At 35.7% G+C, this 72,089-nt stretch overlaps 1 protein-coding gene across 1 annotated transcript; it reads left to right on the top strand.

The window, feature by feature from the left end:
- The first annotated feature begins 27,295 nt into the window (after positions 1-27,295).
- ZPLD1 (zona pellucida like domain containing 1) lies at positions 27,296-70,276 on the top strand. The gene is made up of 10 exons (XM_070943773.1): positions 27,296-27,401; positions 46,045-46,265; positions 49,097-49,278; positions 49,961-50,033; positions 60,450-60,547; positions 62,563-62,643; positions 65,243-65,414; positions 68,197-68,305; positions 69,236-69,265; positions 70,098-70,276. Exons 1-10 carry the CDS (start codon positions 27,296-27,298, stop codon positions 70,274-70,276), a joined length of 1,251 nt encoding a protein of 416 aa, XP_070799874.1.
- Positions 70,277-72,089: the final 1,813 nt, after the last annotated feature.

Here is a 72,089-nt window from a genome sequence, read left to right as displayed (position 1 = left end):
CACAACTGCTGTGATTGGGAGAAACTTTACCTGGTTCATTTGTGCATGAATTATGAATGAACTATGAATCTTTCTCATGGTTAGTCATTCCTTAGGCACATTGTGTCTTATTGAATAAGGAACATTACCTTGATGAAGATTGCTAAGGTAATAAGGGATAAAACATGTTTTAAATTCAGAATGTTGAGATAACATTTGGAACTGCCACAGACAGATACTTCCTTCATTCACTGGATTTGAAGAGGAGAAGGAGGTACAACATAATCAGACTTCAAGATGCTGCTTGTGACCTAGATATTAGCTAGTACATCCTATATGAAGGACTGCCTTTCTCCTAGGATCTAGCCAGAGTGCCTTCAGGGTGGTAAAGCCTGCCCTATGCAATAGTTTTTCTCTGGAGATTTGAGTATCCCAGACATAGTCATTATTTAAATGGGCTTTGAAGTCCTACTTTTTCTCCCCATGTGCTATGATAGGAAATATGACTACTGTGGCAATGTTTTCAGTGTCTTGATATATATCCATATCCATGTTATAGCATCTTCTGTTTGTATTGTATTGGTTTGGTTTGGTTTGCATTGCATTGCATTACATTGTATTGTATTCAGTGTTGGGATTCAAATTTTTTTTACTACCATTTCTGTGGGCGTGGCTTGGTGGGCATGGCATGGTTTGGTGGGCATGGCTTGGTGGGCATGGCTTGGTGGGCATGGCAGGGGAAGGATACTGTAAAATCTCCATTCCCATCCCACTCCAGGGAAAAGTTACTGCAAAATATGCATTTCCTCCTGATCACCTGGGACTCAGGAGGCAGAGAATAGATGGGGGCGGAGCCAGTCAGAGTTGGTATTTACCGGTTCTCTGAACTACTTAAAATTTCCGCTACCAGTTCTCCAGAACTGGTCAGAACCTGCTGAATACCACCTCTGATTGTATTGCACTGCACTGCACTGCACTACATTGTACTGCACTATACTGCACTGCACTTCATTGCATTGTATTTTGTCTAGCTATAAACTGAGCAGCCTCTGAATTTGATTTACAAAAAAATAAATAAAGAAATATACCATTTGGACAACATATAAAAATGTAAAATATAGATTATACATATGCTCATTTTTAAATGTTATGTTTATGGATGGAATAGAATGCCAAAATGTCCAAGGACAGAGTGGATTCTTTGTCTCAATTATCTGAAAAAGACAAATCTATCTGGCTAGTTCCATGAAGGGATTTCTCTATGTGAAACAGTCAAGCCAACTTCAGCTGAAAAGAGCTTTCTGCTTTCTTTTACTGCCAGTTCTAGCTGAATGCTTGATGATTGGAATACTTCCGCTGGTAAACAAAATGAAACACAATTAAATGAAATGCTCCCTTTGCAATGGTTTCTCTTCTTTGCTATGCTGGGCAGCCTGGAGTACTTCTCTGCAGTATGCAAAATTCAGACAAGAGAGTTTTTGCTTTTTTCTCATATTGCTTAAAAGAGGATTGAAGAAAAGCCTTGTGACAGACACAAAGGCAGCACTTCTGCCAACTGAAAGTGTCATCTTTGCAGATACAACAAGATGTAATTCCAACTCTCTCTGTTATTGCTTGCTACAGGACTAAAATTTATGCGTAGTAGACAGGAATCATGCAAAATGAGTAGCATCGACATGCTCATTCCTGCTCTTAGCTCTAAATTATTCCAAATGGCAATAGCTTCCATGAAAATGAAATAAGCTATGGATACTATATGATGAAATTTGCCTGGTTCCTGAAGGTGGGAAGCACATATTCCTTGTTTTTTAATGGAGCAATAGTAGTAAACAATGAAGATACTTCGGTTTATAACTGAAAATAGGTTACAATTATCTTTAGACATCCCAGTTTCAACGTAGTGTTTTTTCCCTGTTTTCCCAAAACATTTTTTTGCCATTGACATGATTTAGTATGCCTCACTGAAGATGTAGCAGATGATCCAGTTAGTGATTTTGATCTGCCCAGCTTCTATTGGTTGCTGTAGGCATGGTCTCTTCTTTCTGGTCATTGGGCACTGCATTTCATGATAAAATTGGCTTGGGCTGCAGGAGCGGCTAGCTACCTGGCTTCTGCAAAAGCATCGTCTGAGTAATGTTTTACCAGTATTTTCCAAAGCACTTCTCAGGTTTCATTCTTTATGTATTCTTATGTATTCTTCTTCTTCTTGTGCCATATCTGTCATCGGTCATTGGCGATCATGTTGGCAATTCTATTTTTATCAACAGTTGCACAAAAAAGTGCTGCTGAGTTTTGTTCAAACCAGTCCCTTAGATTTTGAAGCCATGATGTTCTTCTTCTGCTGGATCTCATTTGCCTTCAATCTTTCCCTGGAGGATTAAGTGAAGTATGCCGTATTTTTTTTGATGTCGCATCACATGTCCAAAATATTCTAACTTTTGCTTTTTAATGGTTTTGATGATTTCCCTTGGCTTTCCAGGCAGCTTATGATTTCCTCATTTCTGATTTTGTCAACCCAGTTTATACGTAACAGATGTCTGTAAATCCACATTTCAAATGCTTCTAGATTCTTCAAGTGGCTTTCTTTCAGAGACCAACTCTCTACTCTGTAGAGCAGGATAGGAAAGATGTAACATCTGACAAGCCTGATTTTCAATCTTAGCCTTATGTTGTGACTGCAGACTTCATTTTGAAGAATGCTGTTCAAGCTTTCTCTATCCTTGTCTTTACTTCAGTGGTCATGTGCCAGCTTTCATGTAAATTAGAACCGAGATACATGATCCTTTCAACTTTTTCTAGTGGTATTCCTTCCAAATTTATCAGTGGTAAATTAATGGGTTGTTTGCTGATGATCTTGGTTTTTGATCTTGGTTTTTGAATTGTTAAGCTTCAAGCCATATTTTTTAGATATTTCTGTGACTCTGTTGTTGAGGAGCTGAAGGTTTTCATGCTTACTGGCAAGCAGAACTGTATCATCAGCATATCTTCCAGTGCTTCATTGAAAATTGACTCAGAGTAGATATTAAACAACAGCGGAGACAGGATACAGCCCTATCTGACCCCTCTTGTGTGAATTATTCTCAGAAATATTTTCAAGGTATGACTCATTAAGCTTATTGTTCTGTATTCGGTACACTTCTTTGCATTTTTTTTTTTTTTGGATTTTCACAAAGGTTGATTTCAGCCAATCATTTGGTATCTTTCTTGTTTCATATATTTGACTGAAGAGCTTCAGTAAAAATGTCTTCCTATTGTCTTCCAGCAACTTTAAAATTTCTAGTGGGATGTCATCAGGTCCTGTGGCTTTTCTTGTTTTCGCTATTTTTATTGCATGTTCAACTTCCTCCACCATGATGTTTGGTCCAGTTGTTATTCTTCCCATATCAATATCATCCCTAGTGACCTCAAAAAGTTCTTCAATATATTCCTTCCATCTTTTTAGTTTTTCATCCTCATCCAAGATAATTTCCCCCTCCTTGTCAACTAAGTTGTTGGGTTTTTTTTTCTAGAGGCCTGCTGCTTCTTTCACTTTTTTTGTGTAAATTGAAATTATCATGCTTACGTTCCATCTCTTCTATTTATTTGCATCTGTTTGCAAACCACTTTTCTTTTGCCAGTTGAATTTTTATTCTAATTGTTTTCTTTCCCTTATGTATACAGACTTATTATTCTGTTGAAAGAGTGCTAGACCTGTTGTTTTAAAGGTGCACTGAGTTTAATGCTGTCTTGGGAGTGTACTAATCCTGAAGGGTTGATTTAATCCAGAAAAGACAACTGAGTTCTGCCAGCTTGCATTGCAGGTTCTGCTGCTTCTCCTAACAGCAGGTTTTGCATGACTCTGCACATATCTGAACTGCATTCACTACCAAACCTATAAGAGGTCTTCTGTAAATATGAACTGTTGAAAATACCTTTGTAAGAACATATTCTTAGTAAGCTGAGTTGACCATGAGTGGCAATGGGAGGACGAATCAGGTGGATAACAGTGACCCAATGAGCGAGAATTTTTATATTATAAATTGTTTATAAACTTGACAAAAAAATATCAAATGACCATATCTCAAAGATTTTATGGCCAACATTCCTAGTAGGAAGGGATAAATAATCATAAGGTAACAAAGATGAATTTATCAAAAGCATCCTAAAATCATACTGTAATTTACATTGTGTCTGCCTTTTTCTTTGTCTTGTTTTTGGAATGTAGTAAATCACAGTATATAATCTGTGTTTCTGCTTTTGCTTAGGGCTGCTCAACATGCTGCAAACGCTTGCTGGGAGTTTGATGTGCACTGTAGACATTTGCTTAATACATTTACGTTGTACTTTCAAAGTAATTTGGTTGCTTTAGGTGAGCCAGATTTGGTCACAGCAATAAACAATTACTTTGTGTTGAACTCTGTTTTCCTTCCTTTCCAGCCACAGGCTATATCTGGATGTTGCCAGCTCTAAGAACAGAAATGGACTTGCTGCCAACACACTCATTCCCTTGCAGCATTAGCAGAGGATGGAACTTTCTTGTTAGCTATAGTTCCCTGTCTTTCCATCTTCTGTGGCTAGCTGGGTTACTTTTAGAAACAGGCTTGGCACGTTTTGTGCTAGAGACATAATCAGATTTAGTGCAGCTGACAGGTGACAGGATGAAGCATCTCTGCGTATTTCCTTAATTTGTGAGTGATGTAAGGACAGCACCACTGCCTCATGACAGACAGAAGAGGACTTAGCATTTTAGGCCATACAGGGTTTTTTTTCCCTGCTAGCTTAAGATCTGGAAGCTAGCATGTTAACCTGGTTGTAAAAAAAGACATTTTACTTATTTTTAAAGATAAGCTGGATATACCCAATCACATTTCAGGAAAAAGCGGACAGAAATACATATTTTCCATTGGAACAACAGATATAAACATAGGGCCAGTGGTGGGATTCTGCCGTTCTAGGTGGTTTGGCTGAATCGTTTGTTAAATTGCTGGCTCGCCCCGCCCCTTGCTCTGCCCCTCCGCACCACCTATTTATTGGCAATAAATAGTCATGGGCGGGACGAGGGACGGACGAGCCAGCAATTTAACAAACGGTTTGGTGTTTTTTGTAATTTATTGGCCTTGCAGCACATCGAACCATTTGTTAAATTGCTGGCTCGCCCGCCCCTCGCCCTGCCCCACCTCCCACCCACGCGGCGCCAGCCTACCCTAGCCCATCCAGTCGCTGGGGGAGATGCACAACTTTTCTCCACCCGGAACACTGGCTGCCCAGGCTGCAGCTGAAGCTCTGCATTGTAATGGGCTCCAGGAGGAGGAGGGGTGCCCTCTGCCCCATTGCAAAGCTCAGTAAGAGCAACCAGAGCTGGCTGCAGGCACAGCTGGGTGGGCGCACGTGCAGTGGGGCGCAGGCTTAAGGTGCCGCCTTCAAGACGAGGAGCGACCCGCTGGTGCTGTAGGTGCTCTGCTGCCCGATGGGAGAGGAGAAAGAGATGGAGAGAAAGAGAGATGAGGCCAGAAAAGGGGGGGGAGGAGAAAGAGAGATGAAGGAGAGAAAGGGGGAGAAAGAGAGATGGAGAGAAAGAGAGATGAAGGAGAGTTTGGGGGAAAGAAAGATGGAGAGAAAGAGATGAAGCAGAGAAAGAGAGGGGGGAGAAAGAGATAGAGAGAAGAGCGATGAAGGAGAGAAAGGGGGAGAGAAGGGGGAGGAAAAAGAGATGGAGTGAAAGAGATGAAGGAGAGAAAGGGGGGGACAGAAAGATGAAGGAGATAAAGAGGGGGGGGAAGACAGATGGAGATAAAGAGAGGGGGAGAAAGAGATGGAGAGAAAGAGATGAAGGAGAGAAAGGGGGAGAAAGAGGAATGGAGAGAAAGAGAGATGAAGGAGAGAAAGAGGGGGGAGGAAGAAAGAGATGAAAGAGATGAAAGAGACACACAGAGATATCTGTTTAACAGAAAATACTGGGAGCCACAAAACCTGGGTGGGAGTAAGTGATATGGAGTTGGCAGTGCCCACCCAGATTTAAGGTTGTGTTTAAGTGTTTACATGTGTTTAAGGTTGAGTGTTTAAAGTTGCAGACCCCTGACCCCATCCGATCACTTCACTCTGCAGCCAACCCTATAGGCCTGTGCCCGTCTCCCACCTGGGCAGCAGCAGCCTGCCTACCCCGGTTGTATCACCTTGCCCTGCAGCTGGCCCGAATGTCCGCCTTGGACTGCTCCAGCAGGTCATTTTTATTTAATTAATTTAATTAAGAATGCTGCAATGAGCATAAATGATGACCGGTAAAAGTGCGAGGACCTGTCAGAAATAACTTTTTTCAGCCCTCTGGGTAGTCCCTATATGCATATGGGCTACTCAGAGGGCTGAAAAAGTTATTTTTGACCGGTTCTCGCACTTTTGACCGGTCCTCGCACTTACAACTGTTCTCACATTTTACATTTTGCGCCCTATCTTCTCACCGTGGTGAAGAGAACTAGTTGTGAAATGACTGACATGGTTGTTAAGAATGCTGCAATGGGCAGAAATGTGAGGATGGTTGTAAGTGTGAGGACCAGTCAAAAGTGTGAGGACCAGTCAGAAATGACTTTTTTCAACCCTCTGAGTAGTCCCTATGCACATAGCCATGCCCACCCTGTCACATGACCAGCTAGCCATGCCCACCTGGTCACATGACCACCAAGCAACACCCCCAACTAAGCCACGCCCACAGAACTGGTTGTTAAAAAAATTGAATCCCATCATTGCATAGGGCATTTATACAAATGTAGTGCGAATCTCAACTTTTATGAAGAGAACAAAAGATGCTTTCTGATACATAGTTTAAATACTGCAGAATTAACAATAAATTGGTCAAGTCCTAGCAAAAGGCTAGGGGAAAAAATCCACTTCACATTTTGAAGATAACACTTAATGTCATTATCTGGATTTCTATGTATGATTCATTTTGGAAATGATTGCCAAGATAGTTCCCAAAGGACTATACTGCTGATGATCCCTAGCTATCAAATTCTGCTTAAATTTAAGCATCAAAACATGCCATTAGTAAAATTTGATGTTTGAAAGTTGTTTCCATTTGAAGTTGCTCCTGAGAGATTTGCCAGAGACCAGACACTAAGCTGCATGACATGCATTTCTTTTACTCACGCTTTGTGTTAAATTACTGTTAAATTAATAATATAAATCCATACAGAGATTGATCACCTGCTGTGGTTTACATCAGATGATGGATAACCTGCACTCTCATGGTGCCCCTTGCAGTATATATATAATATATAATATCAGCTACTCTGTATGAATATATTGCAGAATAGTAAAGACTTTAATATCTGCTTCAGAGATATTATTTTTATATGTATGCAAATATTTAATTATTTTAGTAGTATTTCTTGGTTTCAGACAGTACATAGTTTTCCATTTCTGGACCCCCCCCCCATGCTTTTCAGTGTCTTATGACTGAGCACAGACTAAAGTGAAATTCCCACTACACTTATAATTAAGCTTGCAGTCCAATAAATGCTTGGGGATAAGCTCCCCTAAAAACAGCATGCACCATTTTTAAAATTGCATACAATGCTTCACAGACATAAGAAGCTTTCTTGAGATAATGTATTTAGATTTTTCATAGAAATAATCATTATCAAGCAAAGGCAAATTCCCTTAAGTCCCTACTATAAACTATCTATATACAGTTGATCTGGTTGATAAATCTACTCATACAATTCAATGACAACCTACTTTTTCCACCACTAATTTTTGAACAAGATAGTTAAGTTTGGTTTTCTACTGTTGCCTACTGAGCTAATATACATATCCTAATTTTGATTACCTATTTGTTTATGCTTGAGTTTGTTTAAGAAAAAGGGGGAACTGGAAATTTGAGTAGCTACAATGATAAAAATTTATCATCTAGTTTGCCGCTGTTCTGCCTCCTACTGGCATCCTTTAATGAAGCTTAAAGAAGCATTATTGAGGGTAACTGTTCAAGAATGGGGTTGGGGAGGGAAATCCACCATTCTGTTTGTTTAAAAGAAACATCCTAGAATTTGCTCCCAATACAATGTTTAAAAATGTAGACATCCTCCTTTACAATGTAATATAAACTGCTTATTGCTTTCTGTCTGATCAGTAGTCCATTACAATTCCTCCTGAGTGCCAAATCAAGAGAGGGAAGCTCTTTCAGCAGTTTAACAGTGTACTTCAGAAAATGTGAAACCAGGAAGTCTTTTAGAGAACAATATCTCCTCTGTATGGCTTGCTTTCTTTTTCTTCAGAGAGAGGTTGTTCAGCACCTGCAAGTGTGCTGGGAATCATCTCAATGGGAGAATCTGTCTATGCTCCAAAATAGCTAATGGGCTGTTTGTTTCTTGGCCAAAAGAAAGAGCAGCAATGCCTGAGCAATTTTAGGATTAAGGATACAGATGTGAGACAACAGCGATAATTTTAATATGGCCTTTTAATATTGAAAGGCCATCATTATCTCAAGGTTTGAAAAATCATTAAATTTCAGAAGAGGACAAAAGAAAGTTAACTTTTGAAACAGTTTAAAACGTCCCTGAAAGAAAAACAAAAAAGATTGCTCGGTGTCAGAACTATTTTTTAAAACTAGAACAAGTGAGTTTTGTTCTCTTTTTGTTTTGTTTTTTGGTTCTTTACCAATTAGAGTTCAAGAAAATGTGAATAATTGTTAAAGGATTATGTTGTATTTTAGACAATAATCTAGAAAACCTGATAATCTAGTGAGGGATAATGATTGGGATCCTAGTTAAATAATGGATTATCCTGTTTTAATAGTTTCTTAATTATGTTTATGGAAAGGAATGAGATTGTGGTTTAGATAAATTTCTTTAGTTAAATAAAAAAAAAATAGGATTAAAAATATACAACATATTTAAGATTTGCATTATGAAAAGGCTGTTATTTTTCCAGTTCACTAAAAATATATATTTACATAGAATATGCAGTTTGTATCCTAATAATCTACTCAATACAGCAGGGGTTCCCAAACTGTGGGCTGTGGCCGGAGGTGGGTTTGGCCAGTTCTGGAGAACTGGTAGCGGAAATTTTGAGTAGTTTGGAGAATTGGTAAATACCACCTCTGACTGGTCCTGCCTCCATCTATTCTCTGCCTCCCGAGTCTCAGCTGATCAGGAGGAAATGGGGATTTTGCAGTATCTTTCCCCTGGAGTGGGGAGGTTTTATAATATCCTTTCCCTGGAGTGGGGTGGGAATGGAGATTTTACAGTATCCTTCCCCTGCCATGCCCACCAAGCCACGCCACACCCACCAAACCATACCTATAGAACAGGTAGTAAAAATTTTTTAAACTTACTACTGGCTGTGGCTCACTAGTATTCTCTGATGTGATTGCAACCAGACCACGTGAGCACACGTGTCCACACTCCATTTGTGTGAGTGGCAGGCACCCGTACATGCCACTTATGCAAATGAAGCCATGGACGTACACTTGCTGGCCACTCATGCAGAACCATCCCCTTCCCCCACACCCCACAGATCTGAAAAACTGGAAACATTGGAGAACTCTGCACTACAGGATCTACAATATATAATTTCTTTATTTATTCAATTTATGTAATATAATTCATGAGAGGTGACCATCTGGCTTCTGCTTACATATATCTGAGGGGAAAAAAAGACTTTTGTCTCTTTAGACAAGCTGGCCATTATTGACTAACTCATTAGAATTTTCTTAATATTCTTTTAATATTTAGCTGAATTTGTATTGTGTGCTAGTTGTGCCCTTTCCTCGACTGTGACTCCCTGTGCTCAATTACTCAGGCCTGGTCATCTCACATTTGAACTGTTGCAATGTGCTCCACCTGGGGCTACCCTTGAAGAGTATTTAGAAGCTATAGCTGGCGCAGAGTGCAGCTATGTGGACAGTTCTAGGGGCACCCATGTAACTTCTCTGTTGAGCTACACTGGTTGCCAGTTTGGTTCTGAATCCAATTCAAGGTGTTGGTTATTACCTTTAAAAACCTTCATCACATGGATCCAGGATACTGAGGAGCAACCTCAACTTAATGCGATTGATGGAGGAGGAACATAGTTGTCAATGTTTTTTTTATCTAGTTATCAGAAAGATTTAAAATAAATAAAAGTATATATGGTATTGTATATTCTAAGAATGATTTTGAAACAATTGTATACAAATGCTGAACGTGTGATTGCTAAAATGTATACACTTTTGTTGAGATTTAAAATTTCAAGACAATGAATTATAATAAAATGGGCTAAAATTCTATTTATAATATACAGATGGAACAATGAGAAAATATGTGATAAAGGACTGAAATTTGCACTATATTATAATCCTAAAGAAAATTTTCATGAACTAATGCACCAAAATTATCCATTATATATAAAGGCACTTCAGCTTTATGTTATAAAAACAAATTCCTTGTGTGTCCAATCATACTCGGCCAATAAAGAATTCTATTCTATTCTATTCTATTCTATTCTATTCTATTCTATTCTATTCTATTCTATTCTATTCTATTCTATTCTATTCTATTCTATTCTATTCTATTCTAAATGTGAACAACAAGAAGGGTCATTTATCTCATGCTTGGTGGATATAGAAAAAAGTAGAAAAGTTTGGGTTCATTCACTGATTCAGAGGATTTTAAAGATTAACATGCAATTGAAACCAAAACTTTTCCTCTAATTAGTTAGAAAACAATTGATGGAACCTTGTTTTTATATATGATAGCTGTAGAAAGATTATTGTATAAAAATGGAAAAAATCTGCAATATCTGTGATAGAGAAATGGTTGGTAAAGATGACAAAAGTGACTTCCCTGTTTAGAGAAAAAGACAAAATCTATGTTTATTGATGGTTAGAAACTTATAAATTTATGATTAATGCTTTTAATAGATTATAAAAAGAAAAGTGTCATAATTTAGAGGAAGATAACAATTTAAAACTTTACTTATAGCTGCTGTAAATAATATTTTTTCTTTCTTTTCTTTTTTATTCTTTTCTATTTTTCTATTACTCTTTTTCTTTTTGCATGTTTAGGTTTTCCTTTTCTTTTTTCCTTTTCTGCTTTTTCTCTTTTTACCCTCTATTTTAGCTTGTATTAGTTTTATTCTTTTTTGTGTATGTCCCTCTCTGTGTGTATTCTACTACAATATGAGTGTTTCCCCGATGGTATTGCTAAATATCAGTTATTCCTAATACCCCTAGAGTTAATCAAGGGCTTTAATTAAAAAGATTTGGCAGCTAGCAGAATGTTGAACTTATACCTGAGTCCTCAAATCCTCAAACTAGGGATGTGTGCCAAGTAGATTGATTTCACGCCACATCATGTTCTTCCATGCATAGTGATCTTTGTGACAGCTCCTTATTGAATTATTCAATTTTTGTTAGCAAAACATTTTCTCCTCATTCTCCTTTCCTAAATTTATATAATACAGTATAACTCATTATACATTTATTCTTAAACCTATGTTGATAGGGAATTAATTTTATAACTATGTGAGGATATGTCAATCCTAAAAGGTACACCAGAACAAGTGGTACATATAGCCAGTCTTTAAAATTTTGGGCACTGCAGCATCCTTTCAGTCATATGATTGTAATCTAGGAGTTAAGTAATGGGCTCAGACACATGGTTGACATGTCCTGTGTCATATGATTGTCATTTGTGACCTTCCCTGTTGGCTTCCCATACACAGTCAATGAGGAAGCTAGCTAGGGAATGTTGCAAGTTGCTTTGGCAAGACGTTCATATTCTCACAGCTTTTTCCCTTGATCATCCCAATATGAAATACAGGTAGTCCTTGACTACATTTAGTGACTGTTTAAAGTTACAACATCACTGAACAAAGTGACTTATGACCATTTTTCACTCTCATGATGGTTGCAACATCTCCATGGGATTCAGATGTTTGACAACTGGTTCATATTTATGACGGTTGCAGTGTTGCCTTTTGTAACCTTCTGACAAGCAAAGTCAACAGGCAAGCCAGATTCACTTAACAACAGTATTATTAATTTAACACCTGCAGTGATTCACTTAACAACTGTGGCAAGACAAGTCATAAAATGGGACAAAATTCATTGAACACATATCTCACTTAGCAACATAAATTTTGGGCTCAATTGTGATCATAAGTCGAAGATTGCCTGTATGAGATCTGTGGGATCTTGTATTTCAAAGTGCACACAAGTGTGCCTCCAGCGCCTTCCTGCATATAGTGGCCACCTGCATACTTCATGCACCCAGCAGCAGCCACCCTTACTTCATTATGTTTGCATCCTGTTGGACTTCCATTCACTCTTTTGTACTCTCGTCTACCTGGTAGCAGCCACCTCTGACCCTGCTGCACTCATGATGGCCACCCATGCACCAGTGGTAGGATTCAATTTTTTTTACTTCCGGTTCTGTGGGCGTTGCTTGGTGGGTGTGGCATGGCTTGGTGGCCATGGCTTGGTGGGTGTGGCAGGGGAAGGATACTGTAAAATCTCTATTCCCTCCCCACTCCAGGGAAAGGTTATTACAAAATCCCCATTTCCTCCTGAACAGCTGCGACTTGGGAGGCAGAGAATAGATGGCCCTGGAGGCAGGGCCAGTCAGAGGTGGTATTTACTGGTTTTCTGAACTACTCAAAATTTCTGCTACCAGTTCTCCAGAACTGGTCAGAACCTGTTGTCATGCACCCTCAAGCACCTGTCAGCAGGCACTACTGCCTGCCAGCCTGCTTTCATTGCACCTATGACTTGTAACTTCCTGTAAGCTTCCCTTCTGACTGAAGCTGAAGTTGTGAAGTTGTGAGGGGAACAACCTTGCTTTATGACCCCTGATCCTCCCTGAATAATGACAATGGGGAATGCTGGGATTATTTTATAACTGATCAATTAACAATGGAAATCCCAATCACTATTGTAAGTCAAGGAGTACTTGTACCATGTATCCTTTAATATAATTTTATAAAGCCTTTTGTAATAAAGTAATTCATAACCCTGCTAAGAGTAATCTGCTCCTTTTCTGATAGGAAGATAGAAAGAGGGAACAGAGATACCAGAAAAGCCCTGCCTCCTTTTTACTCTGCAGCACCCATGTCATAAAACTTTAAACAGGAACAAAGATGATATAGGAAATAATGAAATGAATATCAATTCATTCATTTTTTAACAGTAACATTAATTCCAATTAAATTGATTTATTTAGCTGAAGCTAAAAGTTTTTCTTTAAAAAAATAACTATATTAGGCTTATACTCACTGTCCTTTCTATCATGCCATTAACTGAGGTATGTCTGTAGCTCTTTTGAATAATGGCTTATCAAACCACATTTTTTTCAGTAAGCAGGAAATTATGTTTGCAAAAATGTATCTTATTATTGCCTTATGTTTTATGCTTTCTGAAACTTTAATCAGTTCAATAGCTGTGGCTGTTTAGCATTAGCGAAGGAGTGCAAAATTTTCAGCCTTTTATTTGATTAAGAATATTACTTTGTCTCCTTTTTGTCTACTTTAGCAAAATGTTCTGAATATCAGGTTTTTATTTATTTGTTTTTACTATGCTTGACTTTAGGCATTCTCTATGATATGAGAATATGAACAAACACCACTTCAAATTTTTAAGAGAAGTAAGAGAAAAGAAACTAAGTTCCATAAAATTTTCTGGAAAGTTAGAATTAGGTATTAGAATTACTGATAACAAACAAAGTGCAGATGTAAGCATTCAGAGTCCCACATGGACATCTAAAAATAAAGGAAATGTCTGCCAATAATGAGCATAGGGCTTTGTAGCAGTGATATTTCAGGCATACCATAGCTAAGTCTCTCTTTTGCTTTCTAATCTTGTGATATATGAGGTAGTATATGCAGTTTTATTAGTTCTGCTTACGATATCTGTTCACAGTTGCGATGAAAGGGACCAAAATACTCTCTGCTGGTTACATAGCAAAATCTTTCCTTTACAAGTGAAGACCATACAGCAATAAAAAATATAAACAATTTACAAAGTTAAAATTCTTTGGGAATGGAATAGCTGATGCTGTTTTATGTATCTAAAAGAATAAAGGGAATAGGGACTTGATTTCTGTTTCTCTTGACATGTTGAAAACCCAATATTCTGCTAGTGCTAATGAATAAATATAATTCTTTTTTGTTATAAAATATTTATCTCACAAGATCTAAATAGTACAAAATGTTTATTGTTTGGCAATCACAAACAGATCTTACTTATTTATTTATGGGCTGTTGTAAGGGAATATATTTGTTTCTGTTCTGTGTGTCTGATGATGGTGTTAATTTGCTAATTTTATTATTAGTATCTTTATGATCTTCTTTTGTATTATATGCTATACACCATGAGAAATATCTTACTGAAAAAAAGGCTGAAACTTTCAATGAGAAATTGTGTTCTATCTCTTCAGAAGAAATATTCACACATATTCAGCATGGTGCTGCATTCATGTTCAACTGAGATTTAATTGCACCAAAATGGGCTGCTGAGTGCTGCCATTATTATTATCTTTGAATCATAGAGTTGGGAGGTCTATTTGGGGCACCGAATCTAATCTTGTTCAGTAGAAGAACCCAATTAAAGGATCCCAAGAGATGATTCACTTGACTATATCCAATGAAGGGGACATACCACCTCGTTAGGAAATGAGCTGCTGTTATTATTAGGAATCACTCTCCCTATAATATAAAACCATTATTTTTTGGATTTTTATATTTCAAGTTTGGTATCATATATCTCCTTTGTTGGCTATCTTTCCATGGATCTTAATTTCCAGTCCCTGTTCAAATATATTGCTTTTTTTAAACCTTTTCTAATTTCTCTGAATCTAAATAAGTTTCCGCAATTCCTGGATGAAACATCCTATCTGGATCCATTCCAGTCTGGTTTCAGACCTGGACACAGCACGGAAACGGCATTGGTCGCGTTGGTTGATGATCTCTGGAGGGCTCGGGACAGGGGTTGCTCCTCTGTTCTGGTCCTGTTAGACCTCTCAGCGGCTTTTGATACCATCGACCATGGTATCATGCTGCACCGGTTGGAAGAGTTGGGGCACCGTGTTACAGTGGTTCTCCTCCTTTCTCTCCGACCGGTCGCAGTTCGTGTTGGCAGGGGGGCAGAGGTCGATCTCGAGGCCTCTTATATGTGGAGTGCCTCAGGGGTCGGTCCTCTCGCCCCTCCTGTTCAACATTTATGTGAAGCCACTGGGCGAGATCATCCGTGGCTTTGGGGTGAGATACCATCAGTACGCTGATAACACTCAGCTGTACGTCTCCACCCCAGGCCACCCCAACGATGCCCTTGGAGTGATGTCCCAGTGCCTGGAGGCTGTACGGATCTGGATGGGGAGGAACAGGCTCAAGCTCAACCCTTCCAAGACTGAGTGGCTATATCGGCATCCCGATATAGTCAGTTGACTCCATCACTGACTATTGGGGGCGAGTCTTTGGCCCCCACAGAGAGGGCTCGCAATCTGGGAGTCCTCCTGGATACGCAGCTGTCCTTGGAGGAACATCTGATGGCTGTAACCAGGGGGACCTTTTATCAGGTTCGCCTGATCCGCCAGTTGTGGCCCTTTCTTGATCGGGATTCCCTGTGCACAGTCACTCATGCCCTCGTAACCTCTCGCCTGATTACTGCAACGCTCTCTACATGGGGCTCCCCTTGAAGAGCACCCAGAGGCTCCAACTGGTCCAGAACGCAGCAGCGCGGGTAGTGACGGGAGCAGCGTGGCGCTCCCATGTAACACCACTCCTGCATGAACTGCACTGGCTCCCGGTGGTCTTCCGGGTGCACTTCAAGGTGTTGGTTATCACCTTTAAAGCGCTCCATGGCATAGGGCCTAGCTATCTTCGAGACCGCCTACTGCCACCGACGACCTCCCATCGACCCGTGCGCTCCCACAGAGAGGGCCTCCTCGGGGTGCCATCAGCCAAACAATGCAGGCTGGTGACCCCCAGGGGGAGGGCCTTCTCTGTGGGGGCACCTACCCTCTGGAATCAGTTGCCCCCAGAGATAAGGAGAATCCATGACCTCAGTGCCTTCCGCCGAGCCCTTAAAACCTTCTTTTTCCAACAAGCTGGGCTGGCCTAATTCTTTTTAAGTGTTTTTAATTGTTTTGTTTATTGTTTTAATTAATGGGGCCAAATCTATATATATTTTTAACTGTATTTTAATATTTGTATGTGATGTTTTTATTTGGCTGTTCACCGCCCTGAGTCCTCAGGGAGAAGGGCGGTATACAAATTCAAAATAAAAAATAAAATAAATAAAATAAATGGCACCTAGAATGAGGTACAGAATTCAAAATGGGTTCTTTTAGGAAATGTAGGCCTTGCCTTAGGAATGGGGGAAGCTTGAGACAGTTGTTATGAAATAGGTCCTAGCATTACATACTACCTGTCTATCCTCTTCTTTTGTGATCCAAATCTCTTTATTTCTTACATTTATCCTTTTTGTATTTCAGATCTTTACTAAGCTTTGTAGCCATAATACCATCTTCTATTGCCCTGCCTTCAAGGAAAATATTTTCAATTGATGTTTTAAAATCTATTTTAAGAAATCCAACCCATCTTGACCTCCCCCCCATTAGATTTCTACTACCATGAAAATCTACTTATTATGGCTCTCGGGTTACTAAAATATATGTTTTGCATTCTTTAACAGGAAGAATTCTAGTATTACATTGGTTATTTCACCACTGCTTCATCTTGTCTATTTTTTAAAGTATATTTTCTATGTAATTAATACCATTGAGATTGATGATTCTCTTGTAATTTTCTTTATTCCCTAAAGGGCAATATTTTCAGTAATGCAAGAGAGGAATTTTCTGGAAAGACCATGCTTGACAGATTTTGTCTCAGAGCAGGTGTTTGACAAATTCATTAGGATTTCATGATCTTTGAAATGCCTGAAATTTGCTTTTGGAAAATATCCTTCATACCTTTTTGGTTGGGAGTATGCTAGTAGGTACTTAGCATCATTGCCATTATTTTTTTTCTCTTTTATTTTATCCTGGTTGTTTTCTACAGTACTACTAAGTTTATCCATTTTGACTTCTGAAAAGAAATATATATGCTTAACATCTAGTGCAATTTCTGTTTGCTTTCAACTAGTCTGTTCCTTTCAAACAATTTTTTAATTGCTGTATTCCTTTTGTATGAGATGTCTCCCAGCCAGGGGTGGGTTCTACTTACCTTTACTACCAGTTTGCAACTGGGCCGCACACAGAAGCTTCTGCGCATGCGCAGAATCATTTTGATGACATCGGGGTCGGTGGGCGGAGCTTCTCGTCGGTTTTACTACCAGTTCTGTAGAACCGGTGTGAATTGGAGGCAACCCACCACTGCTCCCAGCTCTTTGTTATACCTATTAAATCATATCTGAGCATCTACCCTAAGTATTTAATATTTATTTCCTGTACTTCTATACTAATGATGTATAAACAGTGAAGATGATGAATATTGAAAGCCATGTCATTTCAACCATTTTTAATTGTTTAAAAGGCCTAATTTCAGCACAAGTCTATAGTAAGACCAAAAGTTTATAGGAACTGTAGGCATTGCTTAAATGACGCTGTTTAACTATGCGGCCATTACTGCAGGATTTAATTTTAATAATCCACCACATATAGTTTAAAATTTTATGAATTGTACCAATTGATCAAATACATTTTATCAGTTCTTGTGAAGTACAACCCATCATGCAAAAACATCTGGACCTCTTAACTCGACCAGGGCAAAGCAATAGAAGCAATTTATCTAGAGTTCTGTAAAGCCTTTGATTCAGTAGTGCACGACAAACTACTTCTGAAACTAAAAACTTATGGCATTTCTGGACCCCTGCATAATTGTATAGCTGCATTCCTGTCAAACAGGCAATAAGTGGTCAAAATAGGCAGCGCCCTATCAAATCCTGCACCTGTTAACAGTGGTGTTCCCCACTTTCTAGATCCAACACTCTTTCTGCTTTATATCAATGACCTTTGTGATCAAATTATAAGCAGCTGTGTCCTCTTTGCTGATGAAGTCAAACTATTCAGCACAACAGACAAAATGACCTAAATTATGTATCTGAATGGTTAAACAATTGGCAACTCCAAATATCTGCTAACAAATGCTCAGTCCTGCACATTGGCAATAGAAATAAGAACATCAAATATTTGCTGTCTGGAAATGATCTAAAAGTTGACCCACACTCTGTCAAGGACCTAGGAGTACTCACTTCAAAAGATCTAAGTCCCAGAGCTCACTGTAACATCATTGCAAAAAAGGCATTAAGAGTTGTCAATCTTATTTTATGAAGTTTTTTCTCTGGTAATGCTATACTTAAAACTAGTGCATATAAAATCTTTGCCATACCTATACTTGAATATTGCTCACCTGCCTGGAACCCTCACTGTATTTCAGACATCAATACATTAGAGACAGTCCAGAGATATTTTACTAGAAGAGTACTCAAATCTTCTGCTCGAACCTATGCCACCAGGCTTGAAATTTCAGGTCTGGATAGCCTCGAACTATGCCATCTACGTTCCGACCTATGCTTAGTTCATAAGATTATTTACCAAAATGTCCTACCTGTAAATGAGTATTTTAATTTCAACCATAATAACACAAGGGCCATCAATAGATTCAACCATAATAACACAAGGGCCATCAATAGATTCATGCTGGTGTGCATAAGCACACCAGAATGCCTACGGTCCCTGTCCTACTGTTCCCATTTATATGTAATCATTCTACAGTATGTGTTTGTGGCTATGTTTTGCCTATTTATATCCTTTGTGCCAATTTTTTTCATGTGTCCATGTCTATGTCTACACTGTTACTTGTTTCCTTGTACTTGTTGACAAATAAATAAATAAATAAATAAATGTTACAGCAGTCTACCATCTTAATAACTTAGAAGCTTGCCCCAGAAATAAAATCTATTCTGTCTTCTGTGCCATAGTAATCATTCTGCATTTTTCAAAAAGATCAGTTTCACATAGCACACTATAAAATTAAAACAACCTTTTTTTCCTTTGACTCAATCCCTATGAACAAAGCATACATGATTCCTATTTCCCGGAAAAAGCGATAAATTAAATATTCCAAATAACGAATCTCTGCTGCTGTTTAAATATGAAAAAAGACAAGTATGTAGAGAAGTATGTATTACTCAGAATGGGTAAAAGTGATGGAACCTCTCTAAAGGCAGTTGCCTTTGGAATTCAGAATTTGGTAACAAAGATATATAGCGACTTTTATGCTAGTTAAATCACAGAAATAAGACTTTTCTCAATAAAGAACTCATGTCTCCCCATCATAATTTCTCTAGTGGAACCCGTATAATTAGGGTTGTGAAATCCAAATTAATTTTTGAAAAATTGTAACAGGATTATGAAATTTAATTTAGCTTGCTTTTTGCATATAAGATGTATCTATTAGTTGATGGATTTCTATTCTATTTTTTTTCCATTGGCAACAGGTCCTTTAATCAGGCATCTCTTTGTGTGAAGCCTAAGCTGGAGGAAAAAAAAGGAGAAGGAAAAGAAATCCATGTTTTTACTAATTGCATAATCTGATCTTTGGCTGGAATGAGAAAAGGATTTTGAACTCTCAGCTAGAGTCTCAGAGTAGGAACTATATTATGTATGCCTGCAGAACAATTGCAAAGAACACTCAGTCACTGAAATTGTAAAATAAGAAGATTATTTATTTTTTTATATATCCAACAAAAAATTATTCCCAGAGAAAAATCATCAAAATGCCCAAAACTGTATGGCCTCCCAAAAATACACAAAGATGGAATACCTCTCAGACCCATAGTAAGTTCCATAGGCTCACCTTTACAAAATCTAGCCAGATATTTAGCAAAACATCTTCAACCTTACGCAGAATCTGCTGCTTCATATGTACAGAACTCATACCATTTCATACAAATAATAAAAAAGCAACACATAAAAGAAAATGACCTTCTTGTAAGCTTCGATGTTGTATCACTATTCACACAAATACCTGTCAAAGAAGCCCTGTCATCAATTAAAAACAAATATCAACTACCAAAACATATCACAGACTTAACAGAACATTGTTTATCCAACACATATTTCATACACAGAGGACAGAGATATAAACAAGTAGAAGGTGCACCAATGGGATCACCATTATCACCAGTCATCGCTAATCTTTTCATGGAAGAATTCGAATCCAATGCCTTAGAAAAAACTGTTAACAAACCAAAATTATGGCTCAGATACATTGATGACACTTTTGTGATCTGGCCACATGGAAGAGATAAATTGGAAAACTTCTTAGTATATTTGAACAGCCTCCATCCCAAAATAAAGTTCACCATGGAGATAGAATCAGAAAACCAGTTACCTTTCCTCGACGTATTAATTTATAAAAAATCTGATCGCACCTTAGGACATACCATCTATCAAAAGAAGACACATACGAACCGCTATCTCAACGCCAAATCACACCACCATCCAGCACAAATAAACTCTGTTGCCAAAACATTAACCACAAGAACTAAACGTCTGGCTGATGAAGCACATTTACAAACAGAATTATATACACTAACTAATGTACTGACATCAAATGGGTTCTGTAGAAATAAAGTCATCAATATGATCAAACATACAACACCAAGACAGAATAAAAAACAACAAGAGGAACAAAACAATGGGAAAGCCATCTTGCCCTATATAAGGGGAACAACAGATAAAATTAGCAAAGTACTACATAAACACAACATCAAAACCATATTTTGCACAGATAGAAAGATATCATCCATTCTGAGAAACCCCAAAGACAAAATAGAATTAGAAGATCAAGGCATATACGAAATCCCGTGTGCTTCCTGCCCATCAACATACATTGGACAGACCAACAGAAGAATGAGTGTGCGAATTGAGGAACACAAAAACTCAATACAAAAGCAAGAACACACATCATCATTAGTTCAACACATAAATACAACAGGACACAATATTAATTTTAATAAAACAAAAACAGTTGCAAAAATAGAACATCTCAATGGCAGGATAATCAGAGAAGCAATTGAAATAGAAAAAAGACCATATTGCATGAATAAACGGGATGACACTTCACGTCTGCCTACTATTTGGAAACCTGCTCTCATAGATAGACGAATCTTAACACCAAATATAAAACATAGACCAAACATTAATCAAAAAATAAATCCCAACCAAATCATATTCAAACCAGCCACAAAGATGAAGCCCTGCCACCTAGTGGAGAAAAACCGACCATATACCCGAAGCCAAGCCAATAAACACATACTGGGACTCCCAACCAATCAGAATGAAAAGGTGGAGCCATCCCAGAATACCAGCACCAGATTTGAAATAGCAACGGCAGTTACTGCAAAAGACTGCTGACATAAGCCTGATGATGGCAGATGGGATTCTGTCGAAACGTTGCTTCTACCCTTTTAGGGATATATCCACAATTACACGGGAAGAAACCCGAAATATTAACTATACACACACACACACATACACACACACACATATATGTGTATATATATATATATATATATATATATATATATATATATATATATATATATATATATATATATATATATATATATATATTAAATATAATAAATATATATAATGGAACAACCATTCTCCCATTTACATGAAGAAGTTTTATTCTTATTGGCTCTAACTATAAAAACGAGTACTTGAGGTATTTTTTACCTTCTGACTCATTTTTCTTCTCCCTGCGCAAGATCTATAAAGAGAAGATTGCATAGATTACAAGCATGTAGCTAGGATTTAGCTTATTATTGGCATTTATAAGTAATTCTGTACATTTTTATTTGTCAAGAAGTAGCAATTTTTCTTTTAAAAATGAAATGTTTATAAACTTATATATCATTAAAGAAATGCCCCAAGAAGTATAATCAGAGTAAAAATTAAGACTTAATAAAAAAAATGATAAAGAACAAAACTATTCAATACTGATCATAAAAATATCGATAATATTATAAAAATGCCAAAACAAGGAAGGAAAAGAAATATTATGACCAGGAGAAGGAAAGGAAAGAAGGGAAAAGAAAGGAATATTATAAATAACACAAAATAGTCTATGTGCATTAAAACTAGAAGACAAAATGGCTGAAAAAGTCCATGAGTTTATAGCATGTGTTCAAAAAAGCCTTTCAGTATTAAAGAACTGTACTTCAAAAACCTCGAAATTTTCCTTACTTCATTTCTTCTTAGCAAAACAAAAACAGCTGTTTGTATTTTTAAAATTCGAGGCTATAGAACTCTCTGCTCTTCTTACATCCTGTTCCTACATCTCATTCTTTCAAATTTTGCTTGAGAACCAAGCAATGGAAGTGATTCCTTCTGGACTGACATGCCTAATCAGGATGGACATTTAACTACCCCTAATTAAAATGGCCTTTTCTAACAAGTCTATTTTTGTACATTAAACATTAGTTCATCATGTATTTTCTTTCATTAGAATTGTATAATATCTATCGGCTAGAGGGGCACCTTGGTTTTATTTGGTATGAGGAATCATTTTGAAGAAAGATTCTGAGGGTTTAGGGATGAAATCATTCTTTAAACCTCTCTAAGGCAGAAAGAACCTGTCTGTTAATTCCTTTCATCCCTTCTGTCAATGCATATTGAAAAACCCAGTTTAATTTTATATCATGTTATTATATTTTCAAATACAGATTTTCCTTCTTCCCATTTCCATTCCACAAAAGTGAATTAAAAATCTGCAGGAAATTGTGTTTTAAGCTTTTTTTGTAAGCCAATCTTAGCAATGTATGCTGTTTTGCATACGCATCACTACATTAATAACAATAAAAATTTGGAAACATAAAAAGACAATAATGTCTTAAAGTTGGTTTATTTTGGAAATACAAACTACCTACAAATACAAATCATATTAAATCTGTCCTGGTTTACAATAAATAGTAAATATTACTTCAACGACATTTACAGTACAAATTCTGTCCTATATCTCATTTGATCTCAGTACTGAATGCATTTTCATTCCTTCCCACTCTGTTGTAGACTATGAACACCACTGAAAAGAAGTTAGAAATTTCTCACAAAGCACAACGGTATAGTGATAACCTTGCGAGCTAGTGACCGATATTATCTCTCTGCTCATTTCTTTCCTCTTTTTATCTTTTTTTCCCTACAGATAAGACTTTCTTTCAATGTGCTGATGACAGAATAATATCTCCAGATTGATTGCTTACCCCACACAGACCTGTTGAAATATTTCTACCTTGGAAAGCTGGAGATCAAAAGCATCAGAAAAAAGAATGGGGGATGTGTGGGATACAAAGCAGAAAAAAGCTATCATAAAGAACCTACTCAACTTTCAGTCAGAGCATGAAGACACTTAATTTTTTTTCAGACCTGACAGAGTTTTCAATCTAAAATCCAGACATACCTAAATAATAAATAATTAATTAATAATAATAATAAAAAATCATAATGGGTACCTCTTCTCTTCTGAGGAACTGGTGAATTTTTCTGCAAAAGTTCTGTTAAGCTGTGATATTTAACACTTGATTACATGTAGCAGAACAGGATACATGGAATACTGCTAACTCAGCAGGTACACAGGATTTGGGTAAGTGACTTTTTATAGAAGCCACTTAAAATATTACCTCATTTTTAAAATAAACATCAAAGATTGTTTCTGAACTTTTTTCCCCACTGTCATGCAGTTTATATTCAATGTTGGAAGTTATAATGGGCATTGTGAAATAAATTTCTGTCAAAGTTCCAATGGGCAGAAATTTTTGTTTTTCTTTTCAATTGTTGCTTTTGTTCAGATAAGGGCCTTATTGTGGAAGTCATTTTGAGATGATGATGATGAAGACCTAAACAAAACTTTGTGAATCAGGGAGAACAGACATCTGTATGTCAACTATGCTATCAGTCTAACATGTACCCAAATTAGAAGCGTGAGGGAAGGAACCTTATAATGTGCGATTTTTAATCAAGATTCTACTGTCACTGATGGATATTAATTCAGTAATTGGAAGAGTAATAAACCAATTATCATTGAGTTTCTGATATTTTTAAAGAACATTTTAAGTGACAGAAAGGATGAATTTGAAATAAACCTCATTGTATTCTGGGAAGATTTTCATTTTTCTCAAGAAATAAAGTGTACATACAGATTTTACCATATTCATATTATTTATACAAAACATTTGATGCTAAATTAAGCACTTCTTTTGAAGTAGGAAAAACATGTTTCAACAATTGCTTCCAGGATTAAAGTATCTCTTAAATCCAAAATGAATACTGATCAAGATAAATAAATTCTATAAAAATAGACTTTTTTAAAAAAGTATCACCATAAAATTTGGCTTTTTAGTAATGAAATGTAGAAAATGTTTTTATACAGTTACTTAATGAAATATCAGAAAACACACATGTCAAAGGTATGAATGACTTTTGAGAATTAGATGGCTATGAAATGCTACAGCTAGATTTTATACGAATGAAGGCAAGTTTTTATATTCCCAATCTTGAGATCATGATTGCATGTAAAGCAATAATGGGATACAGCCTTTACATTCAAACCCAGACAGAACATCTTCACTACTTTTATGTTATTTCAGATGTTATAACTCAAAGAAGAAAGGCAATGCAATATCAACAATGCAATATCCATAATTTAATATTAAAATGAATTATAATTGCTATTATTGCTAAACTTTCAGCTGCTAATGAAAGACAGATATTCACATTCTTGTTTACTTCCTCAAAAGTATTCAGAACAATTAAAGGCACCACGACAATTACTTTGATTTATAGACGCATTTGCAATTAGTGAATGTTGACCCTATGAATCTTTGCATGTTCTCTGAATAGTATTTATTATTCTAGTCTGGTATTGACTATTTGAGAGATAGACAACAGCAACAGCTTTTCTTCCACAATACTTTAATCCCAAAAATTGTATCAGTCAGATGAAAGCCATCTGCATGCGTTTGATGTTGATCTATGGGTCATTCCCAAAGGAAACAAAATCTTCAGGGTGCTTCCAATTTAGCAAAGTGGTTTGTTTAGTATGAAATATGCAGAGCATTTAAAAATGTTAATTAATTATGGCAGCTGTGAATACAATGACATTTGCTCCTTGTCAAGAGTCCACAAATGCAGCTGTACCAGTATATGTGCTTATTAGTAATTGCACAAATATTCCCAAAATATACATCTTTGGAAAAGGTTAAAGCAAAAAACCATGAAGAAATGAGAATGGAAATCCTAAACACACCTGAGTGGGAGTAGCACCAACTGAATATACTTGTATTTATTATGAGTATTCAGTATAGTGTCATTATTTTCTATTGCTTCAATACTGATGTGATTTTAATAAATATATATAAATAATGCAATGTTTCATAAATAATATTTTAAAAATTGTTTCTGAATTGAATAATGGAATGATTTTAATGGTCTGAACAGATATTTGTGGCTGTTTTGTGTTGTTGGTGATGTTAATACTTGAAAGACACTTATAAAGTTTTGGTAGTACTGTGATAAAACTTTTTAAAATACTACTGTGATTTTTTTTTTAATAAATAGGAATAAATTATTCATTTTATTATATACTAGTTGTAATACTGACAATATATATGTATTAAAGAGTTAAATATGTTATTTCTACTAATTACTAACTTTTTATTCTATGTTTTTAATTTATATTGACCAAAATGTTTCCTACCAAATGGGACCAGATACACATAAATAAACAAGCAAACAGATCTTAGAATGGATTGGCAAGAAAACATCTCATAAACCAAGCATGTCTCAACCCACTTTGCCCAAATTTAAGAATATTAAAAATTTAAGGATTTTTTTTTCAATATTATGGAAATGGAAATACTATTAACTTCAGGATTGCAACTGGGAATGATTATTTATGGCTGTAGCATTCAGGCTGAATAAATATAAATGTAATGTTGAAATGCTATATATTATAAAGTTAATAAATATAAATACTAATCTGTATATAAAATCTATATATTATTTACAGATTTTTATTTTCATCATATGAATAATATTTCAATCTTGGGTTGAGACTCATGAATTTCTGGGGAAAAAATGAACTAACTGTTTTTCCATTTCTTACAGTAAAAACACTCAGGGTGATTGAGATATATTTTAGACAGTAGACATAAACAATAATTTTGTTTTTAATTGGGATGTTTGAATACAATACACTTTAAGAGTTTGGATAAATATCAAATTACATAATGTTATTGTTCTAGTATATTTTCTAACTGTCCATTGGTACAATAGAATATATTAGATATTTCTTTTCAGTGAAATGAAAACCAACAGATATTAGGAGAAATGTACTCATACCAAATGCAAGATTTTTATTTAATGAATTGTTTGGACTGTCTCATTAGAAGGTAAAATCTATATGAACAGTAGTCTATCATTATAGTTCTGATCTACTATTATTTGATTTTTATTATTATGTCCGTGTGTCAGTATTGTGTCAGTATTTATTCTTGTTGATTGCCTGGACAATTCCCTGCACTTTTCATGACAAGATTTTCAGAAGTGGTTTGCCATTGCCTTTTCCCAGGGCTAAGTGAAAGTGGCTGGCCCATAGTCACACAGGTGCCTTTCTGCTTAAGAGGGACTAGATCTACATTTTCCTGGCTTCTAGCTTAATGCCTTAATCATAACACTAAATAGGTTGTCATTATTTGATTAGTGAAGATAAAAACAGTTAAAAATGAGCATCGAAGCTTATCATAAAAATATAGGATGTGTTCATACTGTATGTTCTACCTTCTGTAAAGTTTACCTAATTTTGCTTAGGCATTTTCCTAACAAACATATTGCTAGTTATCCTTATTAAACAAAACATTAAACAGTTCTAGCTTTTATTGGTAGCCTTTCCTGTATATTAGTTACTATTAATTTATTCTAAATGACCTGAACAATGATAACAATTAAATCAAGTGTCACTACTGACAACAATCCATTCATCCATTCATTTGGAAAAAAAGAATTTTCCAAACATGTGTCAACAGCTCCACATAGAATTAAGTATACAATAAGAAAGAAAGGAATTTAAAAGAAAATATATTTTTTTTAATTTTGAAAGAAAAGCAATTATAAAAGAAAATATTTTGAATGGAAGAATGAAAATAGATTTATCTTAGTTAAAGGATTATAAGCAGAAATTCACATTCTATAAGAACTACTTTACTTATACTGTGGGCTTCTATTCTAAAATCAGACCAAGTATAGCATCCTGTTCTGAAGCCTTCTTTTCCAGCTATGATCTGCCTAATATTTTCCTAGGTTTTGCAATGGAACGAATATGGCTCCTGCTTTTGCTGTCTGTAAAATTGCTGTCTGTGACTGCACAATTCAATGGATATAACTGTGATGCTAACTTACATAGCAGGTTTCCTGGTAAGTATTTACTGCTATATTTTAAATGTAAAGTTTTTATTCCCCTGCTTTGAAAGGATACTTACTCGTAATAAATGCCAACCTTTTTAGTTAAAGCAGCATATGGAGAGTATTCATTAAGTGACTGAATTCCATTCAAGAAACATAAAAATATCATTCAGGTATGGTTCCTGGTAATGAAAATAAAAATAAGGGTTTCATGTTGTCATTAAAACAGTGAGTTTAATACATCAGCACATTATCCCACCAATACTGGAAGATTTTAGACATATAATTAGAAAATTTGTGATTTTTGTTTTTAAAACTCATATATAGTTGCTAGTTCTGTGATAACCATTATTTAAGAATATTATCCTAAAGGGTATCATGAAAAGGTTAAAAACTGCCAGCAATTCTCACTTTAAGTATCTTATTTACTTTCCAATAAATATTACAAAGTTCCAAGTCAGGAGTATGAATAGATTATTTGAGCCTTATGTACATAATAATTAGAGGCAGAAAGTTAAATGACATAAATTTGCATTCTTTTGCCATCTTGAGACTGTTAAATCAAAGGAAGAAATGTTCAATAAATGGTTAGTGGAGTTCTTTCTGCTCCCAAGAAAACTTGCCCGTATTCTAAAAGCTATAGAACTGATCTATTAAAATATCCCTTCAGGATGGTTTGATTAATCCTATCTTTATATATTAAATAGACCATATGATTGACAGCATAGCATATTAAAAATAATTGTCTATAATTAATCTCAGAAAAAAATAAATAAAAAATAAAATAGAAGAATAATTGACCTTTAAAAGAAATTTAAAATTTATTAAATGCTAGTACTTGTGAATCTGAGCAGTTAGTAATGAATAACTGAAAATGATTTATGATTTCTCTTTGACATGATGGGATGCTGACTTTAGGAGTTAGAATTCTGGATTAAATGGTAATCTCTTTACTTCTGGACTGCTTTATTCTTTAATGGGAAACAGAAATCATGACTGGTTTTTTTTCTATCTAAACTGCTGGATTATGGGCTATATATTTTTTGTCCAAAATAGAGATGGCAGAAAAAATAAAGTTTCTACTCGCTGTTCTGATCAATCAACACTTCCAGTTAGAGCTGGTTCCAACCTCCAAAAGAAAAACCAGAAAGTTCACTTGAGCTTCTGATTGCCTTGAAAGTTCTTTCACATTATTTACAAACCTTTAGAATGAATGAATTCATGCAGATAAAGGTTTGTGCTTTGCTGGCTGTGGAATTCTGGGAGTTGAAGTCCTCCAGGCTTAAAGTTGTCAAGGTTGGAGACCCCTGATTTAGATCAAAATATGGCAGAGCTAAAGATTCTAAAGATTAATTTGCATCAAACAAGAAATACTCTGCTTGAATATTGTGATAAATGCTGTGCTACAGATGTGGAAAACCTTTGAAAGAAAACAGATTCAAAATGAAGTATCCATTTATTTAATTATCACTGAGATAATATGATGAGCAAGAAAAGCTTATAGCAGTATTCAGAGAAAAAATAATATGCCGTTTGCTTTTACTGCTGCTCGAGTGAATGCTTGAAATAGAAGTTATTTTTGAAGCTAGTTTCCACTTCTACTTAGATCCAGCCTTCTGTGCTGCTCTTGTGAAATTTCTGCATTTCTCTTGCCAAGTGAAATTTCTCAAATAGAAGGCAAAAATGATAATGATTTTTTTCCAGATGCCTTCCTCCCAACCTCTGGCAATTTAGAATGAAAGTTATTTAGGAAAACTCATCTGATAACTAATAGTAATAATTAAAAAAAAGACTGAATTCTTTTTCTACCAGTTTTTTGTTTAGAGGTAGATTATTGCTTGGAGAAGTATTTGCACCAGATGCTTTGGAGAAGTTTATTGCCAGATGACTGAATTAGAGGAAGGTAAACCTTTGATGATAATGATAATAAAATAGTGAAGTTGATAATTATGGTTTTAATTTCTCACTTAGAAAAAGACTGTCCACCTTGGCTGTGGAATAAGACAAAACCAAATACTTTATTTTCAATATGCCTCGTAAGGAAATCCCAGCAGAAAGTTGGTTTTTAGCTTTCTAGACTTTTTTAAACAATATTTTGATTATTATTCTCTTTTATTCATTAAAAATGAAACTCAGTCAACTGGACATTTAAAAATGTGTCACAAATACCATTGACTGGTGCTAATGGTTGATATTGGTTGCTGCCAGCGTCCTAGGTATCAACCAAGTATTTTCTTAAAATATATGATGTTCCGAGTATTATTATATGATGATGATGATGATGATGATGATGATGATGATGATTTGGGGGAACATTTCTAAGAAATAATGATCAAATTTTAAATAACAGTCTTTCAAAATTACAACTAGTCACATATTTTATATGAACTTTTACCTTTTCAAACAATGATACCATTAAATCTATGAAAGCAGGAAAAGCTATTGGTTTTGAATGGTATAGGATACACATTATAGAATATACATTAATGTCCCAAAGATGCTTTTTCAAAAGGCAACTGGACTTTCTTTGTTTTTCTTTGAAGACATTTCACTTCTCATCCAAGAAGCTTCTTCAGTTGTCTTTAGTCCTTGGATGAGAAGCGAATGTCTTCAAGGAAAAACAAAGAAAGTCCAGTTGCCTTTTGAAAAAGCACCTTGGGACAACCAGGATCTGGTTGACTGAGAATCTCCAGAGACAATATACATTAATGTTTTTGCTGCAGTGCTATCATACTTTTATAAATAGCTGGACACAGTGGTTAGAATGCAGTATTGCAAGCTTATTTTGTTGACTGCCAATAGTTCAATCCTGACTGGCTCAAGGTTGACTGTTTTCCATCCTTCTGAGGTTGGTAAAATGAGGACTCAGATTATTGGAGGCAATATGCTGAGTCTGTAAACCACTTAGAGATGCTGTAAACCACTATGAAGCAATATATAAGTCTAAGTGCTATTGCTATAATGATGTTTTTTGAAACAAAACCTTTTTTTTCAGTATTGATGCCCAATATTAATAGAAATTCGAGGCCATAAATTAGACATTAATATCACTAACCTGCACACTTAAGTTTATAAATTGTTGATAATCATTTGCTAAAAATATTACTCTTCAATGCTAGAAAGATAGTACAGCCCCATGATTACAATCTGTATTCACTTTCCATCTATAAACTGGTGTCTGTCAGTGTAATGGAAAGTCTGATCAATATAGTGCTGTTTATCAAGGTTTAATGATTTGTTTAAAATTTGTAGCAAGTGACTTTTACTATATTTCTGTTTTGTTTCTTTGGTTTGCTTTGTTTTTATTTTCCTTTTTAGTCTTTCACTTTTATGCATCTTAAAGCACAGATGGGTATAAAAAGAATATTCTGATTCAGAGGAACAAATGTTTGGGTTTTTGTTTTTTTTTAAACAGAGGCTCAAGTAAAACAAATTAAATGCAGAGTCTTGGTCTTTGACTGTGGAGAAGCAACAATGGAGTAAGAACAAATTGTAAAAGTGACCTCCCTCTTATGCAGTTATTTTGGAGCTTCTAAGGCTGTGCAAAGTATCCCCTTGTTCATGCTGAGGCAGCCATGGGCAACTTTCAAAGCAGCTGTATGAAGCTTGTAAAGATGAAACCAATGATTCTTTATATGTGCACCTGCCCATTTTGAAGCAGCTCTTTCTAGTACTTTGTACAGCTGTGTTACTACACTCACCATGAAGTTTCTCCTGCTTGAAATTCCCCTTTGTGTTCATTCTTAAGATTCAAAATAGCCTTCCAAGCATGCATAAGAATTTTCAGTACTAAAAAACTTTTAAAATATTTTATTTTGTCAGTTTCTACGGAGCTTTTATCAGATAGTTAATTCTTTTCATTGTGGCAATGAGTTGAAACAGTTGCCTTCGCCCTTGCTTTTAGAATAAATAGGCTGTGTATGTAGCATTATGCTAATGTGCTCCTAGGGCACCTTCCTCAATCTTTGATCATTTCTCCTCTTTGAAACAACGGAAGGCAATACCTCATCATTTCTAGATTTAAATACAGGAAATAGCTCTATGTTTAAGGTGAATATAGAAAAGAAGTCATGGAAATTAAGGCTACATCTTTGTACAGAAAATTATTGCTATTAATAGTTCCGCCGGATTCTTGAATAAAAATAAACATATCACAATAAATAGTTCAAGGTTGACTTTCCATGCTTCTGTAGCATTAATATTATACACATTGAATGTGGAGCGTGTTAATTTTACCCACAGATTTGAAAGCCAATGTAGACTTGTATATGCATGGGTGCTTATTTACTATAAATGGTAACAAAAAAGTATGTGTATGTTAATTATGAAACAGAATTGATTCAATCTTTTCAAATCTTGTTTGAAAATCAATTATAAGTCTTCCCAATACATAGACTCCATTAGAAGGACAATATCTATTCCAGGGGTGGGTTCTAAATTTTTTTACTACCGGTTCTGTGGGTGTGGCTTATTTTGTGGGTGTGGCTTGGAGGTCATGTGACTAGGTGGGCATGGCTAGCTGGTCAGAGTCATTTCTGGAAGGTCCTCGCACTTACGACCAGTTCTCGCACTTACGACCCGACTCATTTGTTTGCTTTTAACACTGATCAGCTATAGGACGGCCCTTTGAAGCCCCGTGGCAAGAGTTTAAACAGTTTTTTTCCCCTCTAGTCATCAGCTGGGACTCAGGAGGAAGCAATAGATTGGGGGTGGGACCAAATAAAAGGTAAGAATAACGTCGGTGGGTGGGGAGGGGAGGGCGGGGGGGAGAACTGGTTCGGTGATGTCATATCGTCACCGCTACCGGCTGGGCCGAACCGGACCAAACCAGGAGGAACCCACCACTGATCTATTCCCATGCTTTATACATATATCATTTCAAAAAATTATTTACCCATGATAAATAACTAAAGTAGGAATACATGAAAAGTTCTTCATAGCTCTGTACGATATAAGTAAATCCCTTGATAGAAGTACTGTTTGTTTTGACATTGATTTATAACCATTTTTTTGAGTCACAGACTTTATATACCTTTTAACCAGATCTATGATTAAATATAGACATTATAAAAAGCATTGTTCAATAATATTATAAGTCATATTTTTCACTTAAATCTACAATGCTGTGAACTATTTTCATTATGTTTCCAGAAATATATAACTGTTTCTCCGTGCTATTTTTATGACTTTAAATTTTGTTTTACTCTTATATATTTTGATAAATCTATGTCTATAGATTGTTCCAGTACTATATTTGAAATGAATGAATGAAAATATGTTAATTACTAGTCACAGCAGTTTTTTGGCTTTTAGATGTTATGCAGAAAAGACTGAGAAAAACAAAACTAAACAATTGCTTCCAAAAGTTCTTCTCCTTAATACAACAAAAAATGAAGTTTAGTGGTACGTCCAAAATGTTACTGATTGAATAAAAAGTGTAATAATACTGGCAATAACTTTTGATAATAAGGATTTTGCACAGTGTCTGCAAGATAAAATCACTCAGACTCGGACCGGGTTGGACTCCGACTGGACAAAGTCCGCTGAGGAGACTGGGGCTAGTCTTGATGGGGACATCTGGGTTGAGTTTGAGCCTGTTTTATTGGATGACGTGGACAGGCTTATGGGTAGGCTGTGGTCCTCCATGTGTTTATTGGACCCTTGTCCCTCCTGGCTAGTTTCTGCAGCCAGAGAGGTGACTAGAGACTGGATCCAGACTGTTGTCAACACTTCGTTAAAGGAAGGGGTCTTTCCCACTGCACTCAAAGAGGCGGTGGTTCGACCCCTCCTTAAGAAGCCTAGCCTGGATCCTGATGTTCTTAACAACTATTATCCAGTCTCCAACCTTTGCTTTTTAGCGAAGGTTGTTGAATCCGTGGTGGCACAGCAATTCCCTCAATTCCTGGAGGAAACAGACTACCTCGATTCTTACCAATCTGGTTTCAGGTGTGGTCACAGCACGGAAATGGCATTGGTCGCCCTAGTAAATGATCTCTGGCGGGCCAGGGATGGGGGTTGTTCCTCCATCCTGGTCCTTCTTGACCTCTCAGTGGCTTTCGATACCATCGACCATGGTATCCTGCTGCAGCGGCTCAGGAGGATAGGGATAGGAGGCACTGTTTTACAGTGGTTCACTTACAGGCTGTTTGGGTGGGGGATCAGGGATCCTCCCAGAGGCCCCTCACTTGTGGGGTGCCTCAGGGATCGGTTCTCTCCCCTCTGCTCTTTAACATCTACATGAAACTGCTGGGTGAGATCATTCGTGGTTTTGGGGTGAGGTATCATCAATATTCTGATGATACCCAGCTTTACATCTCCACCCCTGACCACCCTAGGGATGCCCTTTCCGTGGTGTTCCACTGCCTGGAAGTGGTGCGGGTTTGGATGGGGAGGAACAGACTCAGACTCAACCCTTCCAAGACTGAGTGGCTGTGGATGCCGGCATCCCGGGATCTGGAGGTTCCATCTTTAGTGATCGGGGGAGAGACCCTTACTCCCTCTGATAGGGTCCGCAACTTGGGTGTCCTCCTGGATTCTCAGCTGTCCTTGGATGATCATCTGACGGCCGTAACCAGGGGGGCCTTTGCACAGGTGCATCTTATGCGCCAGTTGCGCCCTTTTCTAGACCAGGATGCCCTCGCCACGGTCACTCATGCCCTCGTTACCTCTAGGTTGGACTACTGTAACACCCTCTACATGGGGCTGCCCTTGGGATGCGTCCAGAGGCTCCAGCTAGTCCAGAATGCAGCCGCGCGGGTAATTATGGGAGCTTCTCGATACTCCCGTGTAACACCTCTCCTGCGTGAGCTGCACTGGCTGCCGGTGGCGTTCCAGATTCGTTTCAAGGTGCTGGTGCTTACCTATAAAGCCCTTCATGGTTAGGCCCGGGGTATTTGTGGGACCATCTCCTGCCGCTCTCCCATCGTCCCATGTGTGTTCTCACAGAGTAGGCCTCCTCAGGGTGCCGTTGGCCAAACAATGTCGGCTGACGGCCCCCAGAAGGAGAGTGTTCTCTGTGGGAGCCCCGACCCTCTGGAATGGATTGCCCACCGAGCTCAGGACAGTCCCCGACCTCCTTTCCTTCCGTCGCAAGCTGAAGACGTGGCTCTTCCATTAACTCAACTGATCCGTTTGGGTATACACTGTTATAATTTTAAACTGTTTTAATTGGGGTATTGATTTTAATTTATTTGTTGTGATTTGTATTGGAAATTGTCATTTTGTAAGCCACCTGGAGTCCCTCGGGAGAAAGGCGGCAAATAAATAAATAAATAAATAAATAAATAAATAAATAAATAAATAAATAAATAAATAAATAAATAAAGATTATTACTGGGTACCTTGGGATTCCCAAATATTTATGAACTCTTCTTGTAACTTTTAAATTATATTGTTAAAAAAATAAAATAAATAATGATAGCAGACATCATTTGAACTATTTATATATAGCAAAAGATCTGAAATCAAAGTTTTGGCTGCTTATTTTGACTTAATCTCTGATATTCAGTCTTTTTTCTTTGATGATGGATAGGCAAGCATTCTTTCCACTCTTATATGACCAACAACTTACTATGGATTAGACATTTGCTATTTATTTCATAACAACCTATCAAATTATAAATACAACACTATAAACACAAACACTAATAGGTATTGATTAATGATGTTTGATTTGTCTGTTGGAACCGGTTTTATTACCAAAGATTGGCTCCTTCCTTCCTTCCTTCCTTCCTTCCTTCCTTCCTTCCTTCCTTCCTTCCTTCCTCCCTCCCTCCCTCCCTCCCTCCCTCCCTCCCTCCATCCTTTCTTCCCCCCTCCCTCCCTCCACATCTCCCTCCCTGCCTATTTACATATGTACCTACCTACCTTTTTAGTTTTTTCCTTCATTCTAGCCCTTTTCTTAGCAAAGCAAATAATTATAATAGTAATGCCAGTAATACCAACTGCACATTCTACAATACATTTATTATAACATGAAATGAAGAGTGCATATATTCACAGTTTATAGATAGCAAAATATAGTGGGGAATTGAGGCCATGCCAATTTATATTAGTCCTCTTCTTAGTTTGTCGGAGCTTCCATCTATCTGCATCATGGCTTCTGGAATGCATGCAAACTTACATATAAACTAACCATAAATACTATTTCATACAAAAATGATGAACAGAATTATATCTGCATGAACCTCTTGCTAAAGGAACCCTAAATGCATGGAGATTGAGAAAATGGGCCCAAGCATGAGTGTATCATTACAGGTGATACTGTATTTACAGTAGATATTTCACATTTGGGAAGCAACAATATTAAAAATACACAAGCTAACATATTTTGTTAGAGTCAGTTATGGGGGCAGGGTTTCTTTAAAAATTCATACATGGTTTTTCCAAATCCTATTCCTTTGCATTGGAAATGCTGATTGAAATCTTATGCAGGAAAAAAAATTCTATTACTAAGTAACTGCCATTCCCTTCACTTATTTTAATAATAGATTCCTGGATTGATAAAATCTCTTCTGCTCCTGTAGAAACTACTATTAAATTGATCTAGAGGCACTGTCACTTCTCGCCATAATTAGAACATGGTATATTTGTGTTCAACATTCCAGTATCATCAGGTAATTGAAAACATAGTGCTATTATTCATTCTGACATACTGATTAATGTCAATATGTAATCCTTTTATTTTAAAAATACTAAATCATAATGATGATCTAATAAATTCCCTGTTTAAATTAATGATCCATATAGTGATATAGCATAAAAAATAATTACAGTATGCAGAAGATTAAATGTTTCTTGTTCAGCAATATTTATCCTAACATGTAAAAGATAAAGATTGTTATAGCATTGCTAAAACTGGTTCTTAAGACAAATTTAGGTTATAAAAGAAATCATAAATAATTCTTCAGATTTTCAATATTTTTGTCCAGTCATCTTTTCCACAGTAATTCTCACTGTTCATTTCTAAAATGTTTTACTCTGTACATCTTTGCAAATAGTTTAAATATTTTGTTTTCCATCAAACATGTACATGTATGAGCACAAAAATGATGCATAGAACTGTGTAAGTAATTAATGGGAGTGGGTGGTGAAGAAGATATCTATTTTTTATTGTTCAGCAGAAGTTGGAAAGGACTTTCCTATAATGTCTATTTAGAACTGTCTCTTCACTCCAGTCAGGATAGTTATTACTGTTATTCTTCTCTTCCCAAATTTGTTGATTTCTCTCTCAAAAGTAGCATGGCACCGTATGCATGCATGGTTTGGATGTTTGATTTTGTGGGTTTTGTTGCAAGTGGGAAATGGGGAATTATTGCACATGAAATAGGAGTCATCTCTAACCCTTTGCTGCTTCCCAGAATCTTTCTGTCTTAGTTCCCCCGCCCCCAAATACATTCCATTCAAATTCTTCCTCACTACTACACCTCTTGAAGATCTCTGCAAAAGGTGGAAATGAAAGAGTCATTGCAACAAACTTCCTTAACCCTGAGATATTCCGTAACATTAAGATATTAAACAATTGATGCCTTGTCTTATAGATTTTTAATACTGACCCCAAGCCTTCTCTCTGATCGGTTCTAAAATCTGGACTGGTTGATTTCTCTAAACAAGTGTTCCTTGGAATTTGTGTTGGATCATAGACCAGGTTAAACAGAATGCCACATCACTTTCTTTTTTTCTAATTATGATAAAAAGTAAACAATAGTCCAATACTAATGTTATGATAGAAATGTTACCTTTTCCACAACTTCTATGATATGAAAACTAAGCACTCACTATACGTATTCTGTAATGTAGTCCTTCAGGTAGCTTGGAGTCTGATGAATGGTGTTCTGGAGATAGGAATAACTTACCTTGTGGTGGTGTAATAGACACCAATGAGTGTAACATGACACACAAGTCTTTTTCTGATAAGGTGGACATCGTCATCATTATTTAGAAATGTATTATGGGATGGCTAGAGTTGTGGAATAATTCTACTGACTTGAAGGCTGCTTCTTTATGCCAGGATCATGATGCGGTGTATCTTTTTATTGTTTTAAGATTGTATAGTTTCTACATTTCTCCAAGTTTGAATGTTTGTCTGAATTTATCTGCATTTCATTTCATTACATACTTTGCCCAATCACCCATTGCTTTAAAACAAGGCTTCTTTGGGGGATGTTCAGCTGGACAGTTTAGTTGTGATTAATCTGCCAAAATTGGACATAACTGTTGCAAACCCTATGTCATATGAGTGTCACGATCTGCTTCATAGTTGACAATGGGTCTAAGCAGTATAACTCAGAAATTTGAACAATTATCGTTGTTAGAGAATACCTTCTGCTGTGAAAGTTTGAATGTTTGTCTGAATTTATCTGCATTTCATTTCATTACACACTTTGCCCAATCAAACTAGTTGGATGAATGGTTGCATTCTTTTTCAATTTCAAGTGACAACTTTATCCTGAAATGTGAAAATATTCTGGAAAATTCTAAGGAGTAGGTTAAAAGTATGTTAATTTCATATGATATAGTTGTTGTCATGGATACAGTGGTGATTTGTGGGGAAGCATGATTTCATTCTGACATACAGTAGTTGCTATATCAAAGTCAAGCACTGTGTTTATTTTGAACCTCTTTTTACAAATATGATGTCATAGTAAACTATTATGAATTGGGGAATGTTGCAAAAGGAAACTAAGACAATAGATGAGGCAATATCATCTGAACATTCAATCTAAAATATTGTATGTGTCATGGCCCTATCGGAACCTGGGTCTGAGGCAGAGGACAAGGCGGAGTAGGGCTGATGGAGGAAGATGGCATGGCCTCTCTGACCTTGGAGGAAGAACCGGAGGAGCAGTACGAGGCAGTCCCAGATCCCTCAGGCCTGGAAAGGATTGACAGCAAAGGAGAGAAGGTGCAGGACAACCAAGTGAGGGGGGAGGAGAGGAAGGCAGTAGAGCAGAGGAGTGACAGAACTCCGGCAACGAGGTCTTCCGGGTGCGATTCAAGGTGCTGGTTACCATCTTTAAAGCGCTCCATGGCTTAGGACCTGGGTACTTACAAGATCGCCTTCTGCCACCGATATCCTCCCCCCGGCCAATACACTCCCACAGAGAGGGACTCCTCAGGGTGCTGTCGGTCAAACAATGTCGACTGGCGACCCCCAGGGAGAGAGCCTTCTCTGTGGGGGCACCTGCCCACTGGAATGAATTGCCCCCGGAGATACGTATGATCCCTGACCTACGTACCTTTCGCCATGGCCTTAAGACTTTACTGTTTCAACAGGCTGGGCTGGTTTAAATAACAAATTTTAATGGGTGTTTTCGTTTTTTAATATAAGGGCCAAATTATTTAATATGTTTTAAACTGTTTTTAAACTTTATGGATATATGTGTTTTATTGTGGCTGTGCACCGCCCTGAGTCCCTCGAGAGAAGGGCGGTATAAAAATTTAAATAAATAAATAAATAAATAAATAAATAAATAAATAAATAACCTGCCCCCCGATTCCCAAACATGGAGAATGGAGAGAAGACGGGATCAGTGCAGAGTGACTTGATGATTCGGGAGGAGAGTGCCCTGCCCGTCTTCACAAGGCTCACCTGGGGAATGAGATTTAAAGAGATACCGTTGGGAGGGGGTGCTTGTCAGGAACAAGTATTGACTTTTTCCAGCATCACATGCTGTTACTGACGTCTGGATACTTTGCTTGCCTTGCCCTGCTTGCCTTATCCTACTTGCCTTGCTTGCCTGGCCTGGGTATGTGTGAGTTCGCAGTGACATAGGTCTGCTCTCAGAACTGTCTGCTCCTCTGGAGTAATAGCAGCTGGGAACTATTAAAGGTGCATGTTTAGAGCTTTGTTCCTGGACTTGCAGTGAATAGTGGGACCTTGGGGGGAAAATTGGAGCAATAGAGGAGAGTTAAAACTTCGTTCAGGCTGTGTTGCTTCCATGCCCAGTCCTGGGTCATCACAGTATGTTTATTTGCTCTTGACATTGTTGAAAACATGTGAAGTGGCTAGGGATGAGCAACAGACTCATTTATAATGATTTAACTTCTCATAGGTATTGCAAACAGTACTACTATTGCAAGAGTAAGACCTCTGTTGGATATTGTACCAAATCTCTTGGGATATTTTACTGGATTGAGCTGAGTATAGAAACTTGGTGACTGGTAGCTGAGATTTGCATAAAATGTATCTTTTAACCTGAGCAAAAAGACTATACATTTATTATTTGCACTTTTATTTCATGGTTTATACCTGCAAAAGCACAGAACAGGTTAATTGATGCAAATATGTATGATAAGCACCCAGACTTTCCCTTTCATTGCATGCAGGTGTAAATTATAGTGTTTAAAACATATTTTGCAGGAAAACATGTATTACTGAGTAAGTACAAGCTTATCTTTTTCATAATCTTTAGCCCTTCTGTGTCAGGCAGAATTTTAAAAAATCTGAGAAATTTGAGTGACTAAGGTCAAAATCTTCAGGGAGGTTATGTGTGACTTGGTGCTGACAGTGGTGAATTCTTCTATGAGAGAAGGACTTGTCTCAGCATCTTTTAAAGATGCAGTGGTTCACCCCACTTTCAAAAAAACCATTGCTAGATCCAGTTATACTGGATAACCTTTGTCCAGTTTCCAAAATTTCCTTCCTAGGGAAGATTGTAGAAAAGGTGGTTGCACAACAGGTTTAGAGAATCCAAGAAGAAGCAGATTATCTGGATAACTTTCAGTCAAAGAAAGTAAATTTACTTTAAGTAAAGTTGCCCCTTTGGTCAATCTCTAGTGGAGCAAGCTAGGGGCAGTATGTCCTTGCTTTTGATGTCTCAGTGGCTTTTGATACCATCAGTCATTGTTTACTTTTGGATTGACTTCAGACTTTTGGATTGGGTGGCACTATGTTGGTTCTGCTTCTTCTTCTGGGGCTGATACCTGTTACTGTTGATTGTGGGAGAAAGGTTTCATCCTCAGTCCTTGCTTTATGGTGTTCCACAGGTTTTGGTACTTTCTAAGCTCTTGCTTAACATCTCCATGAAGCTGCTGTGTTGTGTCATCTGACAGCACAGCATAAGATACCAAAGGACAAAGGCAGTGGTGGGATTCAGCCAGTTCGCACCACTTCAGGAGAACTGGTTGTTAACTTTCTGAGCAGTTTGGTGAACCGGTTGTTGGAAGAAATCATTGGCGCAGACAACCGGTTGTTAAATTATTTGAATCCCACCACTGGACAAAGGTAAAGTTTACAGACTTTCATACAATGCTCCCATAAATCCCAGACTAGAAGGAGAATCATGTAAGGGAATTTAGGAAACAATACTTGATTACAAATTCTAGCTTAATAAATATTGTAGGATAGGAGAAAAAGAAATCAAGACAGAGACTTTCAGCTTCTATGACTTGCAGCATACAACGTGAAGAGCAGTGGTGGGTTGGCTCCGGTTCGGACCAGTTTGCAAGAACCGGAGTAAAACTGGTGGGAGGCCCTGCCCACTGCCCCAGATATCATCATCAGTGACCTGCGCATATGCAGAAGCTTCTGCGCATACTCAGAAGCAAGGCACGCTTGCGATCCTATTGTGAACTGGTAGTAAAGGTAAGTAGAACCCACCCCTTGGAAAGAAATATATGAATAGGTTTCAGTGAAAAACTATTTTACCAACAGTGCCAATATTATATCTTTTGAAGATAATACATATAATGCTGATATGCAGGAGGCAAATGGTAAGATGCAATCTTTGTCCCTTTCAAATGTGTATTGTGATATATGTACTGTAAGTAGACACTGTAATCTTATGGTCCTTGCTTTGGCATTCTTATGTACCTGTCAATTTCTGCAGATATTCATGATTGTTGTCTTCTAGGCTCCTGTTTCTGGTCAGGCCCACTTCTGTAAGCAGGTGGTCCCTGAAAAGTTATTTAAGCTAATGGGACAGATTACAAAGAGCACTGCATTTGTTGGGAAACAAGATATGACTGGCTAGGTGGCTCAATGACTGGCTAGGGGGCTCAGTGGCTAAAACACTGAGCTTGTTGATCAGAAAGGTTGGCTCTGGATTTGGTGGTTCGAATCCCTAGTATAGGTCTCCTGTGTGAGCAGGGGGTTGGACTAGATGACCTCCAAGGTTCCTTTCAACTCTGTTACTGTTATATCTTTGATTTGGTTTCAAACTACAGATAGAATACAAAGGATAGCTCTCTACCAGTAATCTAAATGTTCCAATAAACTTACGGGATACCAATCACCCTTTAAGTCTTCCCTTAAATGCAAGACAACCAGCTGAAATAGGTTTTGCAAAGGAGCAGTTAACCTCACTATACTGTAGAGGCTATAGTGAGCTCTTAACACTTAGTAATGAAATCAACAACAATAGAGGAGCTGTTTCAGTCACAGAAAAAAAGTGAATTGTAACAAGAGTGAAATGCAAAAAAAGAAGACGAAAAAGCAACAAATAGAATCCTGCTGAACACTGGAAAAAAGTTTGAATTTTGATAAACAAGGGGTCTTTTACTTTTTTACCTTCTACTAGTGCTAAAATCTCATGTCCAATTTTTTTCCCTTCACTATGGAAGAAAATTGATTGGTTTAATATCCCTATTATTGCAAAGGTACATAAGTGCATAGAGGTAATTGTCAACCATTGATTGATAATCCTAATCCTAACCCATTTGGCAGGAATAATAGCACGATACAGCACAAGGGTTTTATTCTGAATGAGACAGAATAAAAGCAGGAGAAAATGAAACTCACTGGCAGGCAAAAAAGATTTTGATGGACAAAAAAGGAACAAGAGCCTGAACGCAAAATAGCACTTTCCCTTGCATGTGTGATTAAGTAGTACTTGATAATTTTAATGGCATATGACTATTCATAGAAAGAAAAGAAATTATGAATATCTTGCAAAAATCTGCATTATATTACACTCCAAAACCAAAAATTGAAACTGCCTTTGTAGATCAAGTATATAGCAAAGAATGCAACTGACATGGAAAGCCAGGCATACATACATTTCTCATTCTACAAATCCAAAGATGCAGAAAATGTGGCATTCTTGACAGAAACAGATAATTACTGCATTTGGAAAATAGTGTAATAGTGTAATGTTTTTCATTATAAGGATTGTGAGTATTCGTTATGAGCTCTATGCACTGTCTTTGAGAAGAACTGGACTAATCTCTTTATTGTTGGACTGGAACACAAGTAATTATGTTTCCTACATGTATCGTTGAATAGTTACTGGTATGTCAATAACTAATGGACCCTAAGCAAACATAAATTGAGAACATATAATGGCAATCTTCACTGAAAAATTTAGCTAGTTGGAAGATAACAGATAATTATCATGTTGCTGTTAAGTTCCTCCCTGGCTTGAAGATTTCTTCCATTTGTTCCTTGAATATAACAACAACAACAACAACAACAACAACAACAACAACAACAGTGTTATTAATAGTAACAGTGATAGTTAATCTGTTACTAGTAACTGTTACTAGTTAATAGTAACAGTTACTAGTTACTGTTACCAGTTACTAGTAATTGTTACTAGTTAATTAACACTATTAATAGTAACAATGATACCCATTGTCATCGGGGCATTGGTACCATGTCCAAGAATTTTATAACATACACCAGCAAATTGCAGCTTCCTGCAATAACACCAGCGGAACTGCAAAAAACTGTGCTACTTAATACATCTTAAGAAGGTACTTGGTTGATACCTAGGACGCTGGCAGCAACCCGTATCAACCATTAGCACCAGTCAATAGTATTTGTGATGCATTTTTGAATGTCCAGTTGACTGAGTTTCATGTTTAATGAATAAACTATTAATAATAATAATGTGATAATCAGAGATCCCTGCTTTGCTACCTTAAAGACTCTGTCTTTGCTTATATACCTTGATATAACTAATATTCTGTCTAGACTGATACCATTGATATGTCAATTATATATATATATATTCAGCATAAGGTAGGTCCTTGGCTGGATGATTTAAAGGGTGCTAAACTATTGTTTTCTAATCTTTCCTGTCTGTGTAAGAAATGAAGAACAATAGTTTATGGGATACATTCGCTAAAGATAGCCAAGTAAAGTAGCCATGGTTAATATTCTCTAATGATTTTATTACCCATGTAACTTTCATCTCAACAAAACAAAGCAGGTGTAGCTGTTTTGATCTTCTGCAATATAAGCTATGAATGAGTCCTGAAACAATTGAATTGAACCAGTTTAGCCTCCTACCTCCAATTATGAACTTAAATCAAATAATGCCAAAAACCATTTGAATCAAATCAGCTCTGATTCACATAGGTCTAATGCATCACCTTTTTTTTCGAGTAACTCAAACAACAACATTGTTGTTATGCACTGTAAACAGGGAAGGAAAACAAAATGCATCACATCATAGATATATTTATTGGCAATATATAATAAATGAAAGAAAAAGCCTGCTTGATCCACTTGTAGCCAGCCAATTGCTCTCTGTATGTGGAAGAAATCCTGGAGACATGTACAGTATTTAGTAAGATTGTTTTCATACAGAACATTACAACTATTCTATCTATTCCATGGCTGTAATTCAAATTCAAACACTTCCAGGAAAGCTACACAAACCTGTTCTAAATAAGGAGCAACTGTTTCACACTTGAAAGATTTCGAATTTTAAACATTTTACACAATACTATATTTTTTTTTAATTTTTTTTTATTTTTATATGCCGCCCTTCTCCGGAGAGTCAGGGCGACTTACAATGTGTTAAGCAATAGCCTTCATACTTTTGTATATTTTATACAAAGTCAGCTTATTGCCCCCACAAACCGGGTCCTCATTTTACCCACCTTAGAAAGGATGGAAGGCTGAGTCGACCTTGAGCCTGGTGAGAATTGAACTCGCAGTAATTGCAGGCAGCTGGATGTTAAATGCTGCCTTAGTAGGAGGCATTAGCCTCCTACGCCACTCAGGCTCATTTTGAATATCATTCAATCAACATATTCTATATTTATTGGCCAAAACTGGATGGGTTGTACACATTCATGTGTGCATACATGCCCGTATGCTCACCTGCAACTAACTATTAAAATAGATGTCCTAAACAAATATGACTACGATAAAGGATAAAATATGGAGGTGCGATATGTATGTATGATAAGCTGATGGCACTCATTTATTTTAATTAGATTTTATAATCAATAAATCAGAATAGAGTTCCAAGGGACCTTGGAGGTCTTCTAGTCCAATCCCCTGCTCAAGCAGGAGACCCTATATCATTTCAGACAAGTGACTGTCCAGTCTTTTCTTAAAAATCTCCAGTATTGTTAGAACAATTGTTCATTGTTCTCACTGTTAGCAAGTTTCTCCTTAATTCCATATTGCTTCTCTCGTTGATTAGTTTGCATCCATTGTTTCTTGTCTTGACTTCTGGTGCTTTGGAAAATAAATTGACTCCGTCTTCTTTGTGGCAGCCCCTCAAATACTGGAATACTGCTATCATGTCCCTTCTAGTCCTTCTTTTCTCTAGATTAGCATATCCAGTTCCTGCAACTGTTCCTCATATGTTTTAGTCTCCAGGCCTTTAATCATCCTAGTTGTTCTCTGCACTTTTTCCAAAGTCTCAACATCTGGATGCAGTATTCCAGGTGTGGTCTTACTAAGAATATTTATAAAGCAGTACTAATACTTTATGTGATTTATATTCTATACCTCTGTTGGTTCTATACCTCTATGCAACCAAGGATTGTATTAGCTTTTTTGGCTGCTGCCACAGACTGCTGGATCATATTTAAGTGATTGTCCACTAGGATTCGAAGGTCCATCTCACAGTTACTGTTTTTGAGCCAAGTTTTACCTCATTTGTACTTGTACCTTTGGTTTTTCATGCCTAAGTGTAAAATCTTGCTTTTCTCCACATCTGGAGTGTTGGCTATTCCTGCTAGTTTAGTGTTATCTGCAAATTTCATGAGTTCTATTCCCTCATCCAAGTCATCTAATGTTTTATAATACAGCAGATACATTTGTTATTGTGCTAAAATGCTTTTAGAAAACTTTCTCTTATCTCAGCCTCCTTGATTGTGTTGAATAAAATTATAACCTGTAAATTTTTATAACTATTTACTAAAAATAAATAAACTAGTACTATGAATCATTATTTATCTGACTATATTTTATAAAGCTGTTTCATCAATTATTGCTTGCAGATCATTTGTGTGTATATAAATGTTTTGGTGCTGTTTAAAACTGAAATCTAGTATTTTATTCTAATTATTTATTGCTAACATATTTGCTTCTGATTACATTAAATGATTGCTATTTGGCATGGCTATTTAATGGAGTATTATCTGCAAAATACAAATGATACCAATATAATGCTCTGCTGAAACTTTTGGAGATATTTGGGGCTTGTTTTCTATGTATGCTGAGGGAAAACTAATAGGATGTGCAATGAAGAGAAGACTGCTTATTCCTATCATTCAAGGAAGTGCATGAAGGTAAATCACATTAAAGTCATGTTATTAAGTGTAGTATTCCATTTATTATTATTGCTATTATTTTTAGTTTGCTTCTTATATTGTCTGTTTTAAAATTGATTTGAAATTAGGCTTATTTCCTTAATGTAGCATTCAAAAATATAACTTAACATAATCTGAATAGTTCTCTTTTTTATTGTAGCAGAACAAGATATCAATGTCTACTGTGGAGTTCAGGCAATTACTATGAAGATTAATTTTTGCACTGTCCTGTTTTCTGGTTACTCTGAAACTGATTTAGCACTAAATGGGAAACACGGGGACTCTCACTGCAGGGGATTTATAAACAACAACACATTTCCAGCAGTGGTAATTTTCATAATCAATCTCAGCACTTTGGAATCCTGTGGAAGTTCCTTAATGGTAAGACAAGAATCTTCGGAAACTACATACAATTGTTAGGCACTGTTAGGCACCTAAAATTGTGTGAAATGAGGGCATGACATACAAATATGAATGCTTTTAATTTAAAGATCAATAATGTTCTGACTGGTGATAGATTGCCTCATTCATTTCAAAGAAATGTTTATTCCTTTGTGCCCTTGGTTCTAATATTATGGAACGCAATCATGATTTCGCCAATTTCAATTTATGAAACAATAATAATAGACAACTTATTGGAGGGCAGAAATGGAAAATGTCATCTATTAATCGCTCTGTTGCCTTCAAAACCTATCTTATACCATTTTAATAAACAGTTTATATTTGATTTGTATATTAAATTTAAATTCTCACACTTCAAGTTTGCTAGTAAGGAAGAAATTTTCTGGGCAATTAATGTTCTCAATTCCATAATAAGGAGTACATAAGTAAGACCTATGATTTAGATTTAAATGTTTAGACTCTTCCAAGAAGACTCTCTCTCTCTCTCTCCTCTCTTCCTTCCTCCCTCCCTCTTCTCCTCCCTCCCTCCCTCCCTCCCTTCCTCCCTTCCCTTTTCATTATGACAGATCATTGCAATGAAGCTTTTACCTGCATGTAATAATAATCTGTATATTCATCCCTGTCCTATCGTGATATTTTCGCCAGAAGTGCCTAATAATATACTAGTCAACATCATTTGGAAGTGTGAGAGGGCAGTCACAGTGATTGCTATTGTTAGTAGAAGTATGTAGATGAGAAATGAGTGGAGAAATTGAATTAGAAATGCAGTAGAACTTTGGAGATAAATCTGAGGAGTGGAAGGGGAAGATCTTATGCAAAATCAGTGGGATGGTTTGACAGAACTGAAAATTGGAAGAGCTGCAACACAGCTGTATGGTACAGAAGTGACTGATATAAGAAGTTAGTGGAGAAGACATTCCTGCATTCACCCAGAGAATTCTGACAGATGCTGTTGGAAGAACGGTGAATACCAAGAAAGAAGACAAGTATTGCATCAGCAGGAAAAGATAAATGATTGGATAGTAACCATCCTCAGATTAATTTAGGAAAGGAGAGGAAAAGAGAGTCTAAAATAATAAATGCCTCAGAGTTAAGCTTTCATTGATCACAATCAACCAAAAAAAAAAAAATGTTAGAAGTTAATCAGGGGGAAAAAAAGAGATGAAAAACTTACTGTTTGGGTTGGGCCATTGACCAGTACAGAGAGAGATTCAAGATTTAAAGCAAGTCTAACTATAGGAAATTAAGATTGAAATAAATAGAAAAGTAATATCCAGAATGTTTTGTATATAATTAAAATGCCTTTTTGGTAAATCCTATGTTCTACTTGGTTGCCACTAATTTACATAGGAGGGCTTATAGGCATTTCTTTCCCTTATCTCCTTCCTCCACATCCCCAGGCAAGGCTTGACATCACTCTAAACTGTTTTTCAAAATGAAAATATTCTTGTGAGGACAAATAATGACTTCCGAAAAGATTTTTTTTACACAAAAATGCTTCAGGAACAAGTGCAACACGTTACTAGTGTTGTGATTTACCATCATTCACAGCTGTTATTAGGAAATAAGCATACATAGACTTTGCTTGAGATGCTTTTTTCTTGAAGCTGGTAAAATAAGAGGAGGCTTAGCCACAGATAAAGAAATCATAATGATAATATTTTCCCCTAGCAAACTCAATATTAATCCAAACATACATAGCTTATCTGTTGTACTTTCAGAAATAGGTTAACCACCCATAGTGGTAAAGAATGACAATGATAGAATTGATTGGCAATGATAAAATCTCTCTCTACTATTTCAATTGGTATGGGATAGGTGGAGTAGGATAGTAGGCACAAACAATTCTTACAGAATAGAGAGGGTTTTAATTTAAGATATCTTACCTGAAATATTCTTAAATGTTATGAGTTGGACCAATTGCATGAATTTGGAAATGATATTGTCTTGTAACATGGCCATATTATTCCCACTTTTTCCTCTTTCTCTAAATACAAACATTGCAAGTTTGATTGCTTAGCACTTCTGTCAGTTTTGAACTTGAAAGCCATATTAAAAATGTCAGAATGTAATACAATTCCAACAGGCACTTCTGAAGAGATAAAAATAAAAGACAATTGCCTCTTTTGGGCTGTTGAGTAAAGGGAGGAATCACCAGCTATTTTATTCAAATATTTGTGATATTGCTTTTTGTTGTTCTGAGTTGCGAAGTCGTGTCTGACCCATCACGACCCCATGGACAATGTTCCTCCAGGCCTTCCTGCCCTCTACCATCCTCTGGAGTCCATTTAAGCTCATGCCTACTGCTTCAGTGACTCCATCGAGCCACCTCGTTCTCTGTCGTCCCATTCTTCTTTTGCCTTCAATCGTTCCCAGTATTAGGCTCTTCTCCGGTGAGTCCTTCCTTCTCATTAGGTGGCCACAATATTTGAATGTGATGTTGCTTACCTTCTACCAAAAGGCCAAATATGTCCCAATGTTTTCAAGGAGAATTTCACAAAAATGTTTTCAATCAACAAACTTTGATTGGTCCAAGATTCTGTATCGAAACATAACATCCTGCATGTTTGCCAGAGGTGGTTACCTGTAACTTCATTTCTTTCCCTGATGATTGTAAAGAAAAGCAATAGGGTTGGTTGGATAAGTCACCCAAAAATTATTTAAGGTGTACTGAATTGTTGAGTCAGTCATTCAGATGAGATCATAAAGATGGTTTTAAGCACTAAAATACTATCTGTATTATTTTATAGATTCTTCTCTACTATAAGCTTTAACTCTGTAATTTCAATTTTCTTGCTTTATCCTAATAGGTAACCTCAGTTCCAGGTATCAATGTATATGGCAATGCATCCACAGTCCAAATAGGTAATATTTCAGGATATATAGATACCCCAGATCCACCAACAATCATCAGCTATTTACCAGGACTTCTATATAAATTTAGCTGTAGCTATCCTTTGGAATACCTAGTCAACAATACACAACTTGCTTCGTAAGTATGAATATTAGATTTATTTTTAAAGAAATGACTACTGTTTTATAATCAAAAGTTACTATGATTGCTCCATTTTTATTATGAAACTGTTTAGGTTTTAAGGAAGTGGAATTGGTTGTGTTCTGTAAGCATATTATATTCTCAGCACAAGACAGATGTATGAATGTTGGCTCTTTCCCTTTCCATACATAAAATTGTCATCACTCATGAGAATCTAGAGAAGGGAAAAAAGAAAGAAGACATGGAGAAAAACAGTATTAAAAGAATGTGATTGCCAGATTTTAGTTTACTATTTGATTTGAGCTAGGTCTATTGTTTCACAATAAAATTTGCTTCCAAAATATTTATTAATCACAAAGCAGCTATTCAGATGCTTTGCTGAGCATAACTGAACAAAACAGTTGTTGAACTGATTTACTTCAGGTATGATTAGTTTTCACACAACAAAGTTTTAATATACGGCTCAGAAATAAATGCTACCCTATAAATTACTGGATGACTATTTTGTCTTCATTTCCTAATTATTTGCTTCATGAATTCATTGTTCCTTCTGTGAGGAAGATAAGCAGTTGCAAAATTTGATAAATAAATAAAAATTAGCTTATATGTCTTGTGTTAATAAGAAAGAGCATTGAATATGTGACATATTAAATAGTTTTGCTTTCTAATCTATTTATAGGTCATCAGCTGCAATTTCTGTAAGAGAGAACAATGGTACATTTATAAGCACTTTGAATTTGCTCCTTTACAATGTAAGTAGAAATAAATGGCTTAAATATATTTGTTCTGTTATACAAATGTTCTTTTTGTAGACATCTTTTTGCTATTTATTCATTTTTAAAAAGTCTTTAAACTTGCATGAAACTTCTTTCATCTGTTCATGTATCTGGTTTAATGAAACCTTCTGAAAATCCTTAACATCCGAAAGCCATTTACAATCAATTTCCTAAGGTGGTTAAGAGAGGAAGTATGAAAACCGAGTGTACATTTGAAGATGCCAAACCTTGACTTAGACAAGATGACTTTCCCTCAGCTTGCCAAGCTCTAAAACCTGCAAGAGACCAATGTCTTATGATGTTCTCATGGGAAACCTCTGGGTAGGGCTCTTTTAGGCAATCCTGGGTCCTTTCTTGCTCTAGAGAAGAATTTTTAGGAGCTGATTTGTTCAATGACTCATCTTTCTGTTGTGATTCTTGGCTCTGGATTCTGCAGAGCCATCTTCAGTAAACTATTGCTTCCCTGGAAGTCAGAAATTAGAGAGTAGGTTTTCATCATCTCTTTTCAGGACTAAAAAGTGCTATCATATCCTTCTTCTTTTTCCAAAGTAAAACTGGCTGAACCACCTTTTAAGCTTTTTTCATACAATTAGTTTCTAACATTTAATCATTGCTTTTGGACCTCTTTAAATAAAACGAATTCCTTAAATTAGTATAGTTGCTAGAATTTTACTTTGATCAAATGAATAAAATGAAACTCGCTCATCACCATAATTTGAAAATGAAACTAGATAAAATTGCTTCTGTCTCTTTGATAGCTATGTGTCACACTGCTCATACTCAATTTATAACCAATTAATATCCTATGATCTTTTGCACAAACATTGCTACCAACCGAGGTGTTATCTTACACTGGAACATCTGAGTTTTATCTGATAAATGACCAGTTTTGGATCTGTCTCTGATAAATTTCATTCTGTGTAGAATAATATCTCAAACATATCTTAAGTAAGATTATTTTGAGTTTTATTTCTGTCAACTTGTATATTAGCTATGCCGTCAAAATTTGAAAGACCTGAAAATGTGATGAACATTTTCTCAATAAGTTTAACCAAGTCATTAATAAACTTTTGGACTAGTACAGAGCCTAGGATTGTACTTTCTGGCATTGAACTTGATCCAATTTAATATAAAAACTCTTTGATTGTGATTTTCAAGCCAAGGATGTATCCAAAATCATGCCATCCAATCTACATTTAATTAGTTTGCTAATCAGGATGCCATGGCACACTTTGTCAAATGCTCAGTAAAGTAAAAATATTTTATTATTACACTTTATTAAGGAAAGCTGTTATATGAAAAGACGGAGAGAAAGTCAGCCTGGCAATAAAAGTTAGACAATTACACATTGTTACTACATTGATTATTGCCACCTTGTTTTTGAAATACTTACCGATTTACCACTTTATAATCTACTTCTGCATTCTCTGCAATTTCTTTAAAATACATTTGAAAATTCTAGTTTCTTCTGTGTCCTGGAATGCAATTGGAGTGTCTTCAGATGAAATTCATTCAAGGTATATAGAAATTCTATGTCCATGTCTATCAGTCTTCAAGGCAGGCCCTTTGTTCTTCATAAGTTTAACATATACATTCTTGACAAAAAAGATTATATAAAAACAAGAGATGAATTGACTGTTCTCCTGATCTTTTATTGTTCCTCAGCATTTTGCATTCTTCACTCATAATTCACACATAATTTTTTTATTTATTTCCTTTCATTCTAAACATATACAGTATAAGGAAATCCTTATTCAGTTCTTAGCATCTGCTATCATCAGCTTATTCTAAGCTCTAACTTGCTTAACATGTTTTTTACAGTTCTGGACTTTGTGCTTACAATTTTTAAAATGATCTGGCTTTCTTCCTATCTTCAGTGGATTCTTTCTTAATTTCAGTTCCAGGCCAGATTCCACTGAAATCAACAGGATAAGTCAGTTTAAAATTGATTGTTCTTATAGGAGTTGCTTGTGAATACATTCTTGTAAGTAGACATTAGAAGCCTTGTACTTGGCTTGAATTTGTGTTCTTAATATTTTTCATCAACCTTAATTATTGCTAAAATAGTTTCTGGATATACTTTTAAAAGAAAAAAATGTCATGACTACTGTTTCCACAAAAAATAGGAATGACACCAAATTGATGATATCTATATAAGAACACCATCATGTATGCTGTGTAATTTTCCTACCCTCTTTCCATTAATGCTTGCCCAAAAATACAAAGATAGATGTAGGAGGGAAACTTTGGGCTATGAATTCTTGACCCAGTCAATAAACAAAATTATTATTATTATTGGTTATAATAATATAATTTAATATGGAATCATAGTATTGGGTCTATGTTCTGTTCAAATTTTAATTAAAAAAAAAAAAACCAAGATGACAAAACAGTCACATGGATAGAATAAAATATATTGAAAACATAGGTAAGGATTATAATCTGAATAATGATGGTGATAATGAACAACAACAGCAACAATAATAATCCAAATTTTGTTTTCAGTTTACAATGGAAGCATTCTGATTAATCAGCACTAAGATTGGCCCATTTGGCACCAGGCAACAGGAATTCAACTGATTCAGTTATTCAGCTTGGATGTAGGTTCCACAAGGGTTCCACTAGCTCAGTGGTGGGTTTCAAAAATTTTTACTACCGGTTCTGTGGGTGTGGCTTGGTGGGTGTGGCAGGGGAAAGATACTGTAGAATCTCCATTCCCTCCCCACTCAAGGGGAAAGTTATTGCAAAATCCCCATTTCTTCCCTATCAGCTGGGACTTGGGAGGCAGAGAATAGATGAGGGTGGGGCCAGTCAGAATTTTTACTACTGGTTCTCTGAACTGGTCAAAACTCAAAATTTCCACTACCGGTTCTCCAGAACTGGTCAGAACCTGCTGAAACCCACCTCTGTACTAGCTGCTTCAGAAATCCTACTTCCATTGCAAAAGAACACATTTTTCCTGATATCCTAATCATGTTTAAACTAATGACCTGATTTAAAAAAAATCTATGGTCATAAGTACTGATACAGCAAATATAATTAGTTTTTTAAACTTGGGGAAGCAACTAGTGTCATTTCAGAACTTTAACTCTTAGTAATTAGGGATTCTGCAGCTTGTACTTCTTCATCATCAGGAATGTCAAAAAACATTTACCCCTAATATAAATCAATGTTAATTTTATTCTCTTTGCTAGATTTTGTGGCAGGGCATTAGGATAGCTAATATTTTACATGGTTCTTGATGGCAGATAATGCTTTCTATTTATTAGCATGATAATTAAATTTGAATATATGTAATTGAAAAAATTTGTATTGAATAAATAGGGTCATTGACTGGGAAATGTGAAAAATGTAACTGATTTTTATTTATAAGGCCAACGCTAATCATCCAAATCTTATTTTGTGTTGATTAGATTTTTTTCTTTATCCATTCAAATATATAATTTAAAAAATTATCTTTCCATCACTCAGCTGGTATTTTACTAAATTACAATTACATTTTCAATATTATTATTCATCTCATCATGGATTTAGACTATAATTCATGCAGTTGATTTAAAAGTTTGTGCTTTAGATTTCGAGTGTAACAAATGAGCTACAAATATCATAGCAGAATAATAGTAACTGTAGTTAAACAAATGTTTTGTTTTGCTTTCTAGTGACATGCAGTTCTACCGACTACATTAAAAGCTGTTAGATTAACAGCTAACAGCTGTTCCACTCTTAAAATAGTATATGTACACAATCAGAGAGAAAGGAGCAAATTTCTTAAAACTTTGAGAAGAATGAATATTATATTGTGCTGAAAGGATTGAAATAAATTAGTTTCATTAGCTAACCTGCCTTTAGTACTAATAGTAAGCAGTACTATTTTGCCAATAGTACTGATTTTTGGTTTGCTCAACATGCTTTTGCAAGTAAGTTTTATACACTGACCTTGTAAATGAGTACCAATTTAGTATAGTAGTTAAGTGCTGTTCTAGGCATGGTAACTGCCTGGGGGACTTTGGACCAGTCACTTTCTCTCAACCCAATCCAACTCAGAGAGTTTTTGTGATGGATAAAACAGGAGGAGAAAACAATATTATGTATATTCACCACCTTGAGTTATTTATAAATGTAATAAAGGTGAGATAAATCTAATATAAAAATAAAATAAATAAAATCCTGTGGACAAGATGTACCTCTCCCCATAGCAGGTTGCTCTGCCCCAGTAACGTGTAACAACCTTCTTGCGATAAAGCATTTTGGTAAATAGCTTTCTGATGCAAAGAGGTGTGCAAATTATTCATCTTGGGTTTTTTTCTCTGTTACTTGTAGAACAGATGAGCTGCTAACCTCTAAGATGGTAACATCTATTAGATATTGTTCTAACTATAATTAGTTTTTCCCTTAAAAACTAAGAATTGAACAGAATTATTTTACAGCATGTAATATAACAGTTTATTTTTCCAACTGACTCACACCCCAAAACATTAGAGAATCATGTTTCTCACCTGAAAAACTCAAAAATTAACACATTCACTCACCTCCATGTATGAAAAGAACAATAGCACTGTTAAGCCATTTACACTACTTTAAATATATAAAGGCTAACTTCATTCTGAATGGTACATTTCTATTTATAGTTTAAGCATGATATCAAAAATTAGGAAATAGGTTAGATAAATGTAGGGCAGGGGTGTCAAATTCATGTCGTCACGGCAGCATCACGTGATGTATCGCGACTTTTTCCCCTTTGCTAAACCATATGTGGGCCTGGCCAGTGTGTGACGCATCCGGCCTGCAGGTTGGGAGTTTGACAGCCCTGCTGCAGGGGATTACTATTCTGGATTGTATAATTTCTTTTGGATTTTTTTAAAAATAATCTAGCTTCATTTATTTATATATTGGGTTACATTCTCTCATACTGTAGTCTAGCATGAGAAAAACATAAAAGAACAGAGGATCTTTTTGTATTGAATATAATGAATTTAAAGTTTCAAAACAGATAAACTTCTATTTTGTCGAAGAGGGATATCAAATTTGACAAAAAGGAGTATATGCATTTTGAACCTTTAAAATTAGATAGTGTTAATAAAGGGAGTTGTAGCATTACAAGAGCTGAGGTGGCGCAGTGGTTAGACTGCAGCTACTTCAGCTGACTGCTAGTTCAGCAGATCAGCGGATCAAATCTCACCGGCTCAAGGTTGACTCAGCCTTCCATCCTTCCGAGGTGGGTAAAATGAGGACTCAGATTGTTGGGGGCAATATGTTATTTAGTATACTGTCGATTGTTGTAAGCTGCCCAGAGTCCTCGGAGAGTGGGCGGCATAGAAATAATAATAATAATAATAATAATAATAATAATAATAATAATAATAATAATAATAATTACTCTGAGATAAAAAAAATTGAAAGTAGCCTATATGGTAGGAGTGAGTTGTGCCAAATTTTAAATAGATAGTTGAGAAATTTTAAATAAAATGAAAGGATGTTGATAAGAAATTAGTCTGTCCATTCATGAGTGCTTTGGAAATAATGGTTATAGGACTGCAGCAGAAATGCTAGCCCAGATAAGTCCATTTTGGAACCATTTAGTCCTAGAGAGCAAGGTGACAGGAAACTAGTTAAGGAAACAGTAATATAAAGATCTTTCTTCACTTGTCATATTTCTCCACTCCCCAAGTCGTAGTGAATGGCGGAAGGAGGGTTACCAGTAGTGGGTTCCACTTACCTTCGCTACTAGTTCGGAATTGGGAGCACACGTGCGTGCTTGCTTTGCTTGCACACGGCGAGCATCTGTGGTGATGTCCCTCTGGGTGGGCGGAGTCTCCCGTCGCCGCCACTACTGGTTCTCCTGAACCGGGGCGAAGCGGTAGAAACCCACCACTGAGGGTTACCAACCCTTGTCTTATTGCAAGGCTCAGTATAAATGCATTGTTCACTGAATCCAATATCCATTTTCTACTCATTTGCTTTCTGCAGCAAAGTGTCGTTCCATTTTGAGCACACTTCTTTGTTTTGTCATCTTTGGGACATTCCTAATAAATAGATCATGATAGTGATATGATATTTGGAAGGACACAAACTGGAACAGAGTAGATTCAGACCAATTTGCCTGGTGGTATGTGTGTCTATCCCGAACTGACTCATGATCAGAAGTATAGTAACTATAATATAGCTCCATAAGCAGTGGTGGGATTCAAATAATTTAACAACTGGTTCTCTGCCTTAATGATTTCTTCCAACAACCAATTCACCAAACTTCTCAGAAAGTTAACAACCGGTTTTCCCGAAGTGGTGCGAACTGGCTGAATCCCACCACTGTCCATAAACAATAATCTAACTGAAGCACTCTGAAAAAGAATGTGTAGCACTTCGGGCCCTCTTTTATCCTCAGCTTTCACATACTGGAATGAAATGTTTGTAAGGAAAGTAAAGATCATTATGCAGTGCACAGCAGTGAAAAATTGTGGTTGCAGTTTCTTGCAGATCTGCCTTGTTCCACATTGAAAGATTAGGAATGAAGAGCCAGATTTGGGAGGACAGCTTCTCTTTCTTTTCCTAAAGGAAATAAATGCTGATAGTATGTTAAAAGTACCTGAAATTTGTCAAAGCTGATACTTGACATTCAATTTGCGGATTATATTTGCAAAACAAAATTCACATTCTGCTTAAGTAGAGGGTTGCAGCATTGGATTAATTCCTTTTGTGGTGTTGGTGCTCCTAATGAATTCATACATATGTATAAATCTACTATTGGATTTATTAGGATTACTTGGTGAACAAGGGATGCTTTTGAGAAACGACTGTGTTGGGGTCAAGATATTACTCTATGAGGAGCATAATTAATTAAGCATGAATACGAAGGATACTAATTTCCATATATTAAAATGTAATATACTCTAGTGCTGTGCTGTGTTTGCTTAATGAATTAAGGTACAATTATCCACTATTACTTCTGAGTGACTTAAATACTATTTAAGAAGCATGCATTTTCAGATTAATAAAACTAAAAGCTATTGGTATATTCACTTCATTATCCTTACTTTTTTTGACCACAGAATCACTTAATAAATGCAAATACTCCTGCAAACGTACGTAGACATTTTCAAACATGACAATTTAATAAAAAAATATAAAAGGGAACATAGAGATAAAACAGAGTTGAAAGAGGCATCATTACAAGGAGATAATAGTAACACCCTCAGGGCTAAAAAGAACTGGCAATCAGCAATTTGAATTTATGTCAGAATGCAGAAGAACAAGCTGCTTTGGGAAAGCACATGACTTAAAATATAATTTGATCTATATCTTTTATATCAATGTCATAAAATATGGCTTAGTAAATTTATAGGTAGTTCAATCCAAGTGATAATTTAAGTGCTCTGCAGGCTGCTACTCTTCCTCATGTACATACATATTTTTTTTTATCAGCACAGCATTCATATATAACCTTGTAATTTTCCAGTTGTAAAATAAAGTTACTTTATTTTGGTGCCCCACTAAGCGAGAAGGGATTTCATTCAAAGCAGGAACTCCAGATTTTTAACAGATGTTTTCACCATTTAATTGGACATTAAAACTTGGCATCTGATTTTGTTAGCCTTGTATTATCTAAAGGCATTTTTATTTTTAAGAATTTTAAACTAATTAAACTAAAATATACCCTCATGCAATAGAGTTCATGAAACAATAAAATTATAATGTTTATCATCGCAATAATACTTAACAAGGAAGAAAAGAAAAACTGATGACCTTTTGGTAAATTATGCTATAACCATATTTGTTTAAATCATATTTCTCTTCTTTTATCCCTTTGGTGGGAGAAAACTCTTTAACAACTATCAGCTTTCAGTAATCCATTATGGCAAGCAGGCCGATAATGTTTTCCTGTATTGCAGGAGCAAACCCAAATCCTAATCCTAAAATCCACTGTTTTCAATTTTGTTAGACGCCTGATGTTCAGAATATTGTCAAAAATGTCTCTGTAACAAGCAATGGTTGGTCCAACCATATATTAATAATCTTACTGATTTCACCCATCAGTAATAATCTTACTGATTTCACCCATAATGTAATAACAGAACAATTCTTATTAAAAATTATATAAAACAACTACATAATCAAACCTCATTTTAAGAAAATAGAAAATTAATTTCACTTAATTGCTTAAAGCATTTACCAAAGTACATTGTTTTATGAAGACATAACTTTTCAGAGCTTTGTAAATCGTAAAAACATATTACTAAATTTAGAATTCACAGGTTTTTACTCCAAAATTTCTAACTACTATAGAACTTCAAAAGCAAAAAAAAAAAAAAAAAAGAAAGAAAAGAAAAAGAAAAGAAAAAGAAAAGAAAAAGAAAAGAAAAAGAAAAGAAAAAAACATCTGGATCAAGTATACAGAATAACAGTTTTTTAAGATGGACAACTAAGAGATAGTATCTATATCAAATTAATTCTTTAATAGTGCAAATATTTTAAAAAAAAGTTACTTCAGAACTGAGCTTGTCCTGAATAATGTAGCTGTATGATAATCTCAGTTTACTCCCAAATACAGTTTTTGATGTTACTTTATCTGTGATGTTGTTATAATATAAACATTTCATGGGAAACGTATCAAAATTATATCTGTGTCCCAGTATTTTCCATATATAGTATGTCTTGACATATTCAGTAATCCCATTGAAACATTATCTAATACAAGGTTTAAGTGGGGTCAGATATAACTCTTAAATTGAGGCAAAATAATTTTGAAATTCATTATTCCAACTAGTAACTAAAGCTAGTATCTAGAAGGATAAACATAATGTTTACAAAAGAATTGTAATGCATGTAATCAAAGCAAGATATCCTTGCAAAAGAAATTAATTCACAGTCCTCTACTTTTTTTTAAATGCTGTGATAGGATAAATATGAGAAAACATCTCAAACTGTAAATCAAAGCAATTGATTTAAGTATTTGTTCCACGTTCATATATTCAAAGGAATCCTAGAGAGACTACCTAACTAAGCCATCTTTGATTTGAATCAGAATGGGGTAACTTTAAATCTACTAGTTAAGTAGATTTAAATAATAACTAGAAATTATTACACCGAAATAAAGGTCATAGAGTTGTTTTGCAAGATTGGCATAGATCAATATAACAGAACTATGTATTTGGGAATATATATCATTGCAATTTTATGCACACTTATCTGGTAATAACCTATTAAATTAAATATGCCTTTGTTTTGTTTAAGGTCAAACTGCATTATAAGTGTGATTTATTTGCTTATTTACTTGGTTTTTTAAAAATGAGATGCTACCCAATCTTATTTCAAATTCCAATTCAACATCTAGAATTCAATTTAGTTTCTAGTATAAAATTTCAAATTATCAAAACCAAGTATTAAATATGTAGTTGATAAGATGTAAAAATCTAAATGTGCTTTCTCTTGAATGCCAATGAGTTTCAATACAATAGTTTCAACAGAAATTGGTTTGTATATTAGCAAAAAGTAGGGATTATAAAAGTAAAACTGTTCTTACTGTATCAATATCTTTTTGATATTAAGGAAAACTCTAGATAATTATTTGTATGTTGCTGCATTTTATAGTTTGATATATAGATTCAATGTGACACTTTTTAACCATTCACATAGCTTGAGTAATGTTTGATTTAGTTCCTTTACATACTGTCTGATACCATTTGTACTTGCTACAAAATTTTCTGAAGATCTTCTCTTTAAAAATCCTGATAAACTACCCTATAAACTACAACATTAAGTGCATTCATGCAAGTGCATTTGGTCATATTGAATTATGTCAGTGCACTGTTCCAGTTTTATGTGGTGCCCAATACACAATGTAAATCAGTGAAAGCTAAAAGCTATTTGTTTCCACAAGTTTTTATTTTAAAATGATTGCAACAAATAAAGAAATCATCATGGATTTGTGTCTTATGTGAAGGCCAGATTAAATTTTTATTGCAGACATGGACCTACCAATCTGGACTACAACTTTTCCTCTGAAAAATGCCTACAGAACCACTATTTAAAGAAAGAAATATAAGATCAGCCTAGACTTCTTTTAGTATTTTTCTCAATAGTCCCTTTACAGTCATTTGGTTAGTGAGTATGTTTGCTTTTAAGTGGATAAAAAGGTATTGAGGGAGCAATTTTGAGGAAAACTGTATAAACAAATTATAAATTACACTTTGTTCAACACTATTTCCCCTTCCTAGGAGGAGAGAAATTCCTAGGTTTCTTTCCACTGATATTTAAAAGTTCCTTGCCTTGCAGAGAACTAGGAATTATCTTATTTCTTTTCTATTAGAAAAGATTACATTTTACATTTCTGTAATTTCACTGTGACTTCTATGTTATGACATTGCTACAATATTTGCATTTACTATCTTCTTGTAGGACTCCACCTACAGTCAACAGCTGATTATACCTAACACAGGACTACCTTTGAAAACAAAAGTTTTTGCAGCTGTGAGAGCAACAAACCTGGATGGAAGGTACTGCCAATTATAATGATAAATTGGCTTTGCATTTAATACTCCTAGACACATCTCTGCCCAAGATCCTTGGGATATAATGAGTTGTGAACTTATGAAGTTGTTCACACTGGTTGAGTTCACAAATTGTGTCTAACCAGCCTGATTATTGACTAACTTGTTTTCTAAGTTGATCCAGCATTTCTGTTAATGAATCAAATATTTTATTTTATTTACCATATTTGTTGTACTTTGCTTTTATGATTGATTCTGGATTGAGTTAAATAAATAACTAGATGGGCTAGGTTCATCCAACCTGCTAAACTACAAAACACAAATCAAACAAACAAACAAAAAAAACCCCTCCCATGAACTCTCCAAAACAAGCAATGAAGAAATCTAACCAGAATATTCAAGATTATTAGGTTGTCCAAAGCATCTGGTTGGTTTTTAGTTGAATGCTATTTGAATAAAAGCAGATAGCTGGCTTAGCTCACCCAGTATCATTAACTCTAATGTATCATGGATAACATATCAGGATATCAGCCAAAATTTATTTTCCATGATATGCTCTCCAATTCTTTAAATAGGAATTAAATAAGCTTTAAATGTATAAAGAACTTGAGTACATAGTTTAGGCATATGACATATCACATTCAGAACTGAGCTTTTCTTTGGGCTTGTCAAAAATCTGTACTGTCATACTTTAATTGTTTCATAGTTTACATTACTTTAAAGTTGTGGATATTGATTATTGGCTGGGCTTACATATTAACCTAAGCTATAAACTATGCTTTGCCAATTAGAGTGGCTAGTCAATTCACATATCAAATCCAGTCCCATATTATGACTAAGTAGGATATATGAACCCAGACAATCTGCAGGTGTTTTTTCAGTTATTTTCTTGTATGTTCAAAAGCAGAATCTACCTCCATAGAGGAAAGGGGATAAAAATACATATTGTACAGCTAAAACGTAGAATTGTGTGGTTCACATATCTATTAATCTTTCAGCAGGTAGATTCATATCTTAGTAGTAGATAGGATTTTTTTAGCAGAATACTGCTATTTGATACCTGCCATTTCTAGGCTGAATTTTTTTTTTTTTAAAAAAAATCTTGTTCAGAAGGCAGAAGATTTTAATGGGCACATTCACTTAAAACACATAACAGAATACCGTAATAGTTGGAAGGGATATTGGAGGTGTTTTAGTCCAACTCCCTGCTCAAGCAGGCAGTCCTATATCAGTCCAGACAAATGGTTGTTCAATCTCTTCTTAACAACCTCCTGTGATCGAGCACCTACAACTTCTGTAGGCAAGCTGTCCATGATTAATTGTTCTCACTGTCAGGAAATTTTTCTCTATATTTCTAGGTTGCTTCTCTCCTTGATTATTTTCCCTCCACTGCTTCTTGTCCTTCAATTGCTTTTGGAGAACAGCCTGATCTCTTCTGCTTTTTTTTTTTTATTTGATTTATATGCTGCCCTTCTCCAGAGACTCAGGGCGGCTTACAATGCGTTAAGCAATAGCCTTCATACTTTTTGTATATTTATACAAAGTCAGCTTATTGCCCCCACAAACTGGGTCCTCAATTTACCTACCTTAGAAAGAATGGAAGGCTGAGTCAACCTTAAACCTGGTGAGATTCGAACTTACAGTAATTGCAGACAGCTGGTGTTAATCACAATGCTTTCAGTCTGCTGAGCCACCAGGCCCCTGATGCTTTGTGGCATCCCCTTGGATATTGGAACATGATTACTTAACATGATTACTCATTTTCTCACCCAACACATAGAACCATAAACTAACCAATTGGTTTGGCTCATGGAACTTACTAAGTCACAAAAAGTAAACAAACAATAAAGAAAAAAGAAAAAAAAAACTCTACCTAAGTTAACATGTTGTGCAAATCCATTTGTAAGGTTTTACCCAAAAAAGTTACGTATGTTATAAGTTACTAAAAACACAGTATATACACAAAAGATTGTAATGAATGAGAAATAGTGTTTTAACTGTTATTACTTTTTCTTTGGCAGATGGAATGTTTTGATGGATTATTGCTACACTACTCCATCTGGAAATCCAAATGACAATTTGCGATATGATCTTTTTTTTAGGTAAACATTTTTAAACATCATGTTTATATTTTACATGGTTGTGATAGATTACACAAAAATATTGATTGTTTTAAAAGTAAACTCAAAAGTTTTAATTGCTTAGATAAAATATTAGTTTAATAATTATTTACAGTGTTAAAATGTCAGCTAATATAATAAGTAATGCATATAAAAGAACTGAATCTTTGGAATCAGTGCAGAAATATGCATGTAAATAATGGCTATCTGCTAAGTCTAACCTATTCTATTTGCCTTCATCAATAAATATATACTAAGAAAATATTCTCAATTGATGGCTTCCAGTTTGCATTGCATTCAAAGGAAAAATTTATGGAGAATAGTGTGATAACTGGATAGAAGTCACACTGACTATATATTTCTTCCAGTACTGGAGGAAGTGTATATATCAATTCCATTTATGATAGAACATAAGCAAGAATGTAGTTTTATCTGTTTACAATGCCCTTACAACTGTTAGGCCATTAGTTGTACAGGGACAATACTTTGGTCTGTTTTAAGTTGGTCTTACTATCAGCTTTAGTACTATTTGTACAGATGTTAAATGCTTAGCATCAAATACTACAATCATCTCTGTCCAGACCTCTTTGAATGCATAATACCAACACTGAAGAAAAAAGAAATATTTGAAGAAAGACTTTCTGCAGTAATGATTCTTGGAACATCATTTGTTTCATTTTGCATTTTAAAATAGTATTTATATCTCATATTGATGAGTCTGCATGCATGATTTACAGTTCTCACAGATTATTGTGGTTAAAAGCATTCAGAATTATTCTTGCACATTATTGAATGTACTGTACATGTTCAATCAAAAATACACATACCTATAGCCATGTAGATTAAAATTTATAAATGAAAATAAATAGTGCTATTTTTGCTTCAGAGTTAAGTGGACGTTTGAATAGCATTCTGTGATAAGCATTCCTTGCACACAATTTCCTTACAACCCAACATTCTATCTCCTGGCCTGTTCTGATTTGTCAGTAAATCTGGTCATAATTTTTGACATGTACAGTATTACTACAGTTGAAACTGTATGTTATGTTACATTGTTATGTTCAACAAGAATTTGTCTGTATCATGGAAATATTTATGGATAAAAACATCTGTGAAAAACTGAACAAGTGTCTTTCATAAATTGCTGAATCTACCTTTCTTGCTTTCTGAAAAGTCAACACTTTTCCAAACTTTTTTTTAAAAACAACAACAACATGAAAGATGTAAAGAAATCTTATTTAGATATTGGAGTACTATGTTGAAAATTCATTTGTGATTTTGACATAATTTTCTTGATAAAAAGAAATATAGGCATTTTGGGATAAACGTTCCTTTAATATATGTACACGTCTTACAATGGAAATTTTGATTGTAAGATATAGGGAAATGTGAAAAATGTATTCTTATTACTGTACATGTAAGTCCTATAACTATGAATTATGTCAATTAATATTTAAATTATGAAGCAAATTAATTTTGTTCATATTCTGAGTTTATATTTGGCCTAAGGATGAGTTTATTTATTTTTATTTATTTATTTTCAATTTATATACCGCCCTTCTCCCTGAGGACTCAGGGCGGTGCACAGCCAGAATTAAAAACATGAAATACAAATATTAAAAACAATTAAAATCTATATAAATTTGGCCCAAAATTTAAAAAACTACAAACCAATTAAACATTTAAAAAATTTAAAAAATTTCTTCCTAAGCCAGCCCGGCTTGCTGGAAAAAGTGGGTTTTAAGGGCACGGCGGAAGGCACTGAGGTCTTGGATTCTCCTTATCTCTGGGGGCAGCTGATTCCAGAGGGTAGGTGCCCCCATAGAGAAGGCTCTCCCCCTGGGGGTCACCAGCCTACATTGTTTGGCTGATGGCACCCTGAGAAGGCCCTCTCTGTGGGAGCGCACGGGTCGCTGGGAGGTCGTCGGTAGCAGCAGGCGGTCTCGAAGATAGCTAGGCCCTATGCCATGAAGCGCTTTAAAGGTGATAACCAATACCTTGAAGCGCACCCGGAAGACCACCGGGAGCCAGTGCAGTTCGCGCAGGAGCGGTGTTACATGGGAGCGCCATGCTGCTCCCATCACTACCCACGCTGCTGCGTTCTGGACCAGCTGGAGCCTCCGGGTGCCCCTCAAGGGGAGCCCCATGTAGAGAGCATTGCAGTAGTCAAGGCGAGAGGTGACAAGGGCGTGAGTGACTGTGCACAGTTGCTGTAGCAAGACAACTTGTCTCATATGGTACAAACAATTTATATCTGCAATAAGTTTGATGTTAAACTTTTGAAATAGTCATTAAGGCAATACAAATAGGGTATGTTCAAAAGGAAGGTTATTCATTTATTTAAATATGTAATATATGCTTTGTCATGGAAACCAGTGTTCCTTATGTGAAAACTCTAGGTAATATCCAATTCAGGCTTTTTTCAGAGGCAGATATTCTTGCATCTTGCTGTATCTTGTATTCTCCGAAGATATATGGAAAGAAATGACAACAATTTCTAGTACTGTTAATGAAATGCTATTCTTTTTAGATGTATTTCTCAAGCAGTGAAAGTTACTCATTTCATTTATTTCTTTTTCAGTTGTGACAAAGACCCTCAGACAACTATAATTGAAAATGGGAAGAGTCAAATGGGCCGATTTTCTTTTGAGGTGTTCCGCTTTGTGAAACATAAGAATCAGAAAATGTCTGCAGTTTTTCTACATTGTGTGACAAAGTTGTGCAGAACTGATGACTGCCCCTTTCTTGTTCCGGTATGTTTTAGAGTTTGTGTAATAGTGCAACTTGAAGGGCTTAACATTAGCGGGTGATAATAGATGATCTTTTTAGAAAGTAGTTGACTAGTGTGTAATAAAATCCGTAGCCTCAATGATAGATGAATCTCCAATGTGGTGGTTACACTAAGATGAAATAATCAAACTGAGTTCTGTTAGCTTTGGTGAACCTTGTTGTTCCTAGTTGATTCCTTCCACTTTCAGACACATTATTTATTTAACAGAAAGATAGGGCTTGGGAAATTATTAATTATAAACTATCAAAGAGTGATGTGAAGGCCAATATGTAATATGATTACCTAAAAATCTAGATTCATCTTCCAATAAGCTTATGGTGAGCAAAACTGAATCCAAAATAAAATCAACTTAATGTATGGAGGGACTTTATATAAATTCTTGAAGTGCCAAAAAACTAATTTTTCAATGATATCCAAAGGCCATTGAGCAGTGTTCAGAATACAAGGAGTGTTTGAGTTTGTTTGTTTGTTTTTTAGATTTATATAGCCGCCTATTCGTCCATGGTGACTTAAGGCGGCTTACAGAATATTAAAAAAACACATTTAAAAAACAGTAAAACTCATAAAAAAATCAAATAAATTAATGTAATAAAATCACCCTTGACCTCCACCTCCCGCCCCAGTGACAGCTGATCACACAAACCATTTAATGGGCTCTATCCCACTCTGGGTTCCCAAGGCCCACTGGCAGAACCAGGTCTTCAGCGCCTTCCAGAAGAGAATTAGGGTGGGGGCCATTCTAATTTCTGGGGGAATGATGTTCCAGAGAGAGGGAGCCACCATGGAGAAGGCCCTTCTTCTGGGTCCCACCAGGTATCTCCCTCAGGGATGGAGATATACCTGGTGTGACCCGCAGCATTCCCTGCTTTCCCACTCTAATGGGTTGGGTAGATGTGACTGGTAAGAGATGGTCTCTCAGATAACCTGATCTCAAGCCATGAAGGGCTTTAAAGGTGACAACCAGGACCTTGAATTGCACCTGGAAGCAAATCTGCAGCCAATGCAGCTCCCGCAGGAGCGGTGATATATATGCACTCCAGGGTCTGCACAAAACCATGCGGGATGCTGCATTTTGCACCAACTGGAGCTTCCGCATGCTCTTCAAGAGCACCCCCATGTAGAGCGAGTTGCAATAGTCAAGATGGAAGTGACTAAGGCATGAGTGACTGTCAGCAGGGATTGCCAGTCCAGGAAAGGGCGTAACTGGCGCACAATTCGCAGTTGCGTGAAGGCCCTCCTGGCCATGACCATCACCTGCTCTTTGAGCAGGAGTCGTGAGTCCAGAAGAACCCCCAGATTACTCACAGGGTCTGTTCGGGGTAGTGCCACCCCATCCATGATGGGAAAACTTACTCCTCTTTCCTCTTGTGCTCTAGGAGATATATATTCATTTAGAAAGGTATGCAACATCCCTCCTAGTATTATTATTTCAACTTTTTCCCAGATTGAATCTATTCTGTTTAAATTAAACTGTTCTATTTATATGTGGGTTGAATGTCTCCATAGTGAATCAAATAACAAACCTGCTGTTGATAAAATAGTGGGTCAATTTGGATTCAGTATTTCAGTTTTTGAACTATTTTTTGCCCAACAATTGTATAAAAGATATTCAACCTCTGTGAATATTTGTTAAGTCAAATTTACTTAAGTTTACAATTGAAGTTAATTGATTTTTTTTCTCAGCCAAACTAGTATAGGCTTGTAGTAACATTAATACTTTTAGCTATTCTTTTGCACCTAGCTTAGATTTATTTATCTAAATGTGCTTATTACTTAGAATGATCATAGGACTGCCTGGAGTTTATCAGGGCAAAACCCAAGAGATTCCTTTGACTCAGCCTGATATTTCTTTTCCCTTTCTTATGCTTAATTGCTGGAGTCTGTTGGAACCTCATCCCTCTCTGTTTTATATTCTTCCCTTAGTAATCCAGGTAATTAACAACTGTTATAGTAGGGTATATTACAGTTTTATTATAGATGTTGTGCCAGTTTGTTATCCCAACCTTTTGATTCTACTTTTGTATTGTATATTTTCAAATATTCATTGCTGACCTTTTTAAATTTTATTTTGTAAGTATTCAAACTGAGAAAAGTATTCTTTGAATGAAACATTCCATAGCCAAGGAATATTTCTCTAATCTTTTATTTTAAGTTTTCATTTTTCTTCCATGTTCTGCTGAAGTGCTGACCAACTCTTCAAAACAGATTTTCTGAGTATGTAGAAGAATGTAAGTTATAAAGAGGGTAATTGTGTTCTGAAGGGTTTGGTAACAGCTCAGCAAAGCCTGGAACATACAGAGAACATTCAAGTGTAAGATTATGGAAATAATTTCCTACTTAGGTTTTATGGGAGTGTCTGCTGGATGGAGACTCTTCAGTGAAGAATTAGTGAAAGAAGCATTCAGTAGCCTGAATTTCATCTGCTGTTCACCAACCAAACGTGGATTAATTTGAGAAACCTCCTAGATGGATTCCGCAAGCACCATAAGAGAAGACAATGCAATATATAACCATTATACAATAAAATAAGTTCTGAATATGTTAAGGAACAACCAAGAATGAACTAGTATATATTCAGTCGTTTTCAAATTTTTCGGTGCAAGGAAGCTTCTTTTAAGCAGGAGGGTTTTGCTTTTAGTATTTTTTTAAAGATCCAGTTTATATGCAAAGTTAAAATAGAACACCAAAGAAAAATATTATTTCTACCTGTTCTGAATCATAAATACTTTGATTGAAACTTCTAGGCCTGCAGTAATAGAAAAAAAAGAGATGCGGTGAAGCGAACCACTTGGACACCTCAGAGCATTTCTGGAAGTGCAGTAATATCTGCTGGTCCCATAATTACTAGAACTGGTAAGGACAATCACCGTACATAATTTCTAAAATATAAAGTGGAAAATTTCCTGTTCAAAAATAATTTCTTGTTCAAGAGTAGACTCAACACTTGTTTTTGATTGTTTAATTCTCATATGACTAAGTATGTAGTCATATGTAAGGCAGTTTTGACTGACATGCTCCTCATGAAGGAGAAGACTGAAGTGTTTCTTGGGAACAAGTTTATTTATGTAACCTTGTTTGACAATTGTCATAATTAGAAGAGGGTTTTGCAAGACTCAAGCATAACTTGAGTAGAAGCCTCTAAAACCACTAGAGGAATGAAGCACTAGATGTAAAGCAACGTGGGTTCTTTGCTTTTAGAAGTAAGGACTTCATTTTGCTTTGAGGAATAGGTTTAAATTGTGCAGCTTCAGAGATTCATTGGTTTGAGGAAAGAGGAATGGAACACTGTCCATCATTTTTAGTAATAGGCAGTATGAGTTGTCTGTAAATTGGATGTTCCTAACTGGGGACTGCCTACATAGATTCAAAAGATTAAAAAAACAGATTATGCAGATGAGAATCCTGCAGAGAACCTACATAAATCTAGCTGGATCTTCATTGCAGTTATTCAACATCCCTAAAATCATCAACTTATGTATTAAATGGGCTCAGTAAAGCAACTAAAAAGCCCACATTTTTATTTTCCTATTTCATTTTTTATAGTGTACTGTACTTTGAATGCTACAATAGCACAATGGCTATAACTTTTACATTATAGATCGAAAGTTTTCTGGTTGGAAATCTGGTAGAAATGTTTGTTTTGATGAATATCTTTGTAAATGTGAATTTAGACTTGGGGTGTTTGATTAGTTATTCCTATTTAAAGTATCAATGATTTTGTCCAAACATAAAGAAAATGAATACCTTCAAACTAAAATGAATCTATTTTTGTATTTCATACAGAAGAGATCCCAACCAACAATTCACAGCTTGGTAAGTTATAGCAATAGCAATAAATTTGCCATAATTTTAAAAGAAATATTTGAATTTAATCCTAATTACTAGTCAAATACTTTGTATTTAGGCTGATATATCACAACATTTTCTGCTAATTTAAATGACAGAAAATGTTAAACATCCAAATTAAATTTTTCTGGATAGCTTTTAAAAGCTTATTAGATCCCATCTTTTAAAAAGCATATGACATTTAAAAAGCCAATCATAGTTCTGTTGATATTACAGTGATCTGACATAATATATTACGATCAGATATATCTCTGATTGTATTCCATGGGAAATGGTGAGAAAAAAAATTATGTGGAAATGTGGCTATGCCCAAATATTAAGAAAGAAGACACTGAGCTGAAATCAATAAAGCAGAGCCACTGCTCAACCCCGAATTCTGCTGAGCACAAAGCTGAATGGGAAATGGTTGGGTATTTTTTCACTGACTTACCTCCAGAATCTTTAAAAAAATCTATTACACTGAAAACTATGGAAGGGAATAAAGACTGCGAATTCTAGAGAGACAGTGAGATTTATGACTTCTTTGAGAACACACTTTGAGAACACAGTTCCTTTGGGCCTAGAATTTATGGTAATTAATTTTATTTAATTTTAAATTTATATACTGGCTGTCTCACAACATGTATTTTATTTTGAGTCTGACTCTTTTCTCCTGAAATCTCTATAACTGTTCCTGCTTAGGAACAGGTTATTTTTGCCCATTGATTCTTTAATTATAAATATTGAGAAGTCAAATATATGTACCTGGATTGTTCTCAGGGCTTGCAAAATATTTTTAACTCTTTCCTTTCCTTTGTAGGAAGTCCAAATGGATTCTCTTTCCAGCTGAATTCAGTCACCAGTGCATTGATTTCAGGAATAGTAATTCTAGGAATTATCAGCACCATTTCTTGTGTACTATCCCTTCTCCTTTTCTACAGAAAAGGGCACAGCAGTAACCTTATTTTGAGTGGTGTAAGAAATCCAGTTTTCAATTAGAAGGAACAAATAATTTAAACATTCTCCAATTGCCATAAAATGTATTTGCCTTAAAGTGTCACCAAGGTATCACTTCATTGTTATCAGATTCCAGTTATTCTTTCTGTAGTGTTATGCTATTACATATGCTATTACTGTAGCTGTTTTCTGTCATTGATGTACCGTGTATGTGAACGAATAAGTATTTGATGTTTTGCCAACGGATAACTAAATAGAATAGAATAGAATAGAATAGAATAGAATAGAATAGAATAGAATAGAATAGAGTAACAAAGTTGGAAGGGACCTTGAAGGTCTTTTAGTCCAACCGCCTGCCCAGGCAGGAAACCCTACATCACTTCAGACAAATGGTTATCCAACATCTTCTTAAAAATTTCCAGTGTTGCAGCATTGACAACTTCTGCTGGCAAGTTGTTCCACTTATTAATTGTTCTAACTGTCAGGAAATTTCTCCTTAGTTCTAAATTGCTTCTCTCCTTGATTAGTTTCCACCCATTGCTTCTTGTTCTACCCTCAGGTGCTGTGAAGAATAGTTTGACTCCCTCTTCTTTGTGGCAACCCCTGAGATATTGGAACATTGCTATCATGTCTTCCCTAGTCCTTCTCTTCATTAAACTAGACATACCCAGTTCCTACAACAGTTCTTTATGTTTTAGCCTCCAGTCCCCTAATCATCTTTGTTGCTCTTCTCTGCACTCTTTCTAGAGTCTTTTTTACATCGTGGTGACCAAAACTGAATGCAATATTCCAAGTGTGGCCTTACCAAGGCATTAGTAACTGCCAACTGATAATAGAAACTGAATCATAAAGGTTAAATAAAGCAAATCCTTGTCTAAATCTATACATATATAAAAACCAGAATGCTATGAAACTTTCATAGTTAAATTATCCTTTTCAGAAAAGACAATTTCTGTACTTACTTTCTACAAGGTTAAAACTTTTTATGCATATCTCTAGAGGCATATATTTTGATTTTTATATCTTTATAGACATATAATTTTGAATTCATATCAGGCAACACAAAACACTTCAGAACATCCAAAATAAAAAGTGATTATCCTTATAATAGCTTGGGAAATAAAGGCTGAATGTTGTAATGAGGTCTTTTGCTTTGTTTCAGCATAGTATCTATTATAGAACAATGAATATTTTGACTGTACTTTGCCTAAACTAAATAATTTATATTGCAAATTCAAAACTCAATAATATGGATTGAAACTCTTCATTGTTTTGGATATGTGAGGGCACGACAGGGCATCAAGATTCCTCTCTCATTCTTTTTTCTTTAGAATTGTTTGAAAATTGTTTCCCTATTTTTTAAACTGATTCCTTCTGTTCTGTTTCAATGTAATCAGTAAATACAGTTAAACCAAATAGTCAACTGCAGGAAACCAGTAGAAATAGTGTATCCCCATCCCATCCCTTCCCTTCCCTTCCCTCCCTTCCCGTCTCCTGTTAATGGAACCTGTCATGCATAGGCTAATGAAGCATGGAGGTTCTTTCTTTTCCATTCATGGAAATTGCTATTATCATTTATTCCACTCAAAATTAATTAATCCTTGAGAGACTTTTCTGGAGATGTTCCAAGGGCAGGATAATGTGAAACATTAAATAGCTAAGAGAATGATTTTGAACAAGAAAGTGGTATTTCACTTCTTATTTGATGAACATTACTTAGTTGTGTGTTCTCTTGCTCTCTTCTACATCCTATCTCTAGGATGGTGAAAATAGATTTTCACTTAGGCTCAATATTTTCCTGCTTATTAATGGAACAATCTATACCAAAGGCTGTCCAAACTTACTACTACTTAAG

This window comes from Pituophis catenifer, unplaced genomic scaffold, assembly GCF_029215685.1.
Source record: "Pituophis catenifer annectens isolate HBS135680 unplaced genomic scaffold, rPitCat1.0.hap2 SCAF_4, whole genome shotgun sequence".
In the NCBI taxonomy this organism is placed as follows: domain Eukaryota; kingdom Metazoa; phylum Chordata; class Lepidosauria; order Squamata; family Colubridae; genus Pituophis; species Pituophis catenifer.
This window is presented reverse-complemented; position numbering and strand designations above follow the sequence as displayed.

Bases quoted from the DNA above. Each gene is read 5' to 3' on its own strand.
- ZPLD1 (XM_070943773.1), top strand. From the start codon at position 27,296: ATGGAACGAATATGGCTCCTGCTTTTGCTGTCTGTAAAATTGCTGTCT. The intron at 27,402-46,044 runs GTAAGTATTTAC...TTTTTATTGTAG, and splicing joins CTTACATAGCAGGTTTCCTG to CAGAACAAGATATCAATGTC. The intron at 50,034-60,449 runs GTAAGTAGAAAT...ATCTTCTTGTAG, and splicing joins TGAATTTGCTCCTTTACAAT to GACTCCACCTACAGTCAACA.